The following is a 57085-nucleotide window of genomic DNA, read 5'->3' as shown; positions in this document are numbered from 1 at the left end:
AAGCTGTCAGATAAATCTTTTAGAGTAGAAGCACATCGTTACATAACATTTAAATACTCAAGTGAAGTACAAGTACTTCAAATTTGTACTTAAGTACAGTACCTGAGTAAATGTAGCTTCCTTCTCCTTTTTTTTTTTTTTTTCCGTATTTTAATGATAGAATACAATTTAAAAAAAATAAAAAAATCCAGACCTGCATCAAAACACATAATACTGACAACACATAATCCTTATTCTTGAATATGACTTCTACAACGATGGATGTGCCAAGTTACTCACACCAAACGCTGAGTGATGGGAACATGTGTTAGGCTCCTCTGTTCCTTTGATCACTGCCTTCATTGAAATAGTTTGATCTATTCAACAGCAGGCTGGGGAACTTAATGGGGGGGTGGGGGGGGGGGGGGTAAAGCACGAAGGGCGGTGAAATGCGGTGCTCGTTCACGGTGGGGAGTCGTTGAATATCTCCTCTGGAGGAAGACGGCGCTCATGTGACTTTATGGACGACGTAATAACTTTGTTTTCCTCGTGGGCTCGACGTCGGAAATTGTTCGGATGAATCACTAAACCAGCGTACAGGCGGGTCCCCCCCCCCCCCCGGTCCCTCCTCCGGTCCCCGGTGAACCCCCACCCCACCCCCCCGTCTCATGACACCGTGCGGGAGGGCGGTCCGAGAGGATGAGCCCTGCTAGCTGCGTGGAGCTAGCGCGCTAACAAACAAGTGCGGCTCCGTTTTTTTTTCCGGGGGGGGACGGCGCGATGAAGAGCACCGTGAAGTCCTGTAGACTCGCTCCTCGCCTTCACGTTGACAACAACAACAACAACAACAACAACAACAACGTCGTCGGGAGCTAGGGGCGTCTTTCCTCCCTGCGCTGTCCTCGTTTTGGATGGACGAACGACAGCGCTAGCGCCGCTGCTTGAGGCTCCCCGAGCGGGGCGCGGATGGGATTTCCTCGGCTAGCCGCAGCTAATGGTTGACTAGCTCCGCGGCTAACCGGGCGGCGTCGGCTATCTGACACAGGTAGCTTCACATCTGGGTTTTGATTTGTTGTTTCTTGAAACATCGACCCCCCTCCCCCCCAGCTTTTAGTCGCGACGAAGCCGCCGGGCAGCGGCTCCTTTTTTTTTTATTTTATTTATTTATTTGTTGTTTTTTTTTAATTCCGGGACCGTCAGACTAAATTTAGCTCGTGTGCCGAGGCGAGGCTTTCACCGACGACATCGGGTTTGATCAGAAACAAGCACCGGACTAAAGTTACACCGTCAAACAAACAGCTCCGACTCGTCCGGGGGGTGGGGGCTGTAAAACTCAAAAGGATTAAAACAAAAAAGAAGAAAAAAAAGAAGCTAAAACACCGAGACTCGTTTAACTAAATGCGTGGCTAATGTTTGCGAGCTAACAAGTTTGTTTACATGGTTTTCGGAGTCCTTAACGTCGACATCACCGGACATGTGTCCGGTGTCGTGAGCAGATCTTCCTCCTGTGATGTGGTGATGAGTCGTGTTATAGTTTAGATGGTTGACATCTTCGCTTTAAAGCGAGTTGACTGTGTTTCTATTAAATCTATTGCTTCTACTTGTCTGACAAACTGAACGATTTGAACCTGTTTCCCCCAAAAAAAACACGATACAGTGATGATGTGATGATAGAGGTGTTCCCCCGATCATGCAATTACACAATATTTCCCCCCAAAAAACGTAATCACTGTTAAATCTGGATGTCCCTGGCTGTATGTACTTGGCCTTGTTACGGTCTGTCACTGTGCAACTACTGAAGTCAAATATCTCCCACCATTGTACACAAGTCAAAGTTCCTTATATCATTTTGTTTCCTTTTTCTTTCCTCCTGGCAGTTGGTTGACATCGCTCATCTGGTAATTACCAGGCTCTGAATAGAGCGGATTTGCCGGCCCGACCATGCCTCCCAGACCCTCCTCAGGAGAACTATGGGGGATGCACTTGATGCCCCCCAGCATCCTGGTGGACTGCCTTCTGCCAAATGGCATGATTCTCACATTGGAGTGCCTCCGGGAGGCCACACTTATCACAGTCAAGCATGAGCTTTTCAAAGAGGCCAGGAAGTACCCTCTCTACCATCTGCTGCAAGAGGAGAGCTCCTACATCTTTGTCAGTGTCACCCAAGAGGCAGAGCGGGAGGAGTTTTATGATGAGACCCGGAGGCTGTGCGATCTTAGGCTGTTCCAGGCCTTCCTCAAAGTTATTGAGCCAGTGGGCAACAGAGAAGAGAAAATTCTCAACAGAGAAATAGGTATGGCTCTTGACTCATTATGTGCATATAACACTACATATTGTACTCCACGGTAATGTAAGTTGGTGTTGGCGGTGTCATTACCTGTAGTGAGAAAGATTAACATAATGCTGTATAATACTGGCTATATGGATTATATTGTGATGTATTATTATTTTATGTTGTGAGAGGGAGTCTTAAAAGATTTTTAGGATAAAGGATACACACCTTTTTTTTTTTTTTTTTTTCCTTGTAGGGTTTGCCATAGGAATGCCTATATGTGAGTTTGACTTGGTGAAAGACCCAGAAGTGCAGGACTTCAGAAGGAACATTTTAAACGTTTGCAAAGAAGCTGTGGACCTCAGAGACAGTAATGGACCTCACAGTAGAGCTCTGTACGTCTACCCTCCCAACGTAGAGTCCTCAGTAGAGCTTCCCAGGCACATCTATAACAAGCTAGATAAAGGTAAGACATTTTGCTCCGTGGTGGGCGGCAAATGTTTGCGGTAATCTGTATATTCCTCTGTATGTGCCTTGTCTGTGTATAAAAACAAACAAAACACCATATTTGATCGGTTTTCTTTCCCTCAGGTCAAATCATCGTGGTCATTTGGGTCATCGTTTCACCCAGCAACGATAAACAGAAGTATACCCTGAAGATCAACCACGATTACGTGCCGGAGCAGGTGATTGCCGAGGCCATCCGGAAGAAGACGCGCAGCATGCTGCTCTCCCAGGAGCAGTTAAAGATGTGTGTGCAAGAGTATCAGGGAAAGTACATCCTCAAAGTCTGTGGCTGTGATGAGTACTTACTGGAGAAATACCCTCTGAGTCAGTACAAGGTAATCTAATTTAATCTTTGCCGAGCTGCATCTGATGCTATTGTACTTAGAGGGGAAGAGATCCACTTCACATCAAATTATCATCCAACACAAATGTACTTGACATTCATGACATGAAATTAGATTTATGAGGAAATCTTCTGCTTGTAAAACATGCTGATTCAAGAAAAGACCATACACGACACTATGTTAGTACAAAGTGCTGAATATGTCAGTTATTCCTGAATTGTGATTGTAAATTCTTATAATTTACGTGCTGATTAGCCAATAAATTGTATGAACGGCTTGAAAATGTCACACTACATGACTAGCGTCACAATCGCAGCTGGTTGAAAATGTCACTCTGTGTGTCCTCGGCAGTATGTGCGCAGCTGTATCATGCTGGGAAGGATGCCCAACTTGATGCTGATGGCAAAAGACAGCCTGTATTCCCAACTGCCCATGGACAACTTCGCCATGCCGTCGTATGCGAGGCGGATATCCACAGCAACGCCCTACATGAACGGGGAAACGGCCACCAAGTCTCTGTGGACAATCAACGGGACGCTGAGGATCAAGATACTCTGCGCCACTTATGTCAATGTCAACATCAGAGACATTGACAAGGTACAGCTGTAGTGCATTAGTGTCGTGCTGTGACTACCTAGTTTTGTTTTCTTTGAATATATTCTGACTGTAATCTCGCATCTCAGTACCTCAGAGGTTAAGAGATGATGTTGCAAAGCGTCTCTGTCCTTCTCAGTCAGGATCGTGCTGACGGATATCTTTGTTAATTGAATGGATTAGTGTATAAATCTGTTATTGTTGCTCATCTAGATCTACGTCAGGACTGGGATCTACCACGGTGGAGAGCAGTTGTGTGACAACGTCAACACTCAGCGTGTGCCCTGCTCAAACCCCAGGTACCGCAGTATTAAAGGTTACGTCCATACTAATACAGTTTTGTTTTGAAATGTAAAACTTGTGTTTACGCCCAGCGTCCGCACAACTCCGGCATTTTCGACCCTCTAAAACGGAGACTATTGAAAACGCTGCTGACCCCGTTTCAGTTTTAAAACTCCAGGATTCAATTTTTTTGTCTGGGCAGGCTGACAGTTTAGAAAACGAGTATACCGACTTTGATCCACAAGTGGGTCTTCTTCTTCCCTGAATTGTCACGTCCCAATCACATTACGCTTTTCCAGAAGAAAGCAAAACAATATCAGGCTTGACTACCAGTGGTTAATTCAACATGGATAGTAGATTACAGGCAAGGATGACCTTGTCGATGCTAGCAGCTGTTGTACAGTAAAATTCTTTATGTTATAATGCTACGACTGCCTACATGTGCACATGGCAGGCTGTTATATGAATGGCTTGCTACAGTTCCCGTGTTTGGGTGACCCATCGGATTCTCTGACCGACGCTGGAGTTCTTACCCAAACCATCTCCCACCTCATGCCTAAACCCGGCAAACACAACGTGTCACAGAATCTGATATGTCACCACAGTGTAGGAGTGTTGTATGTGGCCAGTAAATGTGAACGGTCACGTGATGTGTTTTCCAGATGTGTTGGTATGGACGTCAATTATTTCTGAAGTGATTTTAAAACGCTCGTGTAGATGGAGATTGTTTGCATTTAGAAAGAATACATATTTGTGTGGACGAAACCAAAGAGTAATGTTCCATATGTTCGGATTTCACCGAGCTTTGTGTCAGTAATGTGATTGATTATATTGATTGTTGTTTTCCGGTTGATTCCAGGTGGAACGAGTGGCTGAACTACGACATGTACATTCCAGAAATTCCCAGAGCTGCCCGACTCTGCTTATCCATCTGCTCTGTGAAAGGAAGGAAAGGAGCTAAAGAGGTTTGCGGCATAACACAGAAATGCTGTATTAACATTAAAACCCTTAAAATTTCACAATTCATTGACTTGGCGATACCAACAAGTGCAGTTTAATTCTACAGCAAACCCTCCCTGAGCAGTTGTTTTGTCAGAAATATATCAAAAGACTGAGTGGTCGCATGCAAATAAACAAGACTTGTTTTAATGAAGGAGTCAATCAGTAATTGGCTCTTTTCCAGTAGGTCAGGAGCAAATGCGATTTGATTTCATGGTGTGCATAGCTTGAGTAGTTTCCCACACGAGAGCGGGGCAGAGCGGAGAGAGCTGGAATTGTGCAGCTCTTCATCTGCAAGCTCATTGTGGCTGCTACTTTTTGTTTTGTTACTCCCTGCAGTAGTCAAATCTGATATGATGCCTCAAATTGGAGAAAATGACCGTGGTATGTTTTGTACACCCAGTTGTTAGTGGTAATCATGATCAGCTAAAACCAGTTTCATACATTTCACATTTGTTCCTGCTTCAATCTATTCACAGTTGATTATTTTTTTTAATACAAGTCGATATATATATATATATATATATATATAACCTTTGTTCTTCACTGCACCTGTCTGTTCCATAACCCCGAGCTGTTGTTTTTCTAATGATTTTCATATGTATCATCTTTTCCTGTGTGTCTTTCCTGTAGGAGCATTGTCCCTTGGCCTGGGGCAACATCAACCTGTTCGACTACACCCACACACTCGTGGCAGGGAAGATGGCTCTCAACCTGTGGCCGGTCCCACACGGCCTGGAGGACCTGCTCAACCCTATCGGCGTCACAGGCTCCAACCCCAACAAGGTGAGCGGCAAACGTCAACATTATAAACATAAATAATGCTCACTCGCTGTTTGTCCTTCCTCTAGTTTTTTTTTTTTTTTTTTTTTTAACAGTAGTGTGATTGAACACTTTAAAAAAAAAAAAAAAATTTTATTGTTATTATTTATTAGTAGTTATTTTATTAACTAGAAAACATGTTTTTGTAAAGAAAATACAAAACTGTGTGTGCCAGAAATATTAGTATTATAATGTCTTTCAGTTACGTGAATCATTATGAAACACTAAGATCAAATTTTTGCACAAATCGTCAACATTTCAGGCTTTTAACCTACTGTATTATGCTTGTGCCAGCTACTGACCTCTAAGCCTCCTGACCCAGTTTTAATCAAGCTGGTGACAACCTGTACACTTTGAGAGCTGGACTTAAGCCGCCTCGATATAAGCAACCAAGCTTCTTATCCCACTTAATTAATTACTCATTGACACAGGCACCTTTCTTTGATTAAACACCTTGAATGACCTCTCCCCTTTCACCATTTTCTAAAAAACACACACACACACACACACACACACACACACACACACACACACACACACACACACACACACACACACACACACACACACACACACACACACACACACACACACACACACACAGGAAACCCCTTGTCTGGAGCTGGAGTTTGACCATTTCAGCAGCCCTGTCAAGTTCCCCGACATGACCACCATTGAGGACCATGCAAACTGGAATATATCCAGAGAGCTGGGCTTTAACTACTGCCACACCAGTTTGGTAAGAAAACGAGCACTTATTTGTTTTTGTTTTTCTATTACATTGGTTTGAGATCAGATTTTCATTCTGAGCAGCTGCCACATCATAGTTCATGTGCACCACACGCACAGAAACTTAATATCACCAGCTTAATGTGACAAGTGCCAGTGGACTCCTCGCAGCGCTATTCAGTTTATTTTAATAAACCGTGTTGTATGGTGTCATAGAGCAACAGACTGGCCCGTGACAACCCCCTAACCGACAGCGACAATGAGCAGCTACGCCAAGTATGTAACCGAGACCCGCTGTCTGAAATCACTGAGCAGGAGAAAGACTTCCTGTGGCGGCACAGGTAATGTGTGTGTGGTTGTATTCTATCAGAATGGGTTTTTGATGATGTATGAGTCTGTTTGGATTAGCATTTTGTCATCACACCCACTATATTTAACAGAAAAGTCATCGACCCTATGGGGCTGATGTTGACGTATGTAAGAAAAGTTATAACCAATTTGTTTTTTTTCCTCAAACTATTTTAGACACGACTGCACCAATCTGCCAGAGATCCTTCCCAAGATCCTCTTGGCTGTGAAATGGAACTCCAGGGATGAGGTTGCACAGGTAAGCTCAGGTTTCTACCGCTGACACACCTTTATTTTCGAAGGTACACAACTGTGCCTGCTATCACACACTCTTGCACATTGCGGGGTTGCTTAAAATTGTAACAATACTGAAATATATATCTGTAGTCAGTGATATTTTTCTTGTATTTCAGATGTATTGCCTTCTGAAGGACTGGCCTGCTATCAAGCCAGAACAAGCCATGGAGTTGCTGGACTGCAACTTCCCCGATCCGATGATCCGAGAGTTTGCCGTAAAGTGCCTTGAGAAATACCTAACCGATGACAAACTCTCTCAGTACCTTATTCAGCTGGTTCAGGTACGATGCGTCCTCGTGTGGCTGCAAATATAAATGAAGTAAACAATGTGAACCTTTTTCATTGTGACATGTTATTCTCATGAGTCGGAAAATGTTTCAGGTTGATATACTGAAGTTATCTTCCATATTTTCTGTGCCCAGGTTTTAAAGTACGAGCAGTACCTTGATAACCCACTTGCACGCTTCCTGCTGAAAAAGGCATTAACCAATCAGAGGATAGGACATTTCTTCTTCTGGCATTTAAAGTGAGTTCATTTAAAAAAAGGTCTTCTCTCAGGAAGTTGGAGCTGTTTGTATGTGAAAGGTTAAACTGATGTTTTAAATGTCACTTAACCCTCTGGTCCCAATTACCGTTGAATGTAAGAAAGTTTGAAAATGTCGGACGTCAGTCCATGTTTTCTACACATTTTCGTTTGGGACACAACCTCTTAATGTTATTTTGCCTTATATTTGTGAAGGTCAGAGATGCACAACAAGACGGTGAGCCAGCGGTTCGGCCTGCTGCTGGAGTCGTACTGCCGGGCCTGCGGCATGTATCTGAAGCACCTGAGCCGGCAGGTGGAGGCCATGGAGAAACTCATCAATCTCACCGACCTCCTCAAACAGGAGAAAAAAGATGAGGCACAGAAGGTAATCTGACAGCTGACAGCTGTTAATTGTGATCCGCTGAATCGTTGGGTTTAACCCTGACAACATCTGGCCCAATCTGGCCACAGAGATGCCACAATCTAGTGGAGGGATGATAGTTGGACAGTTGCTTTTTTCTGAACGCTCACAGAGAAATATATTCAACCAAAGTGTGATGAGATATTTCAAAAAAAATTAAAGTGATCCTTACAGTAATAGTCAAAAGCTGATACTTAAATAAAATTGAACTACGAGTAAAATGGGGCAAAAAAATGTGTGTTCAATTCTAATCGCTTTTACTTTGCTGTGGTTGTCTTTAAGCTGCTGTTAAGGATGGTCCACGATTAACATAGGCTTTTCAAAATAAAAGCCGTATTATGCCTCTTGGACGACTGGAGTTTACACTAACACAAAAAACAGCAACGAGTACAGATGCGAGAGCAAGGATATAAGAGATGTGTTCTTGGAGAAAAATAAAGACACCAGGCAGTAATGAAGAATTAACACTATTAAAGTAACTTGTAGATATGGTCCCATCTGTAATAATCAAGAAATACATTTTTTCTTAACGAATCCGAAGGCTAAAAGTGAGTTTTGGAGCTAATTTGACGGGCAAAATGCTGTTTTCCTCCGGTTCTGGCTGTGACACGGCCACCGCCGCTGATGTGAATCTGTAACTGTTTGTGTCTACGATAAAATGACCAATGATCCGCTCGGCACAAAACCAGTCCACCTGCTGCTTTTTTAGATCAATCATATGCCGCAAAATCTCAAACCATTTTTACTTGTCAGTGTTAAAGCTGTGGACGTCCAACGTGGCCACCAGAGGGTGCATGTCATTACCTAATGTCCCTCCTCATTATGAGAGATGAATCATTTCACTGAAGAAAAGCAGCAGGGAATCGACACGACTTACTGCATATTTACCAGACTGACCTACTGCTGCAGGATATTTCTAACCGACGCATTCGTTTATCTCTTGCAAGGTTCAAATGAAGTTTTTGGTGGAGCAGATGAGAAGGCCGGACTACATGGACGCGCTGCAGAGCTTCACCTCCCCACTGAATCCAGCACATCAGCTGGGAAACCTCCGGTACATCAGCACTCTCTTATTGATCTCTGTGATCTCAAAGGGTTTCCATTTAATTCTGATCTCCTCCGCAGGTGTTGCTTTCACCTTATTTCCTCGTCAATATCATCCCATGTTGTCAAAGTCTGTGTGTGTGTGTGTGTGTGTGTGTGTGTGTGTGTGTGTGTGTGTGTGTGTGTGTGTGTGTGTGTGTGTGTGTGTGTGTGTGTGTGTGTGTGTGTGTAAAAGTACATTTAGGGTCATGATGAACTCACTGTTTGTGGAGCGTTGTTGTGAGTCAGGACTCATGAGCAACTTCCTCTATATTTTTTCCCCCACTTAAAAATATCCATGTTTTTGTTTTAGCCTGGAGGAATGCAGGATGATGTCATCAGCAAAGCGACCACTTTGGCTAAACTGGGAAAACCCTGATATGATGTCAGAGCTGCTCTTTCAGAACAACGAAATCATCTTTAAAAATGGAGACGGTGAGTTTTGCCTCTGTGTATTTCCCACTCTGATCTCTCATCCCGCTGCTATCTCTTCTCGGCCACCGCTGTCTCATCTCTCTCTCTCTCTCTCTCTCTCTCTCTCTCTCACACACACGCACACACGCACACGCGCGCCTGCAGCTCTTCCTGAGTATAATTCAGTGAAAGCCTGCAGGCTGTACGGCACACAAATACAAACCTATCTACTGTACGCTCCTACAGGACTCACAGAGACCGACACGTTATCTGAATCCCACCTTACCGCAGCTGCTTGGTTTTTTTTTTTTTTTTTTTTTTGCTGCAGCATCTGTGACCAAGCTGACTGAAAGCTCTGCTCCATAATGCATCATGGAGTTGATCAAAGCAGCTAAGCAGTTAATATTCACCTCGCTGTCATCCGCCTACTTGTCTCTCCTTGCCTCTGCAGATCTGAGGCAGGACATGCTGACGCTGCAGATCATTAGGATAATGGAGAACATCTGGCAGAACCAAGGCCTTGATCTCAGGTAGGCTCCTCGCTTCGCCATGACAGCAGGGATGCAGGTACACGTTAACGGGCAGCGGACCTTTCATGTTCTGCACTCCTCACTGGCATGCAGATCAGCGCCAGGCCCTGCCAACCACCTCGGGTCATGTAATATAAAGTCCATTGCTGACTGACTCTTCTTCTTCTTCTTCTTCTTCTTCTTCTTCTTCTTCTTCTTCTTCTTCTTCTTCTTCTTCTTCTTCTTCTTCTTATGTGTTCTTCCACTTGCTGTCTCAGGATGCTGCCGTACGGCTGCCTGTCAATCGGCGACTGTGTGGGTTTGATCGAGGTGGTGAGGAACTCTCACACCATCATGCAGATCCAGTGTAAAGGCGGCCTGAAGGGGGCGCTGCAGTTCAACAGCCACACGCTGCATCAGTGGCTCAAGGATAAGAACAAGGGAGAGATGTGAGTCACAGTGGTTTATACAGTTTATGTGCTGAGCAGGGAGGTGTAAGTGTTAGTATGAAGATAAATGTGAAGACTTACATCAATATTGCAGCTTGTTTGCGTTGGATCATCTCTGATCTGGCGTATTTTCCACCTGTTTGATCTCAGGTACGACCAGGCCATTGATCTGTTCACGCGGTCGTGCGCTGGCTACTGTGTAGCCACGTTTATCCTGGGCATAGGCGACAGGCACAATAGCAACATTATGGTCAAAGATGACGGACAGGTAAAAATTCCAACCATAATTCTTTCTTAATGCATACTTCCTGTTTCTTTCGTGAATGACTATTTAATGTGTTACTTTGATCTGTGTCCACAGCTGTTCCACATAGACTTTGGCCATTTCCTCGACCACAAAAAGAAGAAGTTTGGGTACAAGAGAGAGCGCGTACCCTTTGTGCTCACGCAGGATTTCTTGATCGTGATTAGCAAAGGAACACAAGAGTGCACCAAAACGAGGGAGTTTGAAAGGTAATGGCAGTGACAGACATGAGTTTGTTGCCTTAGAACAAATAAGAAACTATCATTGACTTATTAAATATACTGAAGCTGAAACAAACAGGTGGATGAGGTTGTTTATCAAATACGACTTTTGACTGTTCTTTGGTGTATTTGCTGAATTAAACCCACCTCTTAAGTCCGTCTTTTCTCCGTCCTCATGTTACGTTCCTGTTTTTTTAATATCTCCCCCCCAACCCCACACACATCAGGTTCCAGGAGATGTGTTACAAGGCGTACCTGGCGATCCGGCAGCACGCCAACCTCTTCATCAACCTCTTCTCCATGATGCTGGGCTCGGGGATGCCTGAGCTGCAGTCGTTCGACGACATCGCCTACATCAGGAAGACTCTGGCCCTGGACAAGTCCGAGCAGGAGGCCCTCGACTACTTCATGAAGCAGATGAACGACGCCCACCACGGCGGCTGGACGACCAAGATGGACTGGATCTTCCACACCATTCGCCAGCATGCCATGAACTAGGCAGGGGGGGAGGGGGGGCGAGTAAAGAGCTGTGGCAGCAACCGCAAACCAAGAAGAACCAAAAGAGTAGTTATTTTCCCAAACACACTATAAGGCCTGGTTAATATTTCTGCCAGCGTGTAACTCTGAAGCGTTCCCCGCCAGAGCACCACAAACTGAGGATGCTCAGAGGAGATGATTTCATGGACATGAAGCCTAAATGTGTCTGAAATTTGTCTCCCTGCATCACGAACTTCAGAAGGCAGGATGGAGTTATATTCCATCCATCGTCTTCATAGGAACTTTAACACGTGTAATGGACCTCGACAAGACAAAAATTCGCCTTTATGTGAACCAAGTAAGGACAAATTTTATTTTTCTTATTTTTTTTTTTTTTAATTTTTTTTTTAATATTCCTTTCAACACATCAACAACCATCAGCATTGAGAGAAGAATATCATGAAGCGGTATCAAGTGAGCACGGCCGGCGGTTTTCTGAAGATGACCAGACAGTGCAACTGAACTATTTCTACTACCTATTTTGAACTGATGAAGATGAGAGGTGGGGGGGAGGAGGGGTTATCGGCCAGGCTGGTGTTCATCACCTCAGATGAAGTGAAAGGACATTGAGCTGGCAGGTGCTCACATGAATCATTATTTTCCCTGACAATTATCTAAACAGCAACTCTTCAGACCGATGGAGGAAGTGTTGCTGGAGAAACTAGCATTTAACACTTTTTGGAACAACTGACCGATTTGTAGCCGACCTACGACGTGTCCTCCAAAACCACGTCACAACTGACTTTTGTACAACAGTATATCCATATACTTGTATGCATTCGGTGCACATATTCCTTTTACAAATCTATTTTTTACTGAGCCAAAGTACTAAATGTATAACCCCACTACTCAGCAGTCTTATCGTTAAAAGAAACAAAAACAAATAGTCACTACTATTCCAACTCTTGGTGTACTCATAGCACTGATCTCCGCAGTATTTGTTTTGTTTTGTATATCAGTATTATTCTGTGTCACATGTCGAGACACAAACCTTTTCGTCATCCAGCCGAACGCAGATGGAAACTTTTCCGATGGCCAGCTGTTTAACATGGTTTTTTTTTGTTTTTTGTTTTTGTTGTTATTCAGCTGACATGGGAAAACACAGGGGGAAACAAAAACAAGGATGTGAAGTGTTTGTTTTGTGTGCTGTGCTGTTACACTATGCAAGTGGTGATCCTGACATGTACTGTAATGCTGCAAAAAAAAAAAAAAAGAAGAAGAAAAACAAAGTTGATGTCAGAGTAAGGCAAGAGAGAGAACAGCATCCTCCCTCCCCCCCACCAACATGCTCACATTGAGAAGTGTGTCCGTGAACTTTGTACATGGAAGAAAAAAAGGAGAAAAAGAAATGCACAGTCCTGCAGTGTAACAGTATCGTCTACTTGCCAGCAAAAAGAACTGAGAAACACCTTTGGACCTTTTTGGCCTTTTTCCCGTCTCCTCACCAGGCTTCTAACTAACTTTGGAGCTCTGATCTAAGCCATCTGTAAAAAAAAAAAAAAAGAAAAAAGAAGAAAAGCTCTGAGATGTTTTGCTTGCCTCTTTGTTCTCAATCACAAGACTTCTCTCCTCAAATTTGCCAGACCCCGCGACATCCAGGTCAAGCAAAGCAACCGAAGTGATATTTTTTTAAAAGCCTTCCAAGTGTCTTCGTCCCTAACTCTTCCCTGTGATTGTCGCCCTTTGCGTGTGGAAGAGCAGCCGCCGCAGGTTTGATCACCGTGCACTCGTAAAACGTGAGAGGTCCGTTAAGTGTTCTAGCTTTACTTAAATGATACACAACAGGGCGGTTTCCTGGACACTTGAGTCTCGTCTGAAAAGTCCACTTACTGTTTTCTGTGCATGGGTAAGGACTTTGAAACTGCTCAGGAAACCGATCCTACCGAGATGCTTCTGTACGGGATACAGAGCAGTGGGCCGGACCCGCACTGAGAAACACCCCGCCGTCCCCGCCCCCCCCGCCTCCCCCTGTACTTTATAGAAGAACTATCTAAATGATGCTATTTCCCTTTGTACTTGTTCTGGTTGTTTTGTTTCTTACACTGCATTATGCATGAGGTCCTCGAATTCTCTACTTTTTTGTTTTGTTTTGTTTGACCGGATGTTGTTTACTTGAATTTCATGTATAGAAATGACCTTGTTACTTGTTTGAGGTACAACAAAGTCGCAATGAAGGTAACAGATACTGCTACTATAAATGCTTTTTTTTTTCCTGGAATAACTACAGAGGTAATATATATTTTTGTATTTTTAAATGTAAACAAACTCGTATATGTTAACTGCTAACCAAAAAAAAAAAAAAAAAAAAAAAAAGAAGAAAAAAACCCCCCCCACACACTCGGAGGAATCGCACAGAACATGCACCATCCTCATAAAATAATGCAGCAGACAGCCTCTGGTTGTTTAAAAACATAAATGACAAAGCAGAGAGGTGAATGAAGAACAAGGACTCGATGCTGTTGTCAGAGTACCATCTTCACGTCGCCCTGAGTGGTAGTCTGTAAGCACAATAAGGAAGGAGAACCTACCCTGCATGTATGAAAAAAAGAAAACAAGAACCAGACTCATGCTAGTTACCTATCCATCTGTATATATATATCATAAAAAAAAAACCTCTTCAAATACTTTTTTTTTTTTTTTTTTTAATCATCCTCATATGACCATGTCTGTTAAGAAACTGTATGCATTCATTTATTGTGCTGTTGAATAAAAACATTTCTCCCTGTCACTATAGATTTATTGGGCAACATTGCATTGTTATACATGTGATAAAAATGTCTAATTTACAAGGCACTTCTGCATTGTTTTGCTTTGTGAAAAACATTGACAATATGAGACAAGTCTTCTTAATCTTTCCCCAGAAAACTACACACGAGACTCTTCACTAAGTGAACAAGTAAGAAGACAACATCTTGGGAATGGAGCTCAGCGCATGTTCAATCAGGAAGATTATCACACTCTCTCCCTGCTTTTCCATCTGCCGACTGCAAGGCAAGTTTATGTGTATAGCAAATTATAACAACAAGGCAGTTCAAAGTGCTTCACAAAACCATTAAAAGCATCAAAACATAAGTCAAAAGAAAAGGACATTTGAAAAACAATTAAGAACAGTGATTAAAACATTAAAAACAGTGATTAAAACATTAAGCGAGCTAAAAATAGGATAAAAGTTACAGTGCAGTTTAAGACATTTCCTTTTCAACGCTCACCTCTTAATAAGATGATGGAGTGTCATCGCTGAAGACTTTCGCATTTGTCACATTCTCCTCTATTGTGCATTTGGCAACTCGGTAACTATCTTTACATGATCCAAAATTGTATAGTCTTACATTAACTGTATTATTTTTCATAGTTAAAATGAAGGGTAGTTGGTATTATGTATAATTAAAGACAAAAGCTTAGCCAGACTGTATTGAAAAGACATACCAGAAGGTAACCAGAAGGTAACTTCCTCATCACTCTCATCTTGTCTTTTTTTTTTTTTGTGTGTGGTCGCAGCAGGTAGCTGTTTTTAGAGAAAACAGCTCTAAAGATCGACAGTGCGCTACCTGCTCGGCACGCGGCTGCAGACCGACCCAGCTGGAGACGAGCTGGTGGAGAACTCAGCAGCTGAAGAAGCAGATATCCAAAGGATGCTTCCTCAATAAAGGCACAAGCTCGGGTGAGGTGAGTCTAACACATCAGTCATTTGAAATCATGTTGTGTGGGTGTCGGGACAGACTGTGGATCTTTTCATCAACATATTATGGCCATGTGCGTTTCAGGTGCCACAACCCCCTGCTGCTCTATCCTAACTGGGCTTGGAAATCTTCAAAGCTCTGATATTGTTTGTCTACGGCAAGAAAGGCACTAAACTGATTCAGATTTTGACACTTAAAACCAACATTTTTTTTTTTTTACCTACCAGCACTATTGTTCACACGATGCAGCAGTTACGTGATTACGAGTGGTATTTTTGGCGTATTGCAGAATAAAAACTGGGCACGTCATGGAGGAGATTGCATGCTGGACCTCCGCAGGAGTCTGTACAGTTTTCCCTGAGTGTGTCTTGAAGCCAGCCTGCCCCTTGCGGCCTCACTGCTAACCTCAGAGGACAGATGAGCCAAGCACTGCGTCAGCTTCACGAGTCCCACCAGCAGAGCCCCACCACCCAGCATCAGGCAGGGCCACAGCAGCGCGAACAGGGCCTTGCTCAAAGTGTACTTCATGCTCAGGATGACGTGGTCGGGGTGCCTCGCGTGGTCGGCGAGGCACGATGAGGCGCTGCCCAGCTGACCGTCCAGGCTGCTCTTCACTCTCTGGACCTCATCTTGAAGTGCTTTTCTGTCCATTTCACATTTAGGTATGTAGAAACACTGGAAATAAAAGATAAAGTGTATAATGCGTTATCATGTGACCTGCTTGCTACAGGAACTGCAATCATTGAGATGAGCTGCAAGGGAGCCTTTGATTCAGGTTTTTTTCTCATCTGAAAGGAGAACATTTTCTAGCCTCTGTTTGCTACACTGGTGCTGAAAAAAATATTTCATACAGTCTCTCTGAATGGAGCAGTATGAGAGCATCTCCAAATCATATCTGCTGGCTAACTCACAAGGGCACAGGAATTAAGAGTGCTGCTGCTTCTCCATCCTGCCAGCTACTCCAGCTCGGTTATTTGCCTTCTCACTCACGTGTTCTCTCAAGTCCCTGCTTACACGCCTGCTATAAAACTCAGAGAAGTAAAATTAAGATCTTCTGGACTGAGTGGTCCTACATATCAGTGGTGGTCCGGAGACATACGGTGAAGTCTAAAGGCTCCAGGGCCTTTATGCTCCTCTTTGACAGTCGACAAGCCCCCACCTGGCCTGAAGCAGATCCAAACCTGCTGCTTGCACAGCTGTAAGGAAATTTCTTCTAACCTGGAATAACCTGCCATAAATCCTTACCTCAGTAGCGAAGAGAACCGGCTCCTCGTCAAAGTGGAGAAAAGCCCCCTGATTGGAGGCAGTGAGGTTAACCGTCACCCTGAGGCACGGCATTGTGCTCACACCTCTGCAGTCCACCCACTCCTCCGGGATGTCGGTCTGCCGCAGCACACAGCCGGCCTCCTCCTCCCAGTTACTGGAGGACAACCGCCAGGGAAGGTTCAGAGAGGCAAACTCTCAGCAGACAGGCACTAATTCAAACATCTCGGGCACAGGATGGACTGACGTGATGTGTGGCTCAGACACTGACGGTGAATTCCAAAGGATTTTGCAACTTTCAACCCGAGAGCCATCGGGCGGCTGTGGCCCAGCTGGTAGAGCGGGTTGCCCACCAATCAGAAGGTCCCCGGCTCTTCCTCTCCACGTGCCCAAAACACTGAACCCCAAGTTACTCCCTTTGGCAACAATTAACAGCCCTCGAACATACAAATTGGATTATCAGGACACTAAACTACACACTAATTCCATCCAAAATCTACAAGATCATAATTAATATATTTTGTCAGTTTACCAGAGTGAACATACTATAAATCACACATTGATAATGATAACTATGGAAGCCTATTGCTGCCTGGGAAAAAAAAGAAAAATTATGCATGATGAATATAAAAATGCTTAAAGATACTCATAATCACATTTTGTTCATAACATAGCTAAATGTTTTTAGACTTTGTCGCAAAGGTGTTCCATAACATCTATGATATAGGTTATTTGGTATATTATAGGATTTGCTCAGTCTTTTTCCTTGTTGCATTTCTTTTAAATATATAAATTATGAATCATAATTTGACTTTACTATTAGTTAGTTTATCAGTTATCAATTTAAGCCATTTACCAAGAAAAAAGTGCTTGCTCTGTTTCATATTGTTATGAATTTAAGCTCTTGGTTTTGAACTATTGGCTTGACATTTTTAACCAAATAATTTATCCATGAATTATAACAAAATATCAACAGATAAATCAATAATGAAAGTAACTGGTAGTGGCAGCCCTGACTGTGCTCATGGTATCTTTGTCGCAAACTGATATTTTTATTTTTGATCAAATAAAAAAATAAATTAAAAAAAAACATAATTCACAGTGCAGTCTATTAACAACAATCCTGCATGATCACCAGACAGGCTGCAGTGTACCCGTTCACATGTACCCGTTCACATGTACCTGTTCACATAGGGTTTGACCGTAGTGATGCCGACCACAAAGAACATGAGCACAGAGAAGGCCATCATGGTGAAGCCCAGCAGGATGGCTCGGTCCTCCCCGACACTCGACACCGGCATCTGGGTCCGAGCTCCGTGCGCTCCACGCCCCTCCGCTCCTCGACTCCACTCGTGCTCCTGCACCGCCGCTGTGTGGTGGAGCTCCCTGGGTCTCTCATACATAAACACACACGCACACACGTACGGATAGCGGGGATGTAACCATTAAATCCAGCTACGATTCAGACTTCAATTTGATGCATTGACGGTTTTTGTGTTTTTGTGTCTATTAGACACAAAGGCTGCTCTTTCTTAATATAGAAGCAGGTCCAATGGACTGTGTATGAAACGCTGAAGGGCTTTTAATTTGAAATGAAGGCTTTTAATTTGAAAGGGATACATAAAGTCAGGGTACTGACCAGTGTTGTAACTTTATCCCCTATTCAGTGACAGACTTTTGTGTTGGTCCTGCTGCTGCTGGTCAAACAGGTTCTCATGTGACCCAGCGGGAGGCTTTTATTGTGAAATAGCAACAGGAAAGTCTGTTTTCCACAACTTGATATTCTGACCAGCATCAGGGTTTCTGCAACCAGCAGGTAAATAGCTCCTCACATAATATTCACAGTTTTCTTTTGTTTCATCTCGCAATTGTAATTAAAGATTATAGTAGGTTGTAATATTTACTTTTGTGACTAAGTTACTTTTCTGGCTCACACATTTATTTTCAGGTGCAAATAAAATACTGCCAGCACATGGGCGTTTTTTTGTTGTTGCTAAATGCTCATGTCAGCATGCTGACATGTTCACAGAGGCATGTTTTGTAGATATAATCTTCACCATGTTCCCTGTAGCGTGTTAGCATGCTACGAGTTGCTACAAAGAGTGCAGCTGAGGCTGATGGGAATAACATTAACATGTCATTTCATAAGGTCACAATTAATTTAACAGTGGTCAGGATATCCTGACTTTTAGTTAGTCAAGCTGTAAAAACATGGATCCTACTTTTCCCATAATATAACATCATGCATGTTTTTCATTCTAACTCCACCACCCCAGTTCATGATTTAGGCTGTTTGATGAATTTAAAGAGACTCTGTGGTGCTTTCTATTATACAACGTGATGTTTAGATCACATCGTTGAGGTCTAACTAACATGTTGAATTCATTTCAATTTTAGTAGAACTCGTGCATTGTTTACGTCAGTGTGTTACTAAGTCCTATTCACTGCCTTGTTGATGCTTTGCTATATTTCTTTGCACATCATTGCCACCATTTGCCAATCAGCAGGATATGTTGTGAAACTGACAGATAGATATTTTTTTTTTGTATCTTGTCGCTATAACGCTCTGCGTCCATGTATGTTCTTGTGTACATACATAATAACAAAAACCGGACCCACTGCTATTAGTTCACCCTGATAATATTATCAAGGTTATATTAGTTCTTCAGGGCCACAGAAGACATTCACCAGTTTTCACAGGCTGGTAGTCTACACGTGTAGGAATCAGTGAAATGCACTAATAATCGATTTTAGTCAATACAAATCTTTCACATCTGTGCATGCGCTCTTTATACAGCCTCTATGGGCACCTGCAGAGTGTATAATGTGAAGCTGTTTAAATTCAGCATGGTTTTTCCCTCATAATGAACTCCCTGCAGAGTTTCCAAGAGTCTCGCTGCTTGGCCCAGTCGATCGTCCGCTCTTACCGTGTCTGCCGCCTGCGAGCGCCATGCAGGTTGATGTTAATGGGGATGGTGAACGACCTCCGGGGAGAAGCTGTGTTCAAGAACATGCCCACTCGCACCTCGGCCACCTAACAAGCTCTCCTCTATCTGAAAGTCAGCCGTCCTTCTGCCAGCGGCCGATCATCCCGCGTCTCCAGCAGGCTCCGGTGCACTGCAGCGACTGGCTAAGTGGACTAGATTGCAGTTTATTCACCGGGGAACTTCCTGCTGTTTACCAAGGGCTCAAAGGTGAGTGCAACAATACCTTCCATCCTCATGTGTTTCTATAGTAACCACCACAGGTAAAAGGCAGGTAGGATGCTAATGGCCTCTCAGTGGGCCCGTGACGCTCTGCTGCAGTCGTTTGTCATGGAAAAGCTCGGCTGAATGAATCCCTTCTACGTTATTGACTTTTTGCACTGAATAAAACAGGACAGTGACACTGCAGAGGGGATTCTCTGAGAAACCATTAAAAAAAAAAAAAGCAAAGCATGAGAAAAAGGCATAAAGAGACAATTCTACGCCAAATCAACCATCTTTACGCACATTCACACAGATGTACAGAAGAGTTACTGACCCAAACACATGAGTCCTGCGACCTCTCATTACCCCGTCAGCCTGTTGAGCTCAAGCCCTCTCAGATTGTCCCGACACCGTGAGATGAGTGCAAGATGCTGAGTGAGGTTTTACGTGTTATTTAAACAGTCGAAAAGGCTTGTATTATTCATGGCTTGCTGAAAAACATATGGAGGTATTAACTTGGTGACAGTTCTGTTTAATATAACAAGCCCAGGGCTAGGAACACCAGAGCAGCTTGAAAATGGAGCAACCGCTCAACAAAACAGACAGCAATGTCAGACCTAATTTATTCAGTATTGAATACAGGGGAGTGTTAATTTGAATATATTTCTTTATCACATGCTCTGGTGTTAAAGCTCCATATTCTGGGAAATGCAATCTTCGTTTATCTGATATGTTTTATTACCTGTTTATGTTTCCTAAATGGAGCTGTATGATTTATTGGACTTGTTAACTGGTAAAATTGAATCCCACTTCCTTTTTTTGTGTGGAAAAAACACACAGTTGTTTTGTATCTACAAGCCAAAAGGGAAGATAAGGTTGAGGCATATCTTCATGTTGTTGTTGGAGAATCAAATGCTTTTGATGAAACTGAAGAGAAACAAGATTAAAAATGTATAAAGCTCCGGGTACTTTAACTCACCTGGTAACCGGAGACATTGCCCTGACCGTGAGGCTCGCAGCATGGCGCTGCACTGCGGGCTCGACTCAAACACAATTTCATCTATAACATAAATGCCAAACGGAATCGAACTGCAATCATTTTTAATTGGACTGTATTGTTTCTGATGCTGATTTGATGTATTCTCCTCTGCCCACCAGGCCTCACCTCTGCTGAGCTTCCTCCGCCGGAGAATCACCATCCTTGTTGCCTGTGTCTAAGAAGTTCTGCAATGACCTTGTAGAATGGAGCGACCAATTCCTCTGATTATCTGGGCCAGCAGTTGTAAGTGGACGCAGTGTGTCTCCCGTTATCTGATTATGGCTCCAAACAACATTTCCGAACAACATGTGCAGACCGTGGTCGGTGTATAAAAGGCAGCAAGGCAGCATAATGGATAATCACCAAAAGAGGAATCTGACGTTTTTTAATATTGGGCTGATATTCATGCTGAGCGGCATAGAGTACGGTAAGTTCATTAAGACAGCTTCATTGACAAAACTGGAATCAAAATAATACTATTTAATTGTGACGTTTGCTGCGAGTACACACATCTCCCTCCTTTTCCTCTTCACCGTCTTCCCTTCTTCCTCTGTGTTGGTCTCAGCTGTCATTCTGCCTACAATATGGAGGTATCTGCAGATTTTGGAGGCCCCACCTTACTTCTTGGGTCTGGGTCTGTCTGCCTTCAGTCTTAGTGGGCTGCTCACAGGCCCGCTGTTTGGCCTCTGGTCAGATCGGAGCAAAACTACAAAGTCCATCATCCTCTTCTCCAATCTTTTTGAGATTGCTGGTGAGTAGTGAAACCACACGACAGGCTCACATTTAGACAAGTTTTCAGCTGGTGTGTGTAACCCTGTAGCTCACATCTGGGCTGTCGGAAGTCTTTTATTCGTTTTCACTGCGACTTAGTGAATGCCATATGTAGGCTAAAAGTGTGTGAGATGGCGAGCTTGCCCGCATGTGACGGAAACAATCTCATATAAGTAAGAAATAACAGAGATGACAGATAATACTATTAACCAAGAGAAGTGTGTCTGTGAATGGTCTGACTGCTGGCATCTAAAGTGCAGGAGTTATGATGTAAAACAAAAACTCTAAAATATAAATAATATAAAAAGATGCCAGTTAAATACATAGTACAAATAGAAGGCACGTAATGGTGGACCCAATAAAAATAAACATGCCATTTTTGTCATTTGGCAGCCATCTAAATTTGGTTCTTTGAGCGTAGCCTACTGGTAGTTTACATAAATTGACCCTAAATTATTATGAATATTGTTATATATATATATATATATATATGATTGTAAACAGCTGTTAACAATGCATTATGGGGGTTGTGTGAGTTTATTGTGTCGGATACAAAGGTGACCAGCCTTTAAAACAAAACTACCGAATGACCAGAGCGCAAGTGGACGAGAGTCAACAACCATTATATGGTGCTGCATGATAGCTAAAAGCTGACAGAGGCATTCTAGTACTCTCACATCAACAGTGCTAACATGCTAAAGTGTGGGCTATGCTTGGGGTAGAGTGCACTTTGTGTTACGGTGGTATCAGCATGCTGACATTCGCCAATTAGCGCAAAATCCATGCGCTAACACAAACCACAGCTGAGGCTGATGGGAAAGTAATTCGTTTACAGGGTCAGACGAGTGTTTTTACACTTCGAGTTAAACATTCGCCTCAGTTGAAGATACATTTTGGTTCACAAGCATGATTTTTAATTTTGTGTGTCCTCAGGTAACTTCATGTATTTCATCGGATATTCAAAGTGGTTGTTGTTATGCAGTCGGCTTGTAGCAGGTGACGCGCGCACACAGTGCATGCATGCATGTCATGACCCGATAAACAACACAAGCATGTCCTGTATGATGCACTGTGTGTTGTGAAGGTGCGACAGACAGATCCTGTTTTCCTCTCAGGTGTCGGTGCAGGAGCGGGCTCCTCCATCTTTGGTTTCCTGACCCGGAGCACTCGTCCAGAGGAGCGTGCTGGTATCTTTGCCGCCATCATGGCCTGTCGACAAGCCGGCCTTCTTGTCGGTCAGTTTCTCAACCCTTCCACTTACCAGCGAGAGAGATTGGTGTCATTTCACCTCCCTGCACTCCCTCTGTTTTCTGACAAATATCAGGCAGAATGTTGTGATGTCTTCTTGGATGTTTGGTTTTAACTGCGAGGAGGAGAAGACATTCAATAAAATCACTACGGGAACTGTGTAGGCTACTGTCTCCACACATCCTCCATTTATCTCATCTTTAAAGCGCTTCCTCCTGTCTCTCCAGGGCCGGCGTTCAACCTGTTCCTGCGGCTGTGTGATTTCAAACTGGGGCCCTTTGTTGTGAACAAGTATACGTCTCCTGGGGTAACAGCATCCAGATAATCAGTAATCTAAGGGGCTCTGAAAGATTCATGAATACAGAAACAACCTTCAGAAATGGTCGCTCTACATTGTACACTCACGTTTTTTGTTTTTTTTTCCTTCTTTTGTTCTCCTCTGAGTAAGAAGAATAGAAAACACCTGCAGCGATATTCAAGCCCGTAACAACCTGTATCGATCTATTTCTATCTCATGAGTGTGTCTGAATAAAACACCTGTAGGACGGATGTAGCTTAAATGAGATGTATCAAAGCTCTTTTACGCCTGCTTCCATTTTTCCACATAATTTGACGCCGAGCGTCTCTTCTGATTTCACCGTGCCAGGGTGCCTCTCTATAAAGGAAATAATTTAAGTCTTGATAACTTCCTAGGAGTTTGATGTTGTGAAAAAAAATAAATATATTTTTTGAATTTCAATAGCAAAATATTTGACGATATTTGTGTGCTTTTCCTCCACACTGTCAGATCTTCATGTGCTTGTTGTGGGTGCTGCTCCAGTTTGTTGTCCTGGCTATGTACTGGGATGTACCACCAATCAGCTCCGAGGGGGGTGCCATGATGGTGGAGATGAAACAGGAGGAGGAAGAAGAGGAGGAGATGCCTCTGATGGGGTCTGAAGAGGAGCCGGTGCACACCTACAGTGCCGTCAACTCCGACCAATCGGAGACCTCCAACTCAGCTGAGATGCAGCCCGTCCAGGAAGCCTCGAACCCCTTCAACAACTTCAGCGCCAGCAGAGGTGAGCGGGCAGGTTTGACTGCTTGTCCTGACCAATGACTGTCTGTCAGCTTCCCTCTGCCCCCTTCGTGGGGTTCAGGTAGGAAGACATGTCACTGCCAATGCACATGTTTCATATCTGCTCCATTGATTTCCTCACACACACACACACACACACACACACACACACACACACACACACACACACACACACACACACACACACACACACACACACACACACACACACACACACACACACACACACACACACACACACACACACACACACACACACACAGTTCGACAGACTTTCCATTCTCTTGGTCTCTCTGAGGAATTTTGTGTAACATGTCAGATCAGATTCCCTTTGTATTGATTGGACGTGCGTGTATGTGTCTGGTTTATGTCGGTGTGTGTGTGTGTGTGTATATATATATATATATACAGCATGTGATGTCAGGTGTCCTATTGGATTAGTGTCATAGTAAGTCTACATGGGATACGAGCAGTGATTGTGTGCCTCTATTGATTATCTTTTTCTGTACTTTGTTTGACTGCGCGCATCTATGTGTGTGCCTGTGCATGTGTCAAACCTTTGTATTGATTCTTTCACTCTTTGAAAATGTGGCAGAGGGATGGATAGCAGACTTCCTTTTTTTTTATTGACTGGCTTGCTGTGGTTGACTTGCGGATGAAATGGAGACAGAATTGGAAATGTGGCCAACATTCTTCTTATCGATTCCCTTTTGTTCTGAAGAGAATCTACAACAACCAGAAACTCAGGAAAAGTGAAAGATGCCTGCTCTAGTCAGTACAGTAGGAGTGTCTGTTAGCTGTTGGTGTGTCTGGTTTTCGCTCTCCTGAATTATTGATCTTTCTTGACTTTTTGTCTACCAGTGAAGAACCTTTGAAAATCAAGCCGATCTCTCACTTTCTTTCATCAAGTCTTTTTTATTTCTGATAGAGGTCATATGGAACAAACAAAACAAAAGAAAGAAAAGAAAAACAACACAAGTAAAATGCTTTAACTTTTGAAACAAGGACAATTACACCACTGTCTTTCTTTCTCCCTCTAATCTGTCTTTTTTTCCTCATCTCTACTGTCAGTGAACATGCATACATCCACAAACACAGGCAGTTTATCTCCACCTAATAAGGGTTTAAAGGTACAGTGAAGATGATGTGAAATATGCTCATTTTGTCACCAAGAGTTAGAGAGGAGAATTGATCCCGCCACCACGTCTGTACACTAAATATGATATCTCATTTGTTTAATTTGTAGAAAAAAAAGCTAAATCTAAAACCAATTCCTGGTTCTATTTTGAGTTAGATGCTTATTCTAACAATTTCACAACGGATGATTTATCGTAAAATTTATACATTTCTCTTTTTCTGTATTTAGACAGATGAAACAATATGATGTGTGAATTAGTGAACTTTTGAAGAGCTGGTGGAAGATATAATAAGATAATAGCTAACTATAACACAGTTGTACTGAACTGTTAATTAATTTATAAGCCATTTTAAACTGTTAATATCTGTTAATTAATGGCCTAACCAATAATACCATTGGTAGGACAACTCCAACTGCAACCACGATCGGGTTTTATTCGTCATAGTTGTGAAACCCCACAGCCTAGAAAAAATTATTTTATTTAATTGAAATCATTCATTCATCATTCATCAAGTTAAAAGTCCAAGCGGTAACTTTGGCATAGTAGGCAATAAATACACGAATGCTCATAGGAGATGGGGCGCACGACGCGGAAGAAACCCAAAAGCGAGAAAATGTTTTGGCTCATGAGTCAGACGAGATGTTTTCATTTAAATCACTGGGTGCCATCCAGTTTTCCTTAATTCATCTATGATTCACAGAGCTGGATAACTTACGTCTACTCAGCAGCTAATTCCCAGTGGCCACTTGTGGTATTGGCAACAACAACAAAAAAAATCATCAGTAGCCCACGTAACCTTTTCCCCCTAGAACATCATTAAAAGATTCAGTGAAACTGTTAACAAGACACATAAAACTGTTCTGCGGTAAACAACTTTACCGAAGCCCAGAAAAATGTTTGTATATGGGTCGAGCAGGAGCGTCTGTGGAGGGAAACGCTACTAAACTTATTGTACAGCCATAATGTAGACTCACACTAGGGACTAAAATATATATTTTATATTAAGAAATATCTGTCTCCCAACTTTGTAAAGAGCAAATCCATTCATCCTTTAAACCGTTATCAACCGATATTTATCTATGGTCGGGTTTTCAGTACTGTATGTAGACACATGCAGTTGTATATAAAAATGAAATCATGTGCCAACAGTGAACAGAGAGAACTGAATCATAGTAGATCACACACTAATATCAAGCCGTTCCTCCAGCCATCTGGCGTGTACTTCCAAATTTAGCAGCAAGCCCAACTCTTTTTTTTCCTCCTTTCCAAGTCCATGAGGGAGTTTTTGTTCCAGGAAAAGCTGGTATAAAAGATTTGAATTTATTGAAATGTATTTTTTTTTTCTTGACTTATCATGTTTTGGACACAAGAAAAAGAGAAGAACTCACACTTATCTCTTGCAAAAGACATAGTTTATTGGACCAGAGGCTCAACATGACCAACAAGCCAGCACTCGCCACGCCTGCCTCCTTCAATCTTATGACTTCTCTCAGATCGTCCAACTTTTCTTTTCCCTCTAAAACTTCTTTATCTCAACCCCACTTGCCAATTCAAACTTTTCAATTTAATGCTACTTGTTGGGTGATTTTCTCTTTGGTTTGTCTGGTTTGCAGTATATCTCTATCTTTTTCTCTGTCTTCCTTTCACTGAGCAGAGTTCCTGAGAGAGGAGGTGGTTGTTCTCCTCACGGCTCAGTTCATCACTCTCTTCAATCAGACAGCGCTGGAGGTGAGAGCAGCAACTGTTGAGATCCATCAGACATTTCACACAATGTCACACTATTTTACTCTGGGTTTCATCCACTCTGAATCAATCTGAGCCTCGACTGGAAAGAAAATAATCAACTATCGTTCAAAGTAGAACCGATGTAACAAGTGTACGTAATGAGTGGCTGCGTTCCGAAAAATGAAGAGGGCTTCTCTGCTCCCATTAAACTGTGGGGACTCTACAGTGCTTACCTGGCGTATACCATCATTTTGATATCAAAACAGAACACATCAAATAAGATTCTCCTCCTCCACCTCTGACTTGACTGACTGACCTTGCAAACATCTTTCTAAAAAAAAATCCCCAGACCATGGTGACTCCTCTGACGCAACGCTACTTCAGCTTCGGCGAGCTGGGCAACAGCCTGATGTACTGCCTGTGCGGGGTGGAGGTCATCCTGGGCTTCTTCTTTGTGCGCTGGCTGAGTGGGAAGGTGGCTGACCGTGCCGTGCTGGCTGTGGGCCTGGTCATCTGCTGCACCGCCTGTATCTGGTGCCTCATCTTCCTGTGCAACCCCCGAGGTGCTAACCTGCCCGTGAAAACACACAAACACTCCCAGACGCACATCCACCGACTCTAAAAACACCTCATTTTATGAGCCAAAATCCTTTTTTTTTTTTTTTTTTGTGCGACCGCTGTTGGTGCGTAGAGCACAGCAGAGCCATATTGGGTTACACACTGGCTGAAATGCATGTGCTCTGTAAATGATATCATTCAGGCTCTGGGAGACCAGCAGGAGATCATACAGGCAAAGCGGCTCCTGTATGTTCATGTTGGCCTGCGTCTGTTGCAGCTCGTCACGTTTATCGCTCTGATTACAAGTGACAGGTGCTGGAGCTGGGTAGTGCCTGAGTGTATATAAAAGGATTATAGTAATCTAATTAGACAAAAATGCTATTTGTTAAAGCATAGCCTGCATTGTTTGCTATTTCTTACAGTCACAGTTATAAAAAAAACAACAACAACACAGACATGAAACCTTACAAGACAGATACCTGGAGGAAGATGATTTAAAAAAAAAAAAAAAAACATTTTTTTTTTTACTTGGACCACTAAGAAGCATGTTTTGATGGGTGAAATTGCATTTTGATCACAAGATTATAGACTTCCAGGGGACATCCAACAATTTGAGTGGGCACAAATTCACACAAACATGTGCATGATGCAAAGCAGCAGAGAACAAAAGGCGAGCGTCTGCCAGCTTGGCAGTGGTGTCCTTTTCTGATAGAGCTATCTCTGGTGGTGCCAGCCCATTTGTGGAGGGAACTTAAAAACCGATAGAAGAGGGGCTGGCTAACTGAAGTATGATTTGTCACACTCTTTGAATCATTACCGCTACATATGAGAAAGAGAAATCAGCAAAATATTCACATTTAATAGCTCAGCGATGTATCAAATGTATGGGAGAGTTGATGTTAGATCGCAGTAAATGTAATTGTTTAATGATATATTTCATATAATTTGGAAGTAGCGAGACCGTGATATTATTTTTCTACCCCTGCCAGGTGGTTATGGATGGGAGCTGTCGGCCTTCATCATCGGAGTGTTTCTGCAGCTGCTGGGTCTTCCCTTCGTGGCCGTCTCTCAGGTGTCTCTCTTCTCCAAAGTCACTGCTGAGAAAACACAAGGTTGGCTCATTTTCCCATGGCACTGTTTGCACGGCTCTCCATATTACCACAACAGCTTGCCGCTCAGCGTATGTGATGCACAGGAAAAAAAAAACCATAAAAACTTACACATGCTGAAGGAAATAACCTGTAATTTTTTTTTTTTTTGCGATGCCTCACCAAAAGGATTCAGCCAAGGCGTGAGACGCTCAGTTGGGGGCCTGGCCACCATCTTGGGGCCTTTGTGGGCCGGAGGACTGACCGATAATTTGTACGTAATGCTGGGCATGATGCTGGCTCTCCTCGTGATGATAACAGTAAGTAAAACATGGCACCAAATGAACAGATTGGCTATATGGTGAATTAAAAGAAAGGCCTGATATTTTGTGAAGTTTAATTTCAGCCAAGAATTTAAAGTAGCTTAGCAGAAAGACAAGGGGAAACAGCTAGCCCAGTTTTGATTGTTTTTACACCTGTGTACAAAACCTAAAAATGCAAAAACAATAGTTACATGTTTTAATCAATGTCTGTTTGTGTGCATGAAAAATATGAAGCCACTGACTGACAGCTGTCCTGCTTGATCGGTTCAGGGTAGTGGGTGACAGCTAGCAGGCTTGCCTTTTTAAGGAAACTCCTGTACAACAATTCAAATATCCACAACCAGTGTAAAGCCTCTGAAAACTTAAATTTAAGCATTGAGATGAGATTAAAGATTGACACCAAATTTCATCTCTGTATGATGAATGAGGAGCTACAACCAGCTGTAAGTTAGCTTAGCACAAAGGCTCGAAACAGGTGCAAACAGCATGAGTGTGCCAATGTTCCCAGGGTCCTATCGTCCCGAGGTCCTACACTCCCAGGTCCTAGGTTTTCAAGGTCCTATGTTCCAAGGGGTGTATATTCCCAGGGTCCTTTGTTCTTGGGATCCTATCTTCCCTGGATCCTAGCTCCCAGGGTCCTATGTGCCCCGGGTCAACCCTCACCCCTTACCCGCAGTAGCCTGTGTGATATATACAGAGCTGGGCGACATCTTTTTCCAGGTTCTCATTATGTTGTATAGAGTTGGGAACACAAGAATGACTCTCAAACACCTTGCTGACGGTGTCTGATGGGAACTGTTGTACATACTCCTACTGTCACCTCTAAAGCTCATTGGGATAGAACACATTATATCCCACTGTTTAATCAAAGTGTGAAAACATTAACTTTGCATAAAAACCCACACATGATTGTTTTTACACTTTGTTTTAATTCAATAGATTATACAAACTAGATGTAAAATATTAGCGGGCTTCAGAGGTGCAGGTGGGAGAGTTTGTTACTTCTTGATGCTAAGCTAAGAGTTGCGGCTGGCATATTTACTGCACAGACATGAGTGTCAATCATCTCAGCTACCTCTTGCATTTCCCCAAATCCTGAACTATCACTTTAATTTCCATGTTGCTAAGGAGCTGGGATAGACATAGATAATAATCTCTATTTCAAACTATCCAAATCTGCAGCTCAATCTTCTTTTTTTTTTATTTCACCCACCTACAGTGAAAACAGCAGCCACGGGGTGTTCTTGCCAGTGAAATCCATAACTCAGCACGTCTTTGATAGCCTCTACTTATTACTTGGTGCTCTGTATTCTCTGAAGCCACATTACGCTGTACATCTTCTCAGGTTATGACGGCGCTGTCCTACGACCGCCTGACGGAGCCCAGGGCGGTTCAGTGCGCGCAGAGCTCGGACAGCGGAGGTTAGAGCCGCAGTCCGTCTGAGGAGCGGGAGAGGCCTAAGACGGACAGAGGGAATGCCCTTCACTTCTGAGAGAATCAATTTGATCAAGTTTACTGCAGAGGAGAGTGTGTGAGTGTGGAATAGAAATGTTCAAAATGCCTGCCATAGAGGTTATCTCACTCCACAGGTGAAAACACTGTACGTTTCCAAGCTTTAAACAATCTCTCTGTTTTCACAAGTTATTAGAATCAACCTAAGATGCATACTATCAGACTCTTAATTAGACTTTGCACAAGGGGGCACCATTGCTCTCATATTGAATATTCAGAGGTGTAATTGAAGATGAAAGCCATTATTTTTAAACTGAACTATTTATATTCCCCCGTGTTGATGAAGAAAATAAGACAGCAGGTTTTTCCGTGTGACCCGTGTATTGAAATCTTCTTTCTTGTCTCTAGTCTTTTTTCTTCTTCTTCTAAAAAAAACCCCTCTGAAAACGAAAGAGTTGACACAATGAGTGCACAAGTGGAGTTGTCAACATCTGAGCAGCTCCATGTCAGTGTAGCTGATAGAAGAAGAGGGTCAAAGAGAGTGAAGCTTTACAGATTTATTGGTATTTTTTTTGTCGTGTTTTGGAGTAAAAGTAGGAATTTAAATATAATATAACTAAAAGTCAAAGCCTTGGATGTACAACTGTAATTAAACCAGTTTGTTGTTATCTGAATCTCTTTCTTCACTGCTGGTGCAAATGAGAAGCTTCTGAATTAAAACCACATTTAAAAAAGTAGTTGTTAATTATCCATCTCTATCTTTTTTACTATGGGGGGGGATTTAAAGTTTAATTGCTTATATTCATAATTCAAAACATGACAAGGTGTGAGTTGTGTATAGTCAGCTGTTCTTGCCTATATCTTCCTCTAGGATGTGCTGCATGCTGCTCATCTGTGTGAGAGGACACTGCTGTAAGCAACATCAAGGCATTGTCGATTCTCTTTGTACCAATGAACATGGCTTTGGCCAATCTCTGTGTTTTTGCATAATTGCAGATAAGGCTCAGTAACCTTTCCAGTTTTCTATATTCAGCATGCGATGTTTGGCTTTCTAAAGGCTTTTTGCCTGAAATAGAAATTCTAATCTCCGGGATTTAAGGACATAATATATATAAGTACTTTCATGCCCTGGTCAGCGTATTCAGGTGTTTGACATTTAAAGGGAGATAACTGAGTGCATAGAATCAGGTTAAGCCTAATTTCTTCTTCTTTTTTTTTTCTTTTTTTTTTTTAACTAGGCTTGCTTAAGAGAATTCCTTCACAACAGCTTGAATACACACAAACAAAATAAATGAAAAGTGAACATAATAAGTAGCTGAAATAACACATTCTTCCTCTCACAAGTCCAAGTCATTAGCAATAAAATGCTCTCTCGATAAATTCTGTGGACTCAAATGTTTTTCTTGCTTTGCAGAGGTTCCCCAAACTTTTCAGACTATGTACCAAACTACCACTTCTCTTTGAAAATACCTGCATTTATGTTCAAAAAGTTTCATTCACTGATTTAACAATAGCCTCGGAAAGGCTGACGACAACACAAGGCTACTGTTTCCAAATCAAAGAAATAATCCAAGGGATGACAAAAATCCCTCAAAGTCAGCAGCAGCAGGTGTAGAAACATCTGATTTTTTAGACCTTGCAGTGATTTTGAAATTTAACCTGATAAAATTACAACTGATGAGTCCGTATCCGACTGTGTCAAGCTAACGTTAGTATCATGCTATGTGACGTCACCCTACGTGGCTAATCCATTTTTTTTGGAAATATTTAAATGAATAACAACTTATTTTTACATCACTGTTATGTGTATGTGTTTGTGGCATCTGTAATACAATGAAAGTAAATGGCAATTATTTGGGACTCGGGCAAATTGCAGTGCAATTGTTTGGGTCTGTTGCCACTAGGTGGCGCCTCGAGTACCACCTGTGGGACTGCAGTTTTGGAATCATTGGTCTAATATGATCAGTAACTTATGGAGGCTGATTTTAGTTATAGCTTCAGTTAGAAAACCTTGGATAGATGCAGCTGCTTTGTAACTGACATTACTGAGTTACTGTCTTCATGAATTTTGCTGCTGCATTGTAGCACGAAACTGATCTAAATTTGATGGTTTTGTCAAAAGATCAAACGAGAAGTAAACACACTGTATCTCGCCCGGCCACATACGTGTTCCTTCCTACTTGTGGAACAACAAGAAGGAAAAAACCCTAATTTGATCTTTTTCATTTTGACGTTTTTCATCAACATTTTTACTTTATTTGATTGTACGAGAGCAGAGCTGACGAATAACGAGGGAGAAAGACGGTCACGTGAAGAGGAATCCACAATCCTGTTTTCGTCCAAGACTGTCTGGACCAATGAAGTCAAGCTGTCCGCCAGCTCAGCCGCTGCGGCAGCCTATAGAGGCAGCACACAACCCCTCACAAAGACACAAATAGAAAAGTCAGAGGCCTTTGGGCTTTTATGTTAAATATACCAAAGGTGGGCACAGAGTTATGAAATGTTAAAGATACACAGAACGACTATTTGATGCAGGAGCAAACAATTTTTTCTGTGAACCATCGATGAGAGTTTGTCGCTATGGCGATGGGATTTTTTTTTTTAATAAAGGGGGGGGGGGTTAACAAGCCAGGGATGAAATATTATGTAATTGAAGAGTGGAAAACCTGGTTATTCTGGTTGTGAAGGAGATGAAGGTGTAGTACAGCTTCAGTGGAGGGATCTGCATGTTGTCCTACTATGTGACTATAAATGACTCGGTCTGCTCCTCATATACGAACAGTTTTCATGCCATTTTGAGGACATGCTATGTACAGTTATTTTAGTTATTCACTGAGAGTGTAAAAAGATCTCTGTAGATGTAACCTTTCCTCAGTGTTTAGTGCTTTTGTGTGTTACTGCTGCCCTAATGAACTGAACTGTGAACAGTAACTACAGTTCAGGCTGTTATATCGAGCCTTAGCCCTGACTGTTGTGAGGAACTCATTACATCAAGCCAGGGCGGTTTTTCTCTTTGCATGTCATTGCAGGCGGCAGAACAAACTGTTTTTGAACAGCTACACCGTCCCACTTATAGCATTTTTAAGATGACATGTTTTTGATGAATGAAACGAGTGTCTGAAGTCATTATAGTGTTTCATTCGCGGATTGGTACTGGAAATGCTTTCTGATGTGGCTCAGTGCCAGGGAAAGGAAGGCTCACTGTGACTGTTTAAATCCTTTAAATCAAGTTAACTTGTTGATTTAAAGGCATGCATCTCTTTAGAAGCTTAATAATTGGTTTAAATGCCTAGTTTTGTGTTAAAGCCAGACTGTTACTGGATGTTTGGGGGCAAGTAGAAAAATCCTGATATTGATTCAACAGACAATATGTCTATATATATATATATATATATATATATATATATATATATATATATATATATATATATACTCTAAATACAGTGTTTATATACTGTACCATATATTTTTACCAAATCCATGATTCATTTTTTTTCCCCCCATCTGCTGCCATCCATATTTTACGCAGAGATTCATCCTTACTAAATATACACAACGTATAAATATAGAGAGCACTTTTGTTTGCAGCAATTTTTCAAACGTGGTTCTCAAACACTTTTGACACTTGTGATAAAGACATGTAGCAAAGGCAGGAGTTTACTGTCCACCCATCTTATGTATTTCTAAACTCACATATTCCATTTCTGGCCTCAAGGCAACACTTATGCTACAATATTATGCCCACTGATATGCATTATGCTGTAAAATGATGTGCCTGCTTATTGTTTCTATGTATTTATACTTACAGGCAATGATTGACGCACCTACATTTTATGGTCTGAAGTGCCAAAAACAAAAGAACTACATAATCGTTCTTCTTATAATTATGTATTTCCAGAACTAATAATGATCTATGTTTGCAGTTTATGATAGAATAAGCAGCGTTTTGGGAAGTGTATAGTAGGAAGGAATTGATTAGAAGTAATGAGCAGGTGATTCCATGTAACATACAAATATACTGTATTTTTAATGCAAAGGGGGTTTATAGATAAACGTGATCCCAAATATGATCCCATGATTATATGCAACTGCTTGCTATGGTATGTGAAAGCAGAGAATGAACTCAGATCATACAGTGTCTGTTTCCAGATGTCCCATATGTATGTTTTAATACAGCCATTCTAATGCACATGCATTTTTCAAATTCCGAAATATGCATGGTTGTGGTGTTTTATAACCACACAGCACATAAAATAAAACCTGTCTCCAAAAAATTTGGGATGCTGTGTAAACTGTAAATAAAACCAGCATGACAATTTGCAAATCATGCAAAGCCATATTTAATTGAAATAGACCCAGGGCATCATATCAAATGTTAATTCTGAATTATTTAAATTTATTGTTTTATAGAAATGATATGCTCATTTTTAATGTGATGCCAGCAACACAGTTTAAAAATGCTGGGACAGAGTCAAAAAAAAGACTGGAACAGTTGTGTAATGCTAAAAAAAAAAATTAAAAAAAAAATCTCACAACTAATTAGGTTAATTGGCAACAGGTCAGTAACACTAATGGGTATGAAAAGATCATCCCAGAGAGGCAGAGTCTCTCAGCAGTAAAGATGGGCGGGTTCACCACTCTGTGAAAGACAGATAGTGCAAAAATAGTGCTGCATCCACGAATACAGGTTAAAACTCTGCCATGCAAAGAAGAAACCGGATATAAACATGACCCAGAAACGCTGCTACCGAAATCAAAAACTGACCCGTGGTCTGATGAATCAAAAGTTGTAATTTTTTTTGGAACTCATGGGCGCTGCATCTTTAGAGCTAAAGAGGAGGGGGACCATCCAGTGTGCACAGTTGAAAAGCTAGCATCTGTGACGGTATCAGGGGGCATTAATGCACATGGCATGGGGAGCCTGCACATCTAGGAAAGAACCATGAATGCTGAACTATACACACAAGTTTTGGAGCAACATATGCTGCCACCCAGACAACGTCTTTTTCAGGGAAGGTCGTGCTTATTTAAAAAAAAAAAAAAAAAAAAAAAAATCCAAACTGCATTCTGCACATTTTACAACAGCATGGCTCCGTAGTGGAAGAGTGCGGGTATTAAACTGGCCTCCTGCAGTCCAGACCTGTCACGCATTAGAATTTGGCACATCAGGAAACAAAAAATACAACAAAGGAGATTTCGAGCTGTAGACCATCTGAAATCCTACATCAGGCAAGAATGGGACAACATTTCACTTCCAAAACTCCAGGGACTGGTCTCCTCAGTTCCCAAACGTCTACAAAGTGTCGTTAGAAGAAGGCGTGATGCAAAACAGTGGTAAACATGCCCCTGTCCCAACTTTTTTGAGTCTTTACACGATTTGCAAATCATTGCATTCTGTATGTATTTACATTTTACACAGCGTCCCAACTTTGGAAACAGGCTTGTATTTGGGTGGGGGGTGGGGGGGTAGTAAGTTTTTTTTTGATAGAATACTATTTTGTCTCCCCAGAGAACCAAACTCATACAGAAGTTTGATCAAACAACATCCAATCCACTTTTATCAACTGCAGATTTCCCAATGTCTGTTTTTGGGCATTGACCAGCTCTGAAGCCAAATTGACGCTGTCATCTGTCAAAGATAAAAGTACTTGGTCCCAAAGAGGAAAACAGCATTTGACTGGAGCCAATATGTAACAATTATGTCAGCAGCAGCACAGGGGCAAAGAGTGGCTCTTCTCTTCCTGATGGTATTAGCTGGACTGAGGATGGTTGTTAATAGGTCGTAGATGATAGATGAGTTATTAGTTATGAAGAGGGTGATGAAACCAGGCCAGATATATTCCTTCCATGATTCATTTTTTTTCCCTCTGCGGCCATCCATATTTGGTGCAGAAAGATTCGTCCTTACAAATCATTTATTAAGAGATTAAATTTTTTCAGGAATATATTTATTCAGGATGTAATTCAGGATGTAATTTTGTATCCGTGGAGGGGACTATTCATCAAAAAAAACCTTTTTAAATAGATGTCAGCGGTTGGTCGGCTGCCAGCTTTGTCAAAGATTTACAGTTTCCCACATGTTATTGTTGCTGACTTAAGAATCTGACTTCTGGATGTCATTGCCGGGGTGTGGCTCATGTCCAATAATGTGCACGTGTTTGAGAGAGATGTAGAAGAACTGCTTGTTTCACACACTCAGGACTCAGGAGAGGGAAATATTTTTTGACCAACTATGCGGAAGTTTTTCTTTATCTGATTCAGGGTATTATGTGTGTGTGTGGGCATAATTAGACGAGTTTACACCTTATAGCAATATCGAGATGGCCGACTAATGAGCTGACAGGGGAGTGGGAAAAGAGAAGAGAGGACCGGGGACAGTGTGTGCTCGTGGCTCGCTATCGATGAATACAAATCAGTTTTTCATGTCTCTTTTCTCATAATCAGCTTTAGATTCAAAAGCAGGACTAGCAGGCCCGAAGGCAAATTATTTCATTTATTACACGTGACGCCGGCACTCGGGGGCATGTATATGTGTGGAGTCGACAGTCACTCAGGAAGCCTCGTAGCTGCCACTGGTGGGTTTCTCTATTCTGCCGGGTTGGCGTCACCTCAGATACACTGAATCAATTGCCTCCACCCACACCGAGCATCCACCCTCAAACTCATATGTGAGCCTTCATGAAATTAATGCCTTCGGGACGTACACGAGTGCCGAGTTTAAGGCGCTCATTGATTGGAACCCATTGTTATGGCAATGGAAATATATTCAGATAATCATCAGGCTCATTTAGGTATGTGGTTTGCTTATGAACCTGGTGTTGCTTTGTGAGGAGAGAGGTTTTTTTTCTTCTTCTTCTTCTTCCCAGCCGCACCCGAGAGCCTCAGAGCTGACAGTAAATTTGCTCATCAACCAGTTTCGTTCCAGTGCGAGGTAAGAAATTATCCAATATTTCACGGTCTGGCCCTTTGAAGGTGGCGTTACTCTGCAGAACTCAACGTGCCATAGAGCCAAAACGCTGCAAACTTCTGCCCAAAGAAAGGGTGAGAGATGGGAAACCCGTCATGTAACAACCAAGCCTCGAGTTTCATTTCACTCCCTTGTCTTCCTGTGGCGGCATGAAGTCCAACTTGTTGTCTGGCAGCATTAAGGTCAAGGTTTATCTGTGTGCGGACCTGTGGGAGCCAATTGATCTCATTAACAGGATGTGTGGAGAATATTATAACATGATGAGAACTTCATAGGAGGTCAGCGGAGGATCAATATTAAATCCTATCTCATTTATAATCCTGCTGAGCAGAGAGGCTCCGCGGGGCTTAGCCACTTAAAGAAGACAGCATTTGACAATTTACTTTAATACTCGTATGAATAAATGTAATGACACACAAGTGCTTTGAGATGAGATTTTTTTGGTTTGTCTGTTTGCGGGCACTTTACTGTTTTGGTGTCAACAAATACACTATAAATACAGTGATGGATGGCGGAGAGGCTTGACCAGAAAGCGCTCACTCACACACACACACACACACACACGCACGCACGCACGCACGCACGCACGCACACACACACACACACACACAAACAAACAAACAGGATAAAGGCGAGTATTGACATAGAAGCAATATGAAATTAAAATCAATTCATCAAATGTTTGTTACATCTCCTGGCAGATTGATGTTGTGTCCTCAGCTATTTTTAAGGAAATTTGGCTCCTTTTTTTCTGCCATCTCCACCCTCTTACACACAGCATCTTCACATCAAGGATTAAGCTTCTGATTATAGGCTACATATAACTCAGAGGATTAACCCTTTCACACACTCTGAAATTGGGAATCTGACCGCTGATGGATGTAAGAATTGACGAGGAGAGTTTCACGGTGGCGGTTTTGAGACAAATTCCAGCAGGCAGCTGCAAAGAAACCCCAAAACAAAACTTTTTCTCCCAGTCTCCCAAATCTTGGAATTTAACCTTTGATTTTGTATTTTCCTGAGCCAATTAAGCTGTGAGATTTGTTTGAAGTCTTAGATTGAAAAGAGAACTCGCCGGTTTGGGCCCAAAACCGGCGAAGGGAGACCGCAGGGGTCCAGGTTCCCAGAGCCTGCATGTGTAATCCACTCTAACATGCATGCAAATCTCATCTGTGCCCGCACACAATGGTCTGTCTGTGTGGAGGAGGGAGTAAGGGAAGACAGAGAGAGACAGAGAGGAAAAGCTGTAAGTGTGTCCTCTGTGCCAGAGCATATGCCATGTTAGGTCTTAGGAGACGGAGCGCAGATAAACTAAGGTTCACAGACTGGTAAGAGTCTTTGATCGGGGGTTGATATTTAAACATCTGCATAATTAATCCAATATCTGTGGCACTCTCAGAGGAGAAAAAAAAAAACAGCATCGCCCGTGGAAAAGAGAACGTTGTAAATTCCTGGCACTGCTCTGAGTGCACTTCTTCTCTGCGGTGTAAAAACAAAAGTTGGCAACCCAGATCTCAAGGGAAATTAAAAATCTTTGTCTTATCCAGCCAATTAAATGAAATACACTTTTATTTTTTTTTTATACGTGGCTGGAACTGGCCCCTGGAATCTATTTATGGCCATGTTGTGGTAACCACTTCTCACTGCAGAGAGCTTCACTTCACCTTGCAGATCAGGCTGGAAATCAGGGCTGCGGGGTGAGAGGTACAGGTTTTTATTTATTTTTTCCCAGAGGCAGAGACACAGAGAACTTACTTTCCATCTGTCTCGATCATATAGATGTATAGGATTAGGCCAAATGCTGTTTTAGTCCTCAGCAGAGGCTCAACTCTTTCATGTGAAACATTGGATTAGATAGTCAGGAAACCATTGTTGTGTCGTCCCCGTTATTCCAACGGCTCCTTTTCACTGGCATCTTCATTGTTGTGTGTGAGGCTGTTTGTTTGCGCGCGGCACGCCTTGAACTTTATTACATTTCGATAACTTTGTACATGTGTGTGCGTCTTTATTCTCCCAGGCCAGCGCCTCTGCTCCGTTGGGCCCCCGGTGAACAGACCATAGCTCAACAGGGGGCCTTCACTCCAATTTGCCATCGTTTGTCACCATTTGTTCGTCCTGACAAACAAAATGTTGGCCCTCGGTCGCCTCCCGTTTGGCCACAGCACACATGGGGATCAGCTGCTCTCTCTTTCTCATGGCTCTATTTCAGCAGGACCCCTTTGTGTTTCACTGAAGAATTCCACTCTGTCTGCTTGCCGGGACAGCCATGCGCTTAAAATAGTCTCCCCATCTAATTACCTCATTTCATCTGACATTAATATTGTAGCATGTTTCTGCTGCATTATTGATGGCGTGTTTGTCTTGGTGTATGAGTTGTTAATTAAAAGATAAACTGGCGCTGTGACTGTATGACAGTTTCTTTATCCAAGAGTCAGCGGGCTCCCACCCTGTCTCCCTATCTATTGTTGATCCAGTCAGACTGTTCAGACTCTGTCTCTGCCAGCCTCGCCTCAGTGTGTTCTTAAATATCTCCATTACAGGCCCTCAGATTTCAAGGTAACTGCATAATGCACTTTAAAGCCAGTATTATGATAAACTGGACAGACTTCCATACGCAGGAGGCCAGCTAAGTTGAGCACAGACGAATGCGGTCGAGATGTTTCGGGCTGATACGGGGCCTCAGTGTAGCAGCCATTAGTGAACCTTCTCCCCCGGTCAGATAGCTAATGCTGATTTCCAGCCTCATATCACTTTCTTGCATCTCAGCTGGTTATAGCAAGGAAACTAAAACATGTTAAATTGCTCCTCAGCTCCATAAAAACACAGGAAGGTCAGGCGGTCAAAGAGCTTTCTGCGGCTTCCTGGGAGGGTGAGGGCTCTCTTTGGATTGGCCACAAATGGACAAGCCAAAAAGTTGAGGTGACTTCACGGCGTTAACAGCGAGAAGTGAACGCAGTCAGGGATTTGGTTTCACTCTCCTGCTTTCTTTCTTCTTCCTGATGTTCTATGTGTCATCAGGTTTTAGCTGCGAGTTGTGAGAACTGACAGATGACCGCACCATTAGGCTGGAGTGGCTGGCTGCTTCTTCGGTCAATGAGGCCACGGTGACAAATAAGTTGGCAAAGATTTAGACAAGAAGCTCCTTGGCACCGAAGCACGGGCTGCTTCCTTTTCGTTCCCAGTGAGGGACGGAGAACAGATGTCTGGTTTAAAGCTACAGAGTTTCTCTTGAGCTGCAAATTTTGTCTTGTTTGAAGTGAGCCCCGAGGCATTTCTCATTTTCAGCCCTTGTTCCAAATCATATGCATACCTTTATTCACATCTTGAAGACTCTCATTACGTGAAATGAAGAGTGTCAAATATGGAGGAAGCTATCAAGGAAGAGCAGCGAGCCCACCAGTCTGTTGTAATTGGAGACACTGGTGTTGAGAGGAGCTTTATATTACCAATGCCAGAGTAAATACTGACCTCGCTGTTTTCATGTTTGTGGCCCTGAGGGTCTATTTCAGTCGCCGGTTATGATTCATAGAAAAGTAACGGCGAAACATAAATTCAGTCTCAGAAAAGAAACCCAGGTATGTCGGCTTTTCCCCACTAAAAAAAAAGAAAAGATGTATGTTTTAGAAACTCAACAGGCTTAAAGGTCTTGTGATATTCAAAATATTTGTAATGATCATCAAATCCTCTGAAAACACCAAAACCATTCATTTAACAAACAAGTATATTATGTGTCATATAACTTGATGTGACTTTCTCTGTCAAAAACCTTTAGAGGAGCAGCTCGTAGGATATAGAGGCTGTTTCCATTTGACTATTTCAATCCAGACATCTGGCCTGGCCATGAGCTGATCAAATAGTGGCCAGCTTCAGGCAGAGTGTTTCCACCTTGCATCAACATGGCCACTTGAGGTCGGATCTCATTTCCCCCGCTGTTTATGAAAATGAAGACGCAGGGCACGTCACGAAAATATACAAGTAAATAAGCACAAGAACAGGAACCTGAGCTTCAGATCCCCAATGATTCGAGTCAGATTAATTAATTGTACCAGCGCGTCTCCGCTGCTGTGGATCAAAGGGGGGCAGCGGCTCTCAGCTGTGGGTCTGATGTGGATCAGAAATCACAGGAGATAAACTACAAGACAAACAGATACATGAGAAGAGGAGTATAAGCAACAGGCAGACTATTTAATGCGCCGTCTGTTACAAATATAGGACTATGACATATTTCACGTTTGTAAATGTCTGAACACTGGAGTTTGTAAATCTAATTCACGGCCTGAGACGTTCGGCTCCTTAGATGAATGAATGAATTATCGATCCACAGCGCGTCTCCGTTGCGTCTCTCCCACTACTATGGATGATAGGTGTCTGAAATAACACGATATTAACTAAAAGAACAAAGATAAACCCAGAAGAGGCTTTGGTGAAACAAGCGCCATGTGTGTGTTTTAATTCACTAATCAGCTGCTTCACGACGTGTTAGCAGTAACTTTCTCCTGCTGTCAGTCGGCTACAGTTCAGCTGCTCAGCAGAATCACACAGGACATTAAATAAAAAAGAAAAGAAGAGCAGGCAGAGATCAGATCAGGTGAAAGACTGAATGGAGAAAAAAAAATATTCTAAAACGAATGAAGCCGCTGTAACGTGATGGTAACACGCCGGGTCAGATACCAACGCAGGAATGTGGAGCTGCATTTACGTTTATTGATATTCAGAGGATGTCAGCTGAGTAGGAGGTCTTGCAATGCGTCCTCTAGGTCGTTTCCACTAGTAGACGAATGTGGACGCATGCGTGCCAGGGCACCTCCGAACAGATGTGTTTCCACCTGTACTTTTGCTGGCCACTTGTGGTCAGATGCATATGTCCGGATTGAAATAGCCAAATGGAAACAGGGTCATAGTGGCATTTAGTGGTGACAACTGAACACCTTCACCCTCCTCTTCCAAGCATGTTCGAGAAAAGTGGCTTCTAAAATCATGAACAAAAAATAAGGTGAAAACTCATTTGAGTTGGTTCCATCTGGGCTACTGTACAAACATGGTGGTGTAACATGGTGTGGAGGACAAGCCGCTCCTTATGTAGATAGGAAGGGGTTCATTCTCAGGTAAAAAAAAAAAATTCACAATTCTTAGTTTCAGGTATTTGTTCAACTGGCACATGGCCACACACACACACACACACACATAAGTTGTGAGGCTTGTTTCTAAGGTTGTGTAGCCACTGTGGAGACCATATACAACAGTCAATAATGTAACCGAGACAATTTATTTTAATTTAATAAAGTCAACAATAGAATCCTGCTATTTTTAAAGGTGGTTCTGGATTAGTCATCTAAAATGTCCAATTTCAGTCACGTGTTTCTGCAAATATTTCATAATAACACCAACAGTCTGTCAACTGGCTTTTAATTTGAAAGAGATACAGGACGTGTTGAGCTTGTATTCATTTGTAATTCAGTAACTTTAACAGGGATAACGGTAGCGGATCAAAACAATGCTTCAATTTGACATTAAGAATCAGTCAATACACCTGAAGTGTCACCATAACAATTCTATTTTTTTATGGTCTCTTTTGCATGAGATTTGGTTTAGAAATGATTTGATCTTCAAGCACTTAAAAAATGTAAATGAATTTCAACCGGATCAAGAGAACTGTGAACATTTTATTTCCTCACTTGGAGCAGCATTACAACCGTGATTATTATGAATAGCGTTATGAATATTATCACATGATTATAATGGATGTTATATTCCTTTTCTGCTAATAGAGCCTCTTAAATCCTGCCCTCTGAACCTTTAAAACACGTCAGTGAGCTACACTGTTGCACTGGGTGACATTATCCTCCATCCTTCAATATGAGCACCACGAACATGGGCACTGTCATTTATTTTGAGTCAGTCCCACATATGCTGCTGGAAATATTCACCACAGCGCCAAATGTATGTTAATCCGCTGCTGGAAATAATCCTCATCAAATGCAGCGTTTACTCTTCCTCAAGGAATGTGGTAAAAAAATACAGGGCTCGACTGTTACACCATATTTCTTCTCATCACCACGAGGTTCAGTAAACATGGTGATGTTCAGCAGGTGTCTATGTTTACCACCTTCACCATTTCAGTTTGGTGTATTTGTTGGCAAATGGTGTTTGGGAAAGTTCCCATTTGAGGCCGTCCCACTTCACAAACAGGCAACATGGTAGCTCCAAGAAAATGTGCTCGATTTCTGATGTCAGAATACAGAATAGTGACAAAACCACGTCCAAGATAGGGACGAAGTGGAGCTCAGGAAGGTGTCTTTTTTTTTTTTTTACTTGTTTCAATGTACTGTCTCACCAAGTGTGGCTATAATTCACCTTATTTTCTGAGTGAGTATGTTTCTTCCTTTCATCACAAATTCTGCCACGTCAAGTGACTCTGAGTTTCCAAAAACGTCCCACTTTCCTCGTGGGATAATCCCAGTGTGACAGGCTGACACCTGTATTTTCCCACCTGGAGGTCAAAACTTTCCCACTTCCTGGTTGCTCATGAACGCACCATATAAACTAAACACAAAGTACAGCTGTAGCTGATGGGAATGTGGTTAGTTCTGCAGGTCATAAACTAAAGGAATACGGCAAATTTAAGCCTGATGCACTTGGGGGACATTTTTTTTTACAATTCATCCTGAGGGGCTGTGAATGCTTATAATACATGTCAATGCAACCCATCCACGAGGAAAAGATTTGTGCCTCAATTTCTAAGATTTTCATCATCAGTAGTAGTCAGTGTTCTTGGGTCCACAGAGTGGGTTAGAGGGAAAGAACTGAGTGACAGACTCACACATTGTTTGTTTACTAACATATAGAAAATTTCCTGCCTTATCCTTTGAAAATGTTCATATGACATAATAGCGTAGAATATAGTCTGGCAATGAAATAAACCATGTTGAAGAAAACCTTTCAAGATGATCATTCATCTGTAATAGCAATTATTTAATCTAAATCTTCCACTTTGATCACTAAATCATTTATACGACTGCAACAGAATCTCCTGGGCAAATCCACTTTAATTGGAAGCAACAAGCTGATAGTTTCGTCGCTCCTCACTTGATTTATGTCTGAGGCTCATTTTATTGGCATTCAAACTCACCCAGGGGCATTAATGTGAAATGATCTCCATTTGTAAATTCACTTTGCCCGTGCCCCGCAGGGAGGTCAAAGGTCAGAGTCAGTATTTTGATTCAGTCTGTTGCTTTCTAGCAGGGGACAGAATGTAGCTCGCGTGGTTGAAGATCTCGCACTCTATTTAATGCACCACACTGCTGTCATAAAACCCCAATGTAATCTATCGGGTGGATTATTGAGACAAATAACATCAGAATCAGTCTCTGAAATTTACCGTTAAAATTCCCAAAAATTATTTGATGTTTTTTTTTTTTAAGGTATATTGGTAGTAATGTGAATAATAACATACGATTATTTGGTGTCTGTGTTTAACTGTATTTTTTTTTTAAGAGAATGCAATCAGTGACTGTCGGATAAAACACTTCAAAGTGGAATTAACAGAGTTTTTTCATCCTTCATTTCGTAACCATCCACCGTTTTCTAATCAAATCGCTTTCATCAAGAGCTCATCTAGTTGTTGCAAACTATGTTAATGTGTTAAAATGAGCCGAGGATCTACCAGTGTGGTTGCAATCAACAGACTTTCATTACAGTATGTTAGAAAATAATGGGAAGGCACAGCAGAGGAAAAACAAGACGATTATGAGTCAGCACCGGGAAAAATCTCCCTCCTAATTAAATCAAGCGTGCCCTTCACTTCACTAAACTTCCATATCTTGTTTTGATCGCGTGGCGGCTGCTGGTAACCTGCACGCTACGTCTGAAAAATAAAGTCCTAGAATTAGATTAAACCCTGTTCCTCGCCATTTTCATCAGCATCTTTAAATGGAAATCACTTGAGAAAAAGGTGTGTGTTTCATGCAGACAGAAGGTCACCTCATCTTAGACCTCAGACTGGCAACTGCAGCTACAAGACGCAGACTTGAAATAAAAGCTTCACTGCATTTCAAAAAGGATTCAAAACACATTAGTTAATCTTGTTTTCTGTCTTCATTCAGGGAATGAAAAACTTCATTGATTTACATTTTGCATAAAAAGCACTACATTATAGAATTAGGAGGGGAGTTAGTAAAGGAGAACTCGCTTATGATTTCAGTGCAGAATACAATCAAGATTCTATGTCCATGTAAATAAAATTTGGTTAATATTGGTGAATAAAACATTTACTAATGATTTATACAGCAGTTATGAGTCATTATATTATGAACATCCCAGGTTGTGAAAAAATTGTAATACTACAGATAAAAATGTCACTAATTCATCAATAGATACACACACTGTTTGATGAGCCAATAATTCTTAAGTTATGAATTTTAGTGAGTCATTCATCGAGTGTTTTTATCCATAAAGTCTGCAGCTGTGAATGTCAGTAGGGTAGGCGTAAAGAGCTGAACCCAATGTCTAACCTTGTTACACGGAACCATCTGAGAAGTCGTCCTTGGGAACCCATTTGCAAAATGACAGGCTGCAGTCTGAGGATGGTTAGTTCACATGTTGAAGGACGACTCTTGCCGCCTTTGAAAGAGAAAACATAAAAAGCACTCTCACAAATGCAAAAATTGTTTTTGATTTAAAGACGGTTGGAATGACAGGATGGATTTTATGATTATACAGCTGCCTCCAACGTAACCTGATGCCCACAGATTGAGAATATTTGGAAATCCTATTTTAAAGACAGACAAAAGATGAAGCAGTGACTAGGATTGAGTGGTAACCCCCCCATAGTTCTTCCAAGTGTGTTGAAGAATCTACACTGGCCACGAAACTCGTGAAAAAAATGAAAAGCCCTCTCAAAAGCCAGCGTTTGATTTGTGCATCCTGGGTTCATGTAGAAATATGGTGCAAGCATATAAGTGGAGGTAGCTTCCAGTTCTGTGAAAAGAGGCCAATACAGAAGTACCTTAAACTGCAATACCACGAGGGCCACTAGGGGTTGGCTCCAAACAGCCTCTGGCTTCATGGACTCTCATTCAACTTCACTCATGAAATACAAAGTCAAGGAATTTTTTGGACAGGCTTAATGTTCAACCAGATACAAATGACAGGTTCAAGTTTCCCAAGTTAACCATACTCAGGTTGCTCACCATTTGCTTGCAATGATCTCTAAATCTAAAACAAGATATCATCCTGACATCACTGTTTTTATTTTGACGTTATTTAATTGTTTTCACAAGATGACCACTGTAGAGCATCCTGTGATTATTAAATAGATGTTAACATTTCAATTGTTAGTTAAATTATTGAAGATCAACATAAAACCAGATTATTATTAAATGTCTATCCACCATGTGAATATAGAACTAAAAATATTACTGATTTTCATCATTATTACCTTCACTTTGGAGTTTTTTTTTATTTTTTTAAAGCAGGATTACAGAAAAAGTAGCACATCGATTTTCATGAACCTCGGAGGAAGGGTGTAACGTGGCCCAAAGAAGAACCCATAAAATGTTTGAGTTGAGATTGTCAATTTTATTAACAATATCAAAATCCAATAAATGGCAGTATAGTTAAATAGTGACAAAACACAGGCCAATCATAGAAATAACAATGACTCCGTATCACAATCTACATTTATGGGTACCAGTGATCCTCTGAGAAAAACATGTTCTCGCTCAGACTTAATACATTATGAAGCACTCGGGGAACCGGAACCAGTACAACAGCAACTTTGCCACAGTTGTTGCCTGGAAGAGTGGCAGAGGTCTGAGCTCTCTTGAGTTGCCGCTTAGTTTACTATCTGAAAAAAATCTTTACGTCCTACGCACATCCGAATACTCATATCGTCTTGCTCGGCTTCTCTCAGTTGCTGTTTTTCCGCTTGATTGTTTAGACCGAGAACAGCAGGAAAGTATATTCTTCTACAGTCCTCTAAAAATCTGATTGCAGAGTCTCAATTCCCGCCAACACTTTGATGACCAGGACACGACGAGGACAAACAAAACTTACAAGAAAACATTTTGTTTCTTAGAACCTCTTAAAATCTCTTTAGCTATGCAGAGATAAACTTGCCAGAAAGTGTCTGCTTTTGCAACATTACCAAGGAAAGCTTGCAGACTGTCAACAGTCAGCATCAAGAAAACAGTGCAGATGTCCTTCAGACTGAGCAGCACTTACACACCTCATACAGCAGAAAGAAAGAACATCAAGCTTTGTTATCAAAGAGAATATCTGTTAGTTGAACAACCATTAACAAAGTCATTATAAAAATTTCATCTTAAACAGTTTAATTAGTTTAATTATGTTCCCTCAGACAACTTTTCTGGCATATTACTAATTGGAATTCCCTCTTATAACAGGAATATAGATTATTCACCATGTCTTGCATCATAAACTTATTACGCACATTCAGAGGACTTATCGAATTAGTCAGTTGACCTCTACTTGAGATATCAGCTGCTGTATGATGTGTGAAAATTGAGGATTAATATTAAAAAGATAAGTCTGTAGAAAATGTAGAAATCTACTATTGGCCAAATTAGTTTTAGCTTTTTCTTGACTCGGACTGTAAACCAATTTAATGTCTTTATTTGTTTGTTTTTCTCCTGATAAACCACCTAGTGAGTGTAAAACTACATGTGCATGATCCCGCCAGAGAAGACAACTAAAAAATAACAAGCAACTGTCTCACAAATGTTATCATTATTACAATTATTATGAGACGTGAGAGCATCTACGTGTGAACATAAAAGCAACTGTTAGTAAAGCATGTATAGCGCAATTATAGCCAATTATCACCTGAAAGTAAACATAGCATGAAACCTGTATAGCGTATCGCTGTATGACAACAGAGCAGACTAAAAGCATTTGTGTTGAGTGTAAAAACATGAAGCCTCCCTGTGGACGCAAAAAGACAAATTTATTGAATTTTACTGTTTCCACTTTGCCCTCTGGCTGTTTAATTCCTTTTTTTGGTGGGTTATGAGGGGAGGGGAAGAGGGGGGGATTTACATTTTCATTTGCATAGTGAAAAGCTTCATTTACATGTTTTAGTAAAGTCAGCTTTCAAGTTTGTTGTGTTCGTTCGCTCAGCCGCAGCGGCTGAGTCAGTCTGGCTGAGATCCTGAAATCACAGTTACTGTTTGTCACAGAACGAAATGTACCAATGACGCTGCAAAACACTGTCCGAGTATTATGAAATGCTCAGTGCAATGCAATGTTTTATGAGGCTTTAATATTTGGATGTAAAGGATCTATAACTGGTCTTGAAAATGGGATATTTTCTTTAGTGTTTCATCAACACTTGCAGGACAAGGTGTTGTTTAGCATTGAATAAGTCCTGAAGTCCCTGTTCTTCGTGCTTCTCTTTCGACTTTTCATTATCCGTACAAATCTCCCAGTGTGCTAACAAGCCGCTACGCTCAGTGAGTGAACAGACGGAGCTCAGGGGGGAGAAGAGGATCAGAGAGACTTGGAGCTCTTGGGTTGGTGCGCTTAGAGATTCACATCTTTTTTTTTTCCTCTACATACAGCTGGGGCTCAATTAGTGTCCATTTTTGCTAATTAAGTACACTTTGTCTGAATCAGTGGTGCAAAAACTAACGTTGTTTGTCAAATCATAGGCTGTATCCAGCTTGCTGCCCCTGAGGCAGGCTGGAGGCCCTACTACTGTACATTGCTCTTCCTCTTCCTTCCCCCCCCCCTCCCTGTCTCTTCATGTGTTCGGAGATGAAAAAAGGAAATGAAGAATTCCCCTTGGATTTTGATTGCTCCTATATTTTTTTTTGTTTTTTTCCCCAGTCTTGTTTACACAAAATTCCACTTGCAGCAAGAGCAGTTTTAACAAATTAGGGAAGAGCGTGAGAGAGCGTACAACGATCCTGTTCTTTTTACACCGGAGCATTCGTTCTTGAACGTCCATTTCTGCGTGACATTCGTGACTGTAGCACCGTGCTGAAGCTCAGCTAAAGGCATGGCAGTGAAGTTTTGTGCATATTTTCCTAACAATGTGAGGCTGAGTAAGCTTGGCACAGCAGATAAATCCTAAAGGACTTGAAGAAGAGACCCGCAGTCACAGACATTTACAGTGTGAAAATACCCTCAATAGTGTCTGAAGTTAACACTTTGTAGTATGATATGTGTTAAATTGCTCTCACAGATAGAGAATTGGGTCCAAGACTGTCAATCTCTACACACCATCTGCGTATGGTATTAATTTCTCAGACAAGACGCCGGTCCTTCTGCAGAAGGGTCAGACTTCTCCAAAATGATCCGTCAACCCCTTCATCCCCTGTCGCACTCTTATCAATGCTGCACACTTCAGTTTCCACTGTTGCCATGACTACGGTTTGGCAGGGATGAGCGGTATCAAAAGCGCTCTGGAGTTTAGCGAAGACTCCTCTCCACGCTTACCTCTGTTACGTAGCTCTAATCCCTTCCTTTTGATCTCCTTTTGATGGAGACATTAAACCTGGAGGAATTCGGGCTGTACCTTACAAAACCTTATGCCACTGTTTGAGTGGATGAGACGCCGATTCTCTGTGGACAGACGCTCCGGTCCGGCCGGGCTGCTCTCTTCCAGCTAACAGATACCACCTCATTATCTGCAGTCCGCAGATAGGCAACCTCTAACAGTCAGAAGCGCAGCTTTCTTCTGCTCCGCTCTTTGAAGCCAGAGCTAAAACAATGAACTTTGAAATTTTAGCTTGACGAACCATGAACAAAGCAGCGTTCTTTTGTGCCAAATTGTGATGTTAAAATACTTTGTATGCTTTGGGGAAAAAAAAAAAAAAAAAGCATCCAGATTTAAATAAGACTCTGAGTCTGCCACAATGCTGCGTGGCATAAATGCTAACTTTAGCATGCCATCATATATGTTCACTGTATGAGTTGACCTGTTGCTAATATTGCTAAGAAGTTCTAACATAAAGTTCAGTTGAGGCTGATGGGAAAGTCATTTTGCAGATATTTGGTCATGGATTGAAGTGTTGGACACATTTAAATTTTGACCTGCTAAACCTGCTGGAGGAAAGTTTAGAGCAAGAAAAATATCACAGTTCATCCAGAGGGAATGTCTGTACCAAATTCAAAGCAATACATCCAATATTTGTTGAGACATCAAACTTTTCACACCTGAAAGTCTGGGCCCGGGCCTGAGCCGAGGTTCACATTTTTATTTCATTGTGTCCATTTGATCCTTTTTGTTTTGGTTTCACGCTGCGATACGTCACCTACTTTCCTGTACTTGACACTGGTTGATCAGTAGACAGATGGGCATCTGATGTTGGCATGCTGGTAGCCTTTTCAGTTTGGATGGATAAAAAAATGAATAAATAGATTCATTTCTTTTTCACCATTTTATTTTTATAGTGTTACAATAATAAACTGCTTATAAAAGTGGACTTAGCTTCCGGGTCTGAAAAATGAGGCCGATGCAAAAGTGCCTTAAACCGCGATACCGCCGTTGGCTCTGAAAAGGCTTTGCTCCATAAACTCCCATTAAATTTTTCTCATGAAATACAGAGTCAAACTTTTTCCACAAGTTATTTTGGTGTTGTTAGCTGAAGTCACACCTTCTTGTTAGTTTTCTGGTGGTCCATCTGAAAATAATACTGTAATTAATTAGATATTAGGCCTCAAAAAGCAGTGTTGCTGGGGGGAGGGGGGAGGTGGGGGGTGTCTGTTTGACCGACAGGCCTGTGGTGCAGTCAGATTTCCACTCTTGGTGGGTGGGATGTAGTATCGACAGGTTTCCTATCAGATTGAGTACGACCCCAGCTCGTCCAAATATACTTCTGGCTCCAAACCGCTCCAAACTAGCAAGATGGCGTTGGGCAAAATCTGAACTTGAGGTTTTATAATGTCCGTTCACAAAACAATTGGCGGCAACCATCGCTGTTGGTTGCTACTTCCTTAAAGCTACGCCATTTACTTGCTAACAAGTGTTGGAATGTAACTCAGTTTTTAGCAAATTAAAGATTTTACATTGGCTACTGAACAACACCGATGACCACTGCATCCTGTAACTGATCGTTTTTATAGCGCTGTTCAGCTGCTTAATCGGAATACTTTGTTCGCCGAGGACTTAAACTGATTGCAGTTCAGCATCATTATAAACCTTCAGGTCTCTGTGTGTCTCCCCAGACTCAGTATGAAGGAGTGATGAAATGATGTGTATGACTACATGCCACAAATATTTCCTCACTCTCACTCCTTTCCTTCATCCCGCACCCTGTAGCCCTCTGTGAGAAACATCAATATCACTGACAGATGGTTGAAACCCAGCAAGTGAGGAGGAAAAAAAACAAAACAGCTATGTACAGTTGGACTGTTTGCGCCATGTGTGCATCCTCATCTTGTTTAATTTAAAGCCAAAGAATTTCCATTTCTGCCTGTATTAAAGCTAAATGAGGCTCTGATTCCTGAATATTCATCCTCTGACGCCGTAGCACACTCGACTGACTAATATAAACTATAGCAACACATTAGAGTCACCGCCATCTTAACAAATACACTTTCGCCTGTCACATTAACTCTAACGACTGACAATTAATGTTGAGGGGAGAGCATGATGCGGCTCGACAAATGCACTTGCAATCACTCACTCACTCACTCACTCACTCACTCACTCACACACACACACACACACACACACACACACACACACACACACACACACACACACACACACACACACACACACACACACACACACACACACACACACACACACACACACACACACACACACACACACACACACACACACACACACGGGCGACAGACGTGCAGGAAAGCTTCAACAAGGAGGTTTGATTTTGAATGCATCATCATGTTTTGCGTGGCTACTTGTCAGCAGCGAGGACAAAAAGTTGCCTGTGTGACTTGTTGTGAATATGGTGGAGTTTATATGGGCTGCATGATAAATAGCTGGTGTCAGGTGTTACCATGGGGATGATTACTAGAAAGCAGCCAAGGTAGTATAAGCATTTAGGATTTCTAGCCAACCCATCAAATGCTTGGCTGGCCATTTATTTCAAATGTACAGGTAGTCTGAGGTGATAAGAATCAGACTATGTGTGTCTGTGTGTGTGTGTTTGTATCTCTTTGTGATATAGACAAGAAAGAAATCACGCTGCATTTCAGTCAAACAGCCTCTTCCCATTTAATTACAATCCAGCAGTGACACATGTCACTGCCAACATCAGCGCCGGTGACCCTGGTAACAGGACGAGGCAGCGCGACGTACTATCTCGTTGCTGTTCTCGGCTCGGACGGCGAGGAAGTGTTTTTGTTCCTTGTCTCTCCTCATCTTTCCAGCGAACTGTAAAGCCCTCCACATGTAGAGGAGAGTCCCTGAAGTCAGCCAGCCAGCCAGCCAGCCAGCCAGCCAGCCAGCCAGCCTTCTCACTCACGGCCTCGTTTCTATCACGCCCCACAGGCCACAACAAAAGGGGCTCTGAAAACAACCTCTTAAAAACTTTGACTGGCAGCCTGGCGGTGCGATCCGCCCCGATGCCCCTCACAGATACTTTGCAGATTTAGAGAGATAGGAGTTAAGCTCGGGATGGACCAGTCCCTTTGGTCTTCTTTTCTTTTCTTTGCCAATTTGGGACATCTGCTTTGAGACCACAGTCCCCCCCCACCCCCGGCCCACCACATTAACTCAAAAGCCTAAAGTCTGTCTCTTCCTGCTCTTCTCTATCCATGCCCTTTCCCCTCTCCTGGTGGGGATTTGTGATTCAAACCGGGTTGAGGGACCTCAACCCCTCTATCTCACTGGCAAACATACAAATGCATAATCTGCTCTTTCTTTCCATCCCATTCACATGCATGCTAATGATCTTTGTTGGCCCCTCTTTTCACACAGAGCTCGCTGCTTTGGGCCTTTGAAACAGAGCCTGGCAGTCAGACATGGTCTTTCAGAGGCTGCATCAGCCTGCATTTTGTTATATTTTACACTGTACAATGGACAGTGTTTCACCTCATGGCAAGATGACAGCGCAGTCATGGCCTCCTTGTCGAACAAGCGCACAAGTCAGCTGTGAAATTTCACATCCTCACCCTGTCTGAGTCACAATTAGTAGCCAGCAATTAATTGTATGACATCTTAGAAAATACGCTTATTGGTTGGATGAGAAGACTGATACCACACGTACATCACTGTGAGGCAAGTATATAGCTGGAGGTTGTACCAAGTCAGCTTAGCTGAACATAGACTGAAAGCAGCTCCAGTCAAAACAGGCTAAAGCAAATTTAGAGGAAAATTGGATGAGGCGTTAGCCTATATTTTGTTTGTGTAATTAATGAAAATAAAATGATTTGTAACCAATTTTTAAAAAAAGTCACCAACGCTGTCTTCTGGAAGACAGACATTTCTGGACCAACCACAGCCCCTCAACTCGCTCATGAACTAGTTTCTTTTGCCAGCTGTGACCTTTAACCGGTGATGTAAAAAGTCACATATAATTAAAAGAATAGATATCTTCTCAGAAGACTTTGGTAAAAAATGTCTGTCACCATATTGGGAAATTAGTTGACTCTTAAAAAGTGTTAAAGAATCAAATGTTTACTGCAGCTTATTTATATCTATTTTTGTAATTTTAATGTTTCGAAGTAATAAAAGTAAAAGTAAATGCTGATATTAAAAAGCGAAGCGGTCTGAATTTGAAAAAAAAAAAAGAAGAAGTTTATGCTTTTAAAGAAAAACTGTAAGACCTGCTGAACTGTGGCTACAAGTGAAAAACATGATTCATGTAATTCAGTTATGATGTAGACACGACTAGCTAGCATCTGCTAAGCCCGGGCTTGATTGGAAACGATTTGCACTTAAGGTATTTTACTGCTGATGTAGTTTACAAGCTAAGACCACTGATTGACCAAACCTGCTTGCATGCAGTCTGTATCATCACATTTCTTCCAATTTTATTTTGAAGTAACGAATTGAAGATGCTTTAGGGAAAGGAAGTGGAGTAAAAGTGAAAGTTGATGGAAATAGTACGGATACTTCCAAAAACAGGCCTATAGTGAAGGAAGTAAACTTTGTTATACTGCTGCCTCTAACCTGAGAAGGTCTACGGCTTAAGGGAAACACTATTCATTAAAACAAAGCAACACATAAAGCAGTGTGGTGTGGTTTTTACACGTTGGGTTTTGTACGGATCAGAAGTACAAGTAATAGCAGGCAGCTATTTCCCCTTGTTTCCAGTCTTTATGCCAAGCTGCTGGATGAAGCTCCACAGAGCACTGAGAGGAGTATCACTCAGCTCATCTAACTCTCCGCCCGAGAGAGTGACGGAGCATGTTTCCAAAAATGTGTAACTACTCGTTTAATAGAGCCTCAGACTAACAGGCTGCAGTGATTTATTCCCAATCCCTCCTCATCCTTACATTTCCTCCTCTCCTAATTCCTCCCTTCCTCCTGCTGACCTCATTCGCTGCTCTGTCCCTGTTGATTCTCCTCAAACCTTGGCGACTGTGGCCTCGAGATCAGCAGCCCTGGCAGCCACCGTAGTGTATCAGGGGTGGCGATGGCGGAGGGGAAGAGGGTGTGTGTAGGGCGGTGGGCGGTGGGCGGTGGGTGGTGAGGCACTTTTCTGATGCACATTATTCCGTCCTTCAAACCCTACAGGGTCCTGACACCCGTTAATCAATAGCCGGGGCTTCAGAGGCCACTTAATGGATCACACGCTGCAGAGCCGGAGCCACCGACGGAGGAAGAAGTGGGGAGGCCTCTCTGAGCACAAAATGCACTGTCATGCTAATCATCCATCCCCACTACACTGAAGGCTTTTATGAGGATAGTGCAGGAAGGTAAAGGCGAAATTGCAAAGCATTATTTACCACTGCAGATGTGTGTGTGTGAGCGAGAGTGTTCCTGTGTTGCAGGTTTTTTAATTAAATGTGAACAAATCATTTGAGGGGAAAATTGAGTATTTCTGTAATGAGATATTTTGCACCCCCCCCCGCCCCCCTTTATATATTTCATTAGATGTGTTGCTGCAACAGAGATTACAGTTGCATTCAGTGCCAGCTGCTTCACAGAGATGTTCACATATAATACTTGAAGACCAGGGTGAGGGGGTAACGGATTATCTTTAACAAGATTACAATAATCTGGTTACAAGAAATGCTAAATGTAATCCATTAATTTGGATTAAAAGAAGAAGAATGTCTCATAACTTTATGGCTTCATAATGAATTGCAGATTTGGGTGTCGAATTATGGGCAAAGTGGGAAATCACATACATTTTCTAAAGGTTTTTCATGGTTAATTAGTGTCTGTCAGTATAAAGAAAATTAAATTAGTGTCTATAAATGAAATTTTTATGGCATGTGTGGTGGTGAAAGTGATCCTATAAAGGTTGAATATGTCTAATCCAGGAGCATATTATCAATGATATGGATGTGGAAGAATCCAATCTGCCTCTGGGACGCAAGACTTCACAGATAGAAGTTTACTGTTGCACCATTAAATAAATAAAAAAAATGCAACGTCAAAGTTGAATCAGATCTGACTTTAGTAAAGAGGATTTGACTAAAATGGAGATAAAAAGGTTCTCCCATGACTGTCATATATAATTAATGCACCGCATCACAAGCTATGTTTCAGCATTACTGCAGCTATCTTGTCTGTGTTTCCTTCAATTGCTTCCCTCACACCCTTAACTATTCGCTTTACAGTATCTCAGAATATTCAATTAAAATAGAGCCCATTTTGCATAAAAATTATTGCTGAAAAGACTTTGATTTCCATTTGTGCTTGCGGTGCAGAGATGCACCCCCCCCTGCCACACCTCACACACACACACACACACACACACACACACACACACACACACACACACACACACACACACACACACACACACACACACACACACACACACACACACACACACACACAGGGTGTGAAAAAGCGCCAGTAACAACTCGTTAAAAAGCTTGAAATTTTTGTTTCTCTCCTCACAGTTTCGGCTTAGTGCTGCATGCGCTTCACCATAAAGAGGGTAGTTTTCCATTGATGAGCAGGCGCAGGCAGCTTCAGCACCACCAGCAGCAGCGGCAGCAAATCACTACTCTGTTAAAAGGCCCTGATGCGTAGCAAACTCTCCTGCCAAGCCTCCTCGCTCCAAATCTGCCTGCTTGCAGACCCCCTGTAATTGGAGGCATTAAACTTGCTTTGGACAGGATGGCAAATGAGTGCTTTGAGCTCGGGAGAGAACCGACTGCTGCACTCAGAAAGGGGTGCACCGGTAGATGCAGCTAAATCTGACAAATCACTGCCAAGCTAGCAGATCTGTGTGTGTGTGTGTGTGTGTGTGTGTGTGTAGTTATGCTTCTGAATGTGTGTTTGTTCTGTGCCTGTGTTCTTTTTTTCTGTGGGCTCTGTGTTGGCTGGTGTTTGTGTGTGATTATGTACATCCAGTGTAAAGCCTAAGCTGCTGTTAATCTCAGTAATCGTCAGGATCACTGTGGCGATGCAGGGATTGGACGTTGAACCGCAGACTTGTCTGGTCAATGATGAGCAACCAGCAGCCATGAAATAAAAATTGCCTGTCATCCTGCCATCACGTTCTCAGTTTTCCCTCCACCAAGCACGCTCATTAAAGTCTCAGAGAGAGAGAGCGTGCCGTGGCTGATTCCTCATCACTTAATGGTCCGTAATACGATAATGAGATATTTTCCTTTAGGTTTGCTGCCATTTTGCATCATCTTTAAGCTGCAGCGGTGAGAAATTTCTGAAGATGGAGGGCTGCGAGTGTTGTCTCTGGCGAGCGGCGAGGCAGAGCGGCTCGTGAAGCTGGAAGCACTTCAGATATTTAATGGTAAACAGGATGCAAATTCTCACGTTTGACATTGTGTCAGATCTCAGACGTGATGGTA

At 42.1% G+C, this 57085-nt stretch overlaps 3 protein-coding genes across 3 annotated transcripts; 2 read left to right on the top strand and 1 right to left on the bottom strand.

The window, feature by feature from the left end:
* The first annotated feature begins 680 nt into the window (after nt 1–680).
* On the top strand, nt 681–14362 carry LOC138629005 (phosphatidylinositol 4,5-bisphosphate 3-kinase catalytic subunit alpha isoform). Its single transcript, XM_069712448.1, has 21 exons — nt 681–1024; nt 1857–2272; nt 2508–2717; nt 2843–3093; nt 3454–3699; nt 3910–3995; nt 4838–4943; nt 5611–5763; nt 6404–6538; nt 6745–6869; nt 7054–7135; nt 7290–7454; nt 7596–7699; nt 7913–8084; nt 9068–9174; nt 9517–9638; nt 10069–10147; nt 10405–10575; nt 10726–10843; nt 10937–11088; nt 11328–14362. Exons 2-21 carry the CDS (start codon nt 1921–1923, stop codon nt 11596–11598), a joined length of 3207 nt encoding a protein of 1068 aa, XP_069568549.1. The 5' UTR covers nt 681–1024; nt 1857–1920; the 3' UTR covers nt 11599–14362.
* A 991-nt stretch (nt 14363–15353) lies between these two features.
* On the bottom strand, nt 15354–19593 carry kcnmb3 (potassium calcium-activated channel subfamily M regulatory beta subunit 3). Its single transcript, XM_069712595.1, has 4 exons — nt 19508–19593; nt 17763–17966; nt 16563–16737; nt 15354–15992 (listed from the first exon to the last, which is right to left on the bottom strand). The coding sequence occupies exons 1-4, from the start codon at nt 19591–19593 to the stop codon at nt 15624–15626; spliced, it is 834 nt and encodes a 277-aa protein (XP_069568696.1). The 3' UTR covers nt 15354–15623.
* Nucleotides 19594–21025: 1432 nt separating this feature from the next.
* mfsd8l2 (major facilitator superfamily domain containing 8-like 2) lies at nt 21026–31372 on the top strand. Its single transcript, XM_069712461.1, has 11 exons — nt 21026–21234; nt 21373–21558; nt 22512–22574; nt 22694–22813; nt 23054–23133; nt 23614–23887; nt 26698–26771; nt 27118–27331; nt 28316–28438; nt 28604–28734; nt 30083–31372. The coding sequence occupies exons 1-11, from the start codon at nt 21114–21116 to the stop codon at nt 30161–30163; spliced, it is 1467 nt and encodes a 488-aa protein (XP_069568562.1). The 5' UTR covers nt 21026–21113; the 3' UTR covers nt 30164–31372.
* The last annotated feature ends 25713 nt before the right edge of the window (nt 31373–57085 follow it).

The sequence above is a fragment of the Brachyistius frenatus genome, unplaced genomic scaffold (assembly GCF_029030835.1).
Source record: "Brachyistius frenatus isolate BFR_SWC_R1_liver_20210118 unplaced genomic scaffold, ASM2903083v1 Contig_110, whole genome shotgun sequence".
Classification (NCBI taxonomy): Eukaryota; Metazoa; Chordata; class Actinopteri; family Embiotocidae; genus Brachyistius; species Brachyistius frenatus.
This window is presented reverse-complemented; position numbering and strand designations above follow the sequence as displayed.

Excerpts from the sequence above, each read along its gene's own strand:
- LOC138629005 (XM_069712448.1), top strand. The coding sequence starts at position 1,921 with ATGCCTCCCAGACCCTCCTCAGGAGAACTATGGGGGATGCACTTGATG. Across the intron at positions 7,136-7,289 it reads CCAGGGATGAGGTTGCACAG|ATGTATTGCCTTCTGAAGGA; the intron begins GTAAGCTCAGGT and ends CTTGTATTTCAG. Across the intron at positions 7,700-7,912 it reads TTCTTCTTCTGGCATTTAAA|GTCAGAGATGCACAACAAGA; the intron begins GTGAGTTCATTT and ends ATATTTGTGAAG.
- kcnmb3 (XM_069712595.1), bottom strand. The coding sequence starts at position 19,593 with ATGTTCTTGAACACAGCTTCTCCCCGGAGGTCGTTCACCATCCCCATT. Across the intron at positions 17,967-19,507 it reads GCTCGCAGGCGGCAGACACG|GGAGCTCCACCACACAGCGG; the intron begins GTAAGAGCGGAC and ends TGAGAGACCCAG. Across the intron at positions 15,993-16,562 it reads CGGTTCTCTTCGCTACTGAG|TGTTTCTACATACCTAAATG; the intron begins GTAAGGATTTAT and ends TTTTATTTCCAG.
- mfsd8l2 (XM_069712461.1), top strand. The coding sequence starts at position 21,114 with ATGTGCAGACCGTGGTCGGTGTATAAAAGGCAGCAAGGCAGCATAATG. Across the intron at positions 23,134-23,613 it reads ACAAGTATACGTCTCCTGGG|ATCTTCATGTGCTTGTTGTG; the intron begins GTAACAGCATCC and ends CCACACTGTCAG. Across the intron at positions 27,332-28,315 it reads CTTCCTGTGCAACCCCCGAG|GTGGTTATGGATGGGAGCTG; the intron begins GTGCTAACCTGC and ends TACCCCTGCCAG.